The 67,100-nt window shown below is 44.7% G+C and overlaps 6 protein-coding genes and 2 pseudogenes across 7 annotated transcripts; 6 read left to right on the top strand and 2 right to left on the bottom strand.

Annotated features, from left to right (window-relative positions):
• The first annotated feature begins 15,199 nt into the window (after positions 1 to 15,199).
• LOC136552218 (uncharacterized) lies at positions 15,200 to 17,866 on the top strand. 2 transcript variants are annotated; one of them, XM_066543753.1, is made up of 4 exons: positions 15,200 to 15,407; positions 15,483 to 17,041; positions 17,118 to 17,342; positions 17,419 to 17,866. In XM_066543753.1, exons 1-4 carry the CDS (start codon positions 15,210 to 15,212, stop codon positions 17,627 to 17,629), a joined length of 2,193 nt encoding a protein of 730 aa, XP_066399850.1. In that variant the 5' UTR covers positions 15,200 to 15,209; the 3' UTR covers positions 17,630 to 17,866. The 2 variants fall into 2 exon arrangements, with proteins under 2 accessions (XP_066399850.1, XP_066399849.1); XM_066543752.1 differs by having other exon boundaries at positions 17,413 to 17,866.
• Positions 17,867 to 19,368: 1,502 nt separating this feature from the next.
• Positions 19,369 to 22,407, top strand: LOC136552217 (acyl carrier protein 2, chloroplastic-like). The gene is made up of 4 exons (XM_066543750.1): positions 19,369 to 19,602; positions 20,950 to 21,048; positions 21,607 to 21,729; positions 22,018 to 22,407. The coding sequence occupies exons 1-4, from the start codon at positions 19,384 to 19,386 to the stop codon at positions 22,153 to 22,155; spliced, it is 579 nt and encodes a 192-aa protein (XP_066399847.1). The 5' UTR covers positions 19,369 to 19,383; the 3' UTR covers positions 22,156 to 22,407.
• A 4,434-nt stretch (positions 22,408 to 26,841) lies between these two features.
• LOC136552216 (uncharacterized) lies at positions 26,842 to 27,589 on the top strand. Its single transcript, XM_066543749.1, has one exon. The coding sequence runs from the start codon at positions 26,936 to 26,938 to the stop codon at positions 27,521 to 27,523; it is 588 nt and encodes a 195-aa protein (XP_066399846.1). The 5' UTR covers positions 26,842 to 26,935; the 3' UTR covers positions 27,524 to 27,589.
• Positions 27,590 to 29,193: 1,604 nt separating this feature from the next.
• Positions 29,194 to 30,989, top strand: LOC136548857 (uncharacterized; annotated as a pseudogene).
• Positions 30,990 to 33,395: 2,406 nt separating this feature from the next.
• Positions 33,396 to 34,790, top strand: LOC136552215 (SKP1-like protein 20; annotated as a pseudogene).
• Positions 34,791 to 35,728: 938 nt separating this feature from the next.
• On the bottom strand, positions 35,729 to 38,947 carry LOC136552213 (uncharacterized). Its single transcript, XM_066543748.1, has 9 exons — positions 38,405 to 38,947; positions 38,065 to 38,302; positions 37,846 to 37,970; positions 37,445 to 37,478; positions 37,253 to 37,299; positions 36,959 to 37,093; positions 36,361 to 36,425; positions 36,163 to 36,244; positions 35,729 to 36,074 (listed from the first exon to the last, which is right to left on the bottom strand). The coding sequence occupies exons 1-9, from the start codon at positions 38,761 to 38,763 to the stop codon at positions 35,915 to 35,917; spliced, it is 1,245 nt and encodes a 414-aa protein (XP_066399845.1). The 5' UTR covers positions 38,764 to 38,947; the 3' UTR covers positions 35,729 to 35,914.
• A 7,236-nt stretch (positions 38,948 to 46,183) lies between these two features.
• LOC136552212 (beta-galactosidase 12-like) lies at positions 46,184 to 52,420 on the bottom strand. The gene is made up of 19 exons (XM_066543747.1): positions 52,104 to 52,420; positions 51,891 to 51,986; positions 51,632 to 51,744; positions 51,465 to 51,531; positions 51,287 to 51,379; positions 51,039 to 51,182; positions 50,742 to 50,833; positions 49,413 to 49,518; positions 49,231 to 49,315; positions 49,004 to 49,122; positions 48,718 to 48,885; positions 48,455 to 48,636; positions 48,237 to 48,346; positions 48,022 to 48,131; positions 47,673 to 47,780; positions 47,466 to 47,567; positions 47,209 to 47,354; positions 46,760 to 47,105; positions 46,184 to 46,646 (listed from the first exon to the last, which is right to left on the bottom strand). The coding sequence occupies exons 1-19, from the start codon at positions 52,296 to 52,298 to the stop codon at positions 46,515 to 46,517; spliced, it is 2,514 nt and encodes an 837-aa protein (XP_066399844.1). The 5' UTR covers positions 52,299 to 52,420; the 3' UTR covers positions 46,184 to 46,514.
• A 3,348-nt stretch (positions 52,421 to 55,768) lies between these two features.
• LOC136552211 (3-dehydroquinate synthase, chloroplastic-like) lies at positions 55,769 to 58,728 on the top strand. The gene is made up of 8 exons (XM_066543746.1): positions 55,769 to 56,172; positions 56,252 to 56,402; positions 56,500 to 56,667; positions 56,748 to 56,974; positions 57,590 to 57,713; positions 57,877 to 57,939; positions 58,034 to 58,177; positions 58,382 to 58,728. Exons 1-8 carry the CDS (start codon positions 55,865 to 55,867, stop codon positions 58,511 to 58,513), a joined length of 1,317 nt encoding a protein of 438 aa, XP_066399843.1. The 5' UTR covers positions 55,769 to 55,864; the 3' UTR covers positions 58,514 to 58,728.
• Positions 58,729 to 67,100: the final 8,372 nt, after the last annotated feature.

Genomic DNA, 67,100 nt, shown 5'->3' with positions numbered 1-67,100 from the left:
CTCCCCGCCTTCCCCCCCGGCCGCAGTCGTCGCCCTACGGCGTGCGGCGGCGGCGGCCCGCGGTGACCCCGAAAATTTGGAGCCGTCCGCAGCCCTTCCTACTCCCCCCCCCCCTCCCTCCCCCTCAACCCTCCACCTCCCCATCTCCCCCCCCCCCCCCCCCCCCCCCCCTTCTCCGGTGAGGTAGCGCGGCCGGCTGGCCGGATCTGGCGGTTACACCTTCTGGCGCGTGCTCCTGGCTCGTCGCGCCTGGGGCCAGGGTTGGCGGCGGCCAGCAGCTTTTCGGCAGCAAGGTCGGTCGCGGCGGGCGGGATGCTCCAGATCCGGGCCCGCTGGCATCGGATCCGGCGACCGATGCCGCTGATCCGGCACGCGGCGAGTGTAAGGCCGCGGCCAGCGGCGTACGTGCTGGCTGTTGACGCGGCGCCATTGATGGCCGGCTGCTGCACCACGGCGCACCCCTGGGCCCGTACACTGCTGGGCTGGGTGGATGTGGCGACACGTCCGAACTCGCTGATTTGGCGGACGGCGGGAGGTCCTCGCCACGTCCCCGGCTTGCTCCTGCTTCTACGGGTGGGAACGTGGCAGGGCAAGGGCCAGCGGCCAGATCGGGCCGGTCAGGGCTTCGGCCGGCGGTTGTGCCTTGGTGCCCATTCTGTTGGTGTGGTGCCGCCATTGTGGGTGCCATGGGGCCTACTCTCGTGGATGTCCAAAGTCGGGGTGTAAACCCGCCCGGTTCCTCCGTGGAACCAGGCCAACGGCGGTGACGCATCATGCTCCATTTACCTTCCTGAAGGTGTCATCGATGATTTTGGTGTTCCAGGGTAGGTTACGGTTCAAAGACCTACTCGTGTGCTTCTCCAGCGATGTTGGTGTCCGTGTATGTCAATATCCTTCTTGAAGGCATCGTTGGTGCACTTCTGCAGCATGCCCTACGCTACTCTTGTCGGAGCCGCTCCGTCGTCTGCTATGCCTCTGTGTGCTTCAAGCTTATCTTCGCTTTGGCCTGTCTATCTCGGGTGTCGGTGTTGCCGCAGTTGTGTATTTCTTCGCAACGGCTACCTGGTCGCTGGCGGATACGTCACCTTCTTCGCAGCGGCTACCTGGTCACTGGCGGATACTTGTTCTTCTTCGCAGTGGCTACCTAGTCGCTGATGGATACGGTCGCCTTCTTGTTCGCAGCGGCTACCTGGTCGCTGGCGGACATTGTCGCCTTCTCCTTCGAAGCGGCTACCTGGTCGCTTTGTGGATGGATGTTGTGCTCTCCGCAGCGGCTACCTGGTCGCTTGCGGATGGATGATGTGCTTTCTACCGGTGGATGCTTTGCCACCACGGCTTCATCCACCCTCTGTTGGCGACTATTGCGCAGATGTATTTTTCTTGGCAGGCATAGTCAGTTGCTCTATTGTGGTGGAGGTTTCCCTCCTGTTTTCTTACTGTTCGTTTGTGTCTTTGGGATTCTATCGGTAATCCTTGGATTACTTGGGAGTCCTTTGTATCCGTATTTTGGTCTTTCTTATGGCCTTTCCTCTTAATGAAAAAGGGATAAAAGATCCGATCGAGAAAAAATAGTGGCGATAGTCTGTTAAAGCATGTGCTAGCTAATAGTTGATCTAGTAGCAGATATGTACGAATTATCTTGTAGTAATTTTAGCTGCAAATTACTGGTGCAAGTGGATCTAAACTTGCTCATAGTATAACCATCAAAGGCTATTTAGCTGGAGTCCGTAAATAAATTATTGTAAGGAATTCTTTTTTTCTTGAGAATTACACGGTACAACATAGACGCCCACAACACACATTGTAATTAAGGAATTCATTTTTTCTTTATAATTACATAGTACAACATAGACGCCCACAACACGCATTGTAATTGAGGAATTCTTTTTTTTTATAATTACAACGTAGACACCCACAACACGCATTGTAGTTGAGAATTTTTTTTCTTTCTTTTAGAATTACACTGTACAACGTAGACGCTCACAACACGTATGCATACTCACCCCTATAAAACATCACAAAGTCACCATAGATACCCCATTGTCTAAGGAGACGTCGTCTACCATTGAAAGGGCCATTAAATTCAGGAATAAGTTCAGGAAAATGGAGGACGTCGCCTACCATTGAAAGGGCAATTAAATCGAGGAATAAATTCAGGAAAATACAAGCACTCGCGCCTCGTTGTCGAGGGGGACATCGCCTACCCCTAAAAGTATAGCGCCATTAAATCCAAAAATAAAGTCAGGAAAATATGAGTACTACCGTTATCATCGCCACGACCATTTTCGTCTTGATCTTCACCAAGACCACAGCCCGTCCCAACACTGGTGCTCCCGCGACCAGACCTCAGGTTCATCTGTAAACAGATAGAAACCCACCGTTAGGGACAAGGCCTCCATATTTAGAAACAAAGTCTACAAAGATGATAAGGCCCGATAAGTTGTCGCATGCTAAAATTTTTCATTAAGAGTTAAAGCATCTCTTTTCATTTATTATCCTATCAATTTACGACCAAAAAAATTACACGTGTGGAAGAGTTTAGCTTAAGCAAGATTCTTTCTTCATGATGCATGCATCGACTTATTCGTTCACTCAAGCTAGAATATAGCGGCATTCGTATAAAATTTTGGCACAGCGCACACTCACTTCCCGGATGCTAAATGATTCTTTCGCTGCGTAAGTTAGTGTATCTGCAGAAATTAATTAGACAAAACCAATGTCACTATCCTAGATAGACCATATTGTTAGGGCTTATACTTATTTACATAATTTATCGCATCCTATTTTTCGTAAAGTTTTTGTTGGTCAAATTTTAGATTTTTGAAAAGAGTTCTTAAACCCGTAGACTCATTATTGGCTTTGATACCACCTGTGGTAAAACCGCCTGGAATAACACACTTTTGGATGCGCTTGTCTTCCACTAGACACTAAGCTCCTCAAAAATGGGCTAAAACAGACAGTTCCGTCGAACACACCCAAAGGAAGAACTCAAAACGATCCACGTTTTACATCCAGGATTCAATAATGAGTATGAGCTTACAATACTTAGTCCATTTCATACAACACAAAGTCTTGGAAAATATTTATTACAATGTCAGAGTTTAGAGTGCGATAATTAAACAGTGGAATGCAATAATCATTTAGCGGAAACGATACATGGATCCATCTATGCCCACCAGAAGAATCCTCCACACAAGAGCTAACTCCTCAAACTGCACCTGCAATAGGGTAAAATAAACTCTGAGTATACAATATACTCGCAAGACTTACCCGACTAGTGGGAATATTTTTCGACTCTCAAGGATATAATAGGCAATATGGTTTGTTGTTTTCTTTTATTTTGCAGAAAGCATTACTAGTAGTTCATTACCCACGCTACCGACACGACAGTCTAAGCATAGCCGCTACTCGAACCTGCACTAGTAAGACTCTTAGGATGGATATATATATATATGCATGTGGTTTCCATAAAACTCCTACATCGTAAATACACAACACACACATATATATGTATATATATACATATATATATATATATATATATATATATATGAAAAATAGAGGTTATGCACCGGGGCTTGCCTTGGACAGGCGTGGTGTCAACTGCGTCAGTCAGTGGAGGCTCCGGAACCTCCTACACGAGAATCTCCTCGTACTCCTTGACGATCTCCTCGAACTCGTACTCGCCGGTGGTCACAATCTTCGCCAACTCATTCTCTATATGCATGCGATGATGATGCAATAATTTAATATTTAAACAATAGCAACTCTTAAAATAAGAACACATAGACTATACTAACAAGCTAGCTCTAATGGCTAAGATACTAAGCTAACCATTAGCTCTATCAAATCAAGTATCAAACTCACCCTAACAAGTGCTTTATTTCATAAGTCAATATTCTTCTTTTATTCATATTAAAGGTTTAATAGATATTTAGCTACCCTAATAAACAAGCTATCTTAGGGTTACAAAAATTACAGTAACCACATAATAATACAATGAAGCTACTATAAAAATTTTAGGATTAAAGCTATCACCAATTTATCACAAAAATCCCTACAATATTTATCTTACTAATATTAAGTACTTCCAAATGATTTGATAGGCCTTAGCATCAATATAGATAGGTATGAACTAACTACACTATCAGGTAGACAATGATTTTAGGAACCTAACAAAATTAGTTTCACAAATTTTGGACATCTACACGAATTTATATTAAATATACAAGTTTAACTCAGAAACTAAATTAGAAAAGCAACAACTAATTCATTTAGAAAAAAAAAGAAACACAATTTCACTGCGCGGCCCACATACGCGTGGCCCGCAAGAGGTGGCCCACGGTGGGAAAGCCTGCGCGCGCTGGCGCTTTTGCAGAAATGCCCACAACACGCATTGTAATTAAGGAATTCTTTTTTTCTTGAGAATTATATAGTACAATATAGACGCCCACAACACGCATTGTAATTGATGAATTCTTTTTTTACAATTACAACGTAGACACCCACAACACGCATTGTAATTGAGGAATTTTTTTCTTTTAGAATTACACTGTACAACGTAGACGTCCACAATACGTATGCATACTCACCCCTATAAAAAATCACGAAGTCACCATAGATACCTTATTGTCTACGGGGACGTCGCCTACCATTAAAAAGGCCATTAAATCCAGGAATAAGTTCAGAAAAATGAAGGACGTCGCATACCATTGAAAGGACAATTAAATCCAGGAATAAATTCAGGAAAATACAAGCACTCGCGCCTCGTTGTCGAGGAGGACATCGCCTACCGCTAAAAGTATAGCGCCATTAAATCCAAAAATAAAGTCAGAAAAATGTGAGCACTACCGTTATCATCGCCATGACTATTTTCGCCTTGATCTTCACCAAGACCACGGCTCGTCCCAGCACTGGTGCTCCCACGACCAGACCTCAGGTTCATCTGTAAACAGATAGAAACCCACCGTTAGGGACAATGCCTCCATATTTAGAAACAAAGTCTACAGAGATGGTAAGGCCCGATAAATTATCGCATGCTAAAACTTTTCGTTAAGTGTTAAAGCATCTCTTTTCATTTATTATCCTATTAATTTATGATCAAAAAAATTACACGTGTGGGAGAGTTTAGCTTAAGCAAAATTCTTTCTTCATGATGCATGCATCGACCTATTTGTTCACTCAAGCTAGAATATAGCGGCATTCGTATAAAATTTTGGCACAGCGCACACTCACTCCCCGGATGCTAAACGATTCTTTCGCTACGTAAGTTAGTGTACCTGCAAAAATTGATTAGATAAAACCAGTGCCACTATCCAAGATAGACCATATTGTTACGGCTTATACTTATTTACATAATTTATCGCATCCTATTTTTTGTAAAGTTTTTGTTAGTCAAATTTTAGGTTTTTAAAAAGAGTTCTTAAACCCGTAGACTCATTATGGGCTCTAATACCACATGTGGTAGAACCGCCTGAAATAACACACTTTCAGAGGCGCTCGTCTTCCACTAAACACTAAGCTCCCTAAAAATGAGCTAAAACAGACAGTTCCATCGAACACACCCAAAGGGAGAACTCAAAACGATCCACGTTTTACATTCAGGATTCAATAATGAGTACGAGTTTACAATACTTAGTCATTTTCATACAACACAGTCTTAGAAATTATTTATTATAATATCAGAGTTTAGAGTGCGATAATTAAACAGTGGAATGCAATAATCATTTAGCGGAAACGATACATGGATCCATCTGTGCCCAACAGAAGAATCCTCCACACAAGAGCTAACTCTTCAAACTGCACCTGCAACATGGTAAAATAAACTCTGAGTACACAATGTACTCGCAAGACTTACCCGACTAGTGGGAATATTTTTCGACTCTCAAGGATATGATAGGCAATATGGTTTGTTGTTGTCTTTTGTTTTGCAGAAAGCATTACTAGTAGTTCATTACCCACGCTACCGACACGACAGTCTAAGCATAGCAGCTACTCGAACCTGTACTAGTAAGACTCTTAGGATGGATATATATATATATATATATATGCATGTGGTTTCCATGAAACTCCTACAGCGTAAATGCGCAACACACACACATATATATATATACATATATATATATATATATGTATATGTATATGTATATGTATATGTATATATATATAATAGAGTTTATGCACCGGAGCTTGCTTTGGACAGGCACGGTGTCAACTACGTCAGTCAGTGGCGGCTCCGGGACCTCCTACATGAGAATCTCCTCGTACTCCTCGATGATCTCCTCGAACTCGTACTCGCCGATGGTCACAATCTCCGCCAACTCATTCTCTATATGCATGCGATGATGATGCAATAATTTAATATTTAAACAACAGCAACTCTTAAAATAAGAACGCATAGGCTATACTAACAAGCTAGCTCTAATGGCTAAGATACTAAGCTAACCATTAGCTCTATCAAATCAAGTGTCAAGCTCACCCTAACAAGTGCTTTATTTCATAAGTCAATATTCTTCTTTTATTCATATTAAAGGTTTAATGGATATTTAGCTACTATAAGGAAAATAGATCCTAAGCCCATTTACTTTGGATTTTGGTGTTTGATGACCAACACAGCCAAATTGGACTAATGAATTTGCAAGTATATATTTTATAGTCCAACAGGGTGCAAGACATGACTTGGACGAAGGCGATGTGATGATCCAATGATCAACACCTTAAGAAAGACCTTAGGAGCACAAGAAAAGACCCAAGATATCAAGCAAAGTCCAAGCATGAAGATAGGAACCAAGCCGTACGCAAGATCGTGAAGAAACGGGCTCACAGAGGCGACCGGACGCTGGACCGGACGCTGGAAGCACGACCGGACGCTGGACCGGTGGCTCGGCAGATAGGCGACCAGACACGAGGACCGGACACTGGCGGAAACCGACTAGACGTAGAAATGTAGCGTTCGATCGAGTACAGAGAGGTTCCAGGCGCGCGAAACTGTGACCGGACACGTCTAGTGGCAGGCGACCGGACGCTGGCAGCGTCCGATCAATGATTCGCGGCTGCAACGATCGGAACGACCAGACATGTCCGGTCAGGACGATTCAGCGTTCGGTCAGTAGCAGTTTCACGGGAATTCGACCCCAACGGCTACTTTCTCAGTGGGGCTTATAAATACAACCCCCAATCGGCCATTTGAGGTGCGTGGAGCTAAGGAAACATACCAAGAGTGTTGATACACCATTTGAGCGATCTCCACATGCATAGTGCTTAGTGTTTTATTAGGTGATGAGCATAAGTGCTTTACGAAGTGCTTAGATTGATTAGACCACCGCTTATGCGCTTGCTCTAGGTGTTTGCCTAGTGTCTAAGTGAGGTTTGCATACCTCTTGCCACCCCGTGCTTGCGAGCACAAGTGTTGTACATCGGAGGGGCTTGAAGTCTTGTAAGATCACACCAACCGCGTTTGTGGTGTGGCCACCACCGTGTACCAGAGGGAACAAGGCCCGCGGCATTTTGGCCGGAAGCTTGATAGTGAAGACGGTGGCGAGCATCCGAGAGAGGCTTGCCGGAAGGCACGTTGGAGACCCACTTGCGTGTGGAGAAGGCCCGAGGCTATCCACAGAGTTACCCGACCGGGAGCTTGGCCCTTGCGAGGGATTCCTTGCGAGGGGCTCCAACAAGGACTAGGGGGAAGCTTACGCGCTTCTCGATACCTCGGTAAAAATACCGAAGTCGTCGATAGGAGTTTGCATATCTCTACCTTGCTCTTTAAGCTTCCGCATTTACATTGATTATATTATTATCATTTGCGGTAGAGATAGCAACACACTAGCAAAACCATAGTTGCACATCTAGATAGATTATCTTTTGCATAGGTTTTGCTAAAGGTTGGAAAAGAGGCCATAGTTTAGAGTTAGAATTTTTTAAGTTGCCTAATTCACCCCCCCCCCCTCTTAGATGTCATGGTCCCTTCAATTGGTATCAGAGCCGGTTGGATCATATTTGGACCTTTGGCTTAACTGTCGTTGAGCCGACGCTATTGTAGAGTGGTTGGGATAGATACCGTTAGGCCTCCATAATTTGACGGCACTAACTTCCTATACTATAAAGATAGAATGGCTTGCCACCTTGAGGCAGTTGATTTGGGTGTATGGAGAGTCACTCATGACGGGATGAAACCCATCAAGAATCCCAAAAAACCCACAAAGAGTGACGAAAAAGAAATGCATTTCAATGCTAGAGCTAAGAATTGCTTGTTTGAATCTTTTAGCATGGATGTGTTTAACCAAGTGTTCACCTTAAATACGGCACATGAAATTTGGTTAAAACTCCAAGAGCTCCATGACGGCACAAGTAATGTCCGTGAGCAAAAACATTGTCTAGCCAAGCAAAATTATAATTCATTTGCTATGAATGATGATGAGCTTGTTCGTGATATGTATTCTCGATTGAATCTAATCATCAATGAGCTCCATTCAATAGGATTATTAAAGCTAAATGATGCGGACATCGTGAGGAAGATCATCTCCGTTCTACCTCAAAAGAAATATGCAAGCATCATAACCATCATTCACAACATGGAGAACTTGAGCACCATGACCCCGGGCATTGTCATTGGAAAGCTAGTGGCATTTGAAATATCACGTAAGATGGGTCAAGGAGAAGCATCTTCATCAAGCAAAGGCAAAGCTCTTGCTTGTAGTGAGAAGAAAAAGATGAAGGGCAAGAAAGTTGAGTCAAGCTCAAGCTCCTCAAGTGAAGAAGAAGATGAGGATGATGATGATGATAAAGATTCAAGTGATGATGATCAATCTTCCTCCTCCACCTCCGACCTTGATAAAGAATCAATCAAATTAATCAACAAGGTAGAGAAAATGATCCAAAGGCTCAATGTCAAGGGTGTACCCATCCAAATTCAAGATCTCATTTTCACCAATCAAAGAAATGAGTAAAGAAATAGAGGATGCTACGGATGCGGCGAGATGGGGCACTTTATGGAAGTTTGTCCAAACAAGCCTACACCCAAGGCAAAGAAGAAGACGTGCAAGAACAAAGCCCTCACATCAACAAAGTCATGGGATGATTCTTCAAGTGAAGAAGATCATCACAAGAGGCAAGGGCGCAAGCACTCATCATCAAGCTCTTCTCGTGTGTGCCTTATGGCACGAGGTAATGAAAGCTCATCCTCTAGTAAGAGCGATAGTGACGATGATTTGCCTTCTTATAATACAATTGTGCAACAAAATCTTAAATATGCTAAAGTTTGTACTAGTCAACAAAAAAAGCTCAAAACTTTAAAAGAACTAGGTAGTTCATAAGAAGCATACAAGAATTTGCTTGAACAATATGAAAACGTTGCAAATCTCAATGTTGAACTATCTACTAAAATTGAGCAACTTGAGGCTAGTGCAACAACAAGTGCATGCACAATTAATGATAAGCAACTTGAAAAGAAAAATGAAAAATTAAAAGAAAAGTTAGCTATTTCACAAAATGATTATCAAAGTTTGCTTGCTAAAATGGAAATCATGTGCAAACATTGTGATGAGCTAACAAATAAAGTTGCTAATATTGAGGCCATCAAAAATACCCCCACCAAGGCATCTAAAAAAATAACATAATTAAAAAGGATGCATCTACCTCTTGCAATAATTTATGTTTAGACTCACCTTTGTGCAACCAAGCTTGTGTTGAGAAAGTGATTGTAGATACATGCACACAAGAGGTTGCAAAAAAGAATGAGCAACTCAAACAAGAAGTAGCTCGCCTCACCAAGGACTTGACTCAAGTGAAAGGCAAGGCGAAGCAAACCCAACTTCATCAAGATAACACCATCAAAGGGGTGAAGAAGCTTGATGAAGGACAAACCGTGGTTTGCTACGTGTGCCACAAAGAAGACCACAAGTCCTATGAGTGCAAGGTGAAGAATGGGGGAGGAGCAAAGAAGGAGAAAAAGCAAACAAGCAAGCTCTCCAACACCTACACCAACAAGGTGGACAAGAAGGCATCCACACCTTATCTCTTGAAGAAAAAGAAAAATGACAAGGTGGTGGCCATCAAGGTGAACAAGCAAGCCAACAATGGGGTCAAACGCTTTTGGGTGCCAAAGAAAATCATTTCAAATATGAAGAGCACCAAGAAGGTTTGGATCCCGAAAGGGAAGTGAGAAGTCCATCGGACTTTGGGGAATTTGGAGACTTGGCAAAGTATGGGTGCATTTCATGGGGTGCATCTTGATGGACAAAGTCATTGCCAAGTAGGTTAGTGAATACTATGGACCCAAATTCCCCTTCCCATGTTAGGTAACTAGATGTCATCACTTTCAATTAGTATTCATTTCAATTGGTTTTGTCTTTCAATTGATATACTCTTAAAGCATCTAGTTATCTTTCATGCCTATGTTTGCATTTACTTGCTTAAATATTTTGTTATACATTCAATAGGTACATCATATGGTAGGCTTGCTTGGTTTTATTATTAACCCTTGGAGCAAATCTACATAGTTTAAAAATTGTTTAGAAGCACGGCACATAGCTTGTTTTACAATTAATTATCTAATATGTGCTATAGTCCAAATTGTAGATAATCTCTCCCAAATATCATCTTTCAAGTGGTATTTTGATACTTAAACCAATGTGCACAAATTTTACAAGAGTGTTTGCATACCAATGGTCAGTAGCAGTTTCGCGGGAATTTGACCCCAACGGCTACTTTCTCAGTGGGGCTTATAAATACAACCCCCAACCGGCCATTTGAGGTGCGTGGAGCTAAGGAAACATACCAAGAGTGTTGATACACCATTTGAGCGATCTCCATATGCATAGTGCTTAGTGTTTTATTAGGTGATTAGCATAAGTGCTTTGCGAAGTGCTTAGGTTGATTAGACCACCGCTTATGCGCTTGCTCTAGGTGTTTGCCTAGTGTCTAAGTGAGGTTTACATACCTCTTGCCACCCCATGCTTGCGAGCACAAGTGTTGTACATCAAAGGGGCTTGAAGTCTTACAAGATCACACCAACCGCGTTTGTGGTGTGGCCGCCACCATGTACCGGAGGGAACAAGGCCCGCGGCGTTTCGGCCGGAAGCTTGATAGTGAAAATGGCGGGGAGCATCCGGAAGAGGCTTGCCGGAAGGCACGTCGGAGACCCACTTGCGTGTGGGAAAGACCCGTGGCTATCCACAGAGTTACCCGACCGGGAGCTTGGCCCTTGCGAGGGATTCCTTGCGAGGGGCTCCAACGAGGACTAGGGAGAAGCTTGCGTGCTTCTCGATACCTCGGTAAAAATACCGGAGTCATCGACGGGAGTTTGCATATCTCTACCTTGCTCTTTAAGCTTCCGCATTTACATTGATCATATTATTATCATTTGCGGTAGAGATATCAACACACTAGCAAAACCGTAGATGCACATCTAGATAGATTATCTTTTGCATAGGTTTTTCTAGAGGTTGGAAAAGAGGCCATAGTTTAGAGTTAGAATTTTTTAAGTTGCCTAATTCACCACACTCTCTTAGGCATCACGGTCCCTTCAGCTACCCTAATAAACAAGCTATCTTAGGGCTACAAAAATTACAGTAACCATATAATAATACAATGAAGCTACTATAAAAATTTTAGGATTAAAGCTATCACCAATTTACCACAAAAATTCCTACAGTATTTATCCTACTAATATTAAGTACTTCTAAATAATTTGATAGGCCTTAGCATCAACATAGATAGGTATGAACTAACTACATTATCAGGTAGACAATGATTTTAGGAACCTAACAAAATTAGTTTCATAATTTTTGGACATCTACACGAATTTATATTAAATATACAAGTTTAGCTCAGAAACTAAATTAGAAAAACAACAACTAATTCATTTAGAAAAAAAAGAAACACAATTTCACTGCGCGGCCCGCAAGAGACGGCCCACGGTGGGGAAGCCCGCACGCGCTGGCGCTTTTGCAGAAATGCCCCCGTGTTATCCTCTATTAACGTGACGACTATGCGCACTAGTTCTACATACAGTGTTTATGCAAGAAGGCCCCCGTATTAACCCGTCTTCACATCGGAGAGGTCCTCGACGCCTCCGCGATCGCCAACACAACATTGGCTGACACTGGGCCGCTACGCCGGCCAATTGGGGACCCCCTCGACCCATCTAAAGAACCGATGCTCACCTATGGGCCAACACGTAACACTAGGCAGCGATTCAGAGTCCAGAGATGAAGTAGGGTGGCTCCCCCATGGCGGTGGCCAACCTGCGGCGACGACGGCAGCGTTTTGATGAGTCACAACGCTAAAGGAGCAGTAGGGTAGCGGGTAAGCATCAGGGACTCACCACGGACCTGGGCAAGGTGATGGTTCGACCGGAGACTACCCGAGCTGGGCTGGCCACGCGTGTCCGAGCGGTATGGCGGCGCACCATGGCGGACACGGCCATGTTAGTGACATCAGGGTGGCGGTAGAGGTTCCGCTGGTGCGCGTAGGGTGGAGAGGGAGTCAAGGTGAGGCTATTGATGTAGCTGGTTGAGCTCGAACGGCAACTGGAGCGGGTTGCCACCCACAGCGGCCGAACATAGCCTTAACGGCTTGGCGGTGGGGAAACTCCAAAATTGGAGCTCGACCAGGTGCCATTCAAGTCGAGGTGGGGACGGGTAGCTAGGCAGCTTGGTGATGGAGCCAGCGACGCGATGAATCGACTCGAGATGATCTCTCCCTGACAAATTTACCGGCGCGGCTTGGCCATGGTAGCAGAGAGGGAGAGAGAGGTAGGTGGGCTCAGCTCGGCCTTGTCTTGGTGGGACGCGATCGACGTGATCTAGAAGACACGCGTGTAGACGCTACGAACAAAACACGTGTGTCCACGACCGGACACGGTGAGCACAGCCATGTGCGCGCAGCAGTGGCGGGCATCGGACCGGGCCAGCAGCGGTGTAGAAGTGTAGGGGAGGACGGTGTGGGCCCGATGATGAGGCGACGACACCGGCAGCAGCTGCGCCACGGTGCGAAGCAGGGAGGGCAGCAGCACCGCAAGGACACGGGGCCGCAGCGGCAGCAGTACAACAGCGGGGTGGGGCAGGGTGGTCGCGGGGTGCGGTGGCTAGTGGCTGGCTGGGCCAGCGGCCAGCAGCAGGCGCTGTGGCCAAGGGTGACTAAGCCATGGCCAAGTCGCGGCCACGCGCTGTGACCACGCGCCCAGGCCTGACGGCTCAAGCCTGAGTGCGTGCACGAATTTTAAGGCGCCCATAAAAACTAAATGATTGATCTTGGAACCAAGCCACCTTCACCATGCTCAAGAGAGCATATTAAGCTACCCCTAAGAACTAAAACATGGTATTAATCTTTAACTAGATTTCTCGAAATAATTTCGCAAACCCGGTGCTTTTAAACTATTTTTAAAAAGAATTTTCTAAGCCTTGAAGCTAGTTTTTGATTTCAAGTTCCATTTTTAAGTTATTGGAAACACTAGCTAGAAATGTTATTTTTCTACGGCAAAGGTTGCATTGCCATCTATAAAGTTTGTACTCTAAGCTTTATTTAGGTACCACACACATGTTCTATAATATTTTTGCTCATTAAAAATTAGTTTTAACCCTACTTGATATACATGAGCTATTGAATCAACTTTCATTTAGCATTTTTATTATTCATTTTAGGTTACAAGAAATTTATCTGCACACTTTATCACATGCATTATCACATAAACATGGTGCTTATGACATAAGTAAGTAGGTTATTAGGGTGTAACACCGAGGGTGTTACAGCCATTCCTTAACTAACTTTGTGAATTTGGAAAACCCACCTATAGTCCTCTTTATATAACTAGGAATCCTACTAATCTAATTGAGACTTTTACCTCTATATCATTATAAAAGATGGTCGTTTCCCACGTGCCACTAAAAAGTTAAGCTGCACCCAAGTGTCATCCACCTAAACTTTCTTGTCCCCCATGCCATTCCGTCCACCTTCTATTCGGTTTGTAACGTCTGACAGGTCTGACATGTGGGACCGAGCAGGAGAACTGACCATCTTACCCCTTGAGACTGGAGTGCATATACGGTGGGCAAATTGACTGGCATTGACCGCCATCTCACTTCTCTCTCTCGATTCCTCTCTCTCGTCTCTTCCCCAAACCCTAGCGGCGGAGTTCGGATCGGCAGCGGCGGCGGGTGAGCAGCGGCGGTGGCAGTACCCTAGAGGCGTCGCGGCTGGGAGGCAAGAATACCCATCCCAGGTGCTTGTGGCGTCGATTTTTGGAGCTCGTGTGTACTCTGTTCGTCTGCTCATGCAGGTAAGCAGCAGGGCAACAGGTTTTTAGTCATGATAAATATGCATGTCATTGTCAAGCTATAGTGATGCAATAATGAATATCCTTTCTTACGATCTTTATCTAATGATTTAAGCTTCAACGTATTTCCTCTAGCTTGAGCTAATTTATTTGCATGAGGAAATTTACACGGCTTCTACTCTGAATGTTTAGTGTGTCCAAAAATTGCGTGCTCCTATGTAAGATGGACGCAGACAGTAGCTTCAACCTAGAAATCCGGATTGTTGCTCCCAATGCGCGTGGTCGGTGGTACTCGTTGGACATGGTTGTGGATGCTGACCGGACTAACTTCAGAGATTTGTTTGGGTCCGTTGTCGACAAGTGTCCTCCCACGCACGGTGATGTAGCTCGAATGTTTTATTTGTGTCTGGACAGTAAGCTCCATGTTGAAGTCTGCAAAGACCAAGACTTGGTTGAAATGTTTGCCAAAAACAAGGCTTCGAAGTGCTGCTACTTGACATTTGCATATACTAGCCCAACTAGTGAGCCTCATCTTCCTGATTGGGAGTTTGGTGACAATGCCCACTCTGTTCAAGCCCCAGTCACCCCTTCAGTCCACTGTCCTAGCATAGCTGAACCAAGCAAAAACACCCAGAGTGTGTCTGTAGTGCCTGAACATGAATCACTTGAAAACCCAAATCCATCCTATGAGCATGTGGGTGTTGATGATGAAGGATTGTATCTCGACCTTGGTCCTGATTATCCCGAACCTTCCAATCCTCATAAGCCAAGACAGCCTGCTACCCCTGAGGCCTATGAATCAGACACTGATGAAGAGTCTGATGTTGATGATCATGATGATGAGAAAGATTATGAAATAGAGGATGTAGATGATATTGTTAAAGATAAACAGCCTGAACAAATGCCTGATGCTGACTATGACAAGAAGGACCCTCCTATGGCAGTAGGCACTGTGTATTCAGACATTAATGCTTTTAGATTGGCTGTAGCTACTCATGCTGTGAGACGTGAGATCCATTATGACATTGAGGCTAGTGACACAGGGAGGTTTAGGGCAAGCTGCAGTTTCAAGGAAGAATTGGGCTGTCGGTGGAGAATTCATGCATCAACTACCAAGGATGGGCGTACTGTAAAGGTATTTTGTTTTACCAAATGTACATTCATTTATTTTTTTAGGGCCTAATGATTGTAAGGACTGTTTCTTTTTTAGGTGAAGAAGAATCCATTTGGCCATGACTGTCAGAGTGCCAGGAGGACTGGAGTCTGTGTAGGAGTCACACAGTTTTGGGTGTGTCATCAAGTGATTGATTGGCTGAAGGAAGATGGGACTCTGGGTGCCAAAGAACTGCAGAAGAAGTTGAATGCTGAATTTGGGATCTGGGTGCCCTACAGGAGAGTGTACAAAGGTAAAAACCTTGCCATGGATAAGCTGTATGGGCCTTGGGACAAAAGCTTTGATAACCTATTTAGACTTAAGGCTCAGTTAGAGGAAAGCAGTCCTGGTACTTTTTTTGTCATTGATCACCACACCATCAACAACAAGATAAGGTTTAATAGGCTATTTTTTGCATTGAAGGCTTCTGTTGATGGTTTTTTTAGAGGTTGCAGACCATATCTTGCAGTAGATAGTACATTTTTAACTGGGAGGTTTAGGGGCCAGTTGTGCATTGCCTGTGCAGTAGATGGGCACAACTGGATATTCCCAGTAGCAGTTGGTGTCATTGATTCAGAGACTAATGAGAATTGGGTGTGGTTCATGGAGAGGCTGAAGGAAGCAATAGGCAACCCAGATGGACTTACTTTCAGTACAGATTGTGGACAGGCAGTGATGCATGGAGTTAGTGAGGTTTTTCCAGGATGTGAACATAGAGAGTGTATGTATCATCTAGTACAAAATTTCAAGAAGAGATACAGTGGAAAGATTTTTGATGATCATTTATGGGCAGCTGCATATTCATGGAGCCCATACATGTTTAATAAACACTATCAGGCAATGGCTCAAGCCAAACCAGAGGCTATGGTATATCTCCAAGAGACTCACAAGAAAAAGTGGACTAGGAGCCAGTTCTTCACTAGTTCAAAGGTGGACTATGTCACTAATAACTTGGCTGAGTCCTTCAATAATTGGATAAAGCCTGAGAAAGGGAAGCACCTGGATGACTTGATGGACACCATTAGACAGAAGATATTAATCAAGTGGAATCATAGGAAGAGGGTGGCAAGGACATTTGAAGGCAAGATTTTACCTCATATTGTGAAGAAGCTGAGAGAAGACAGTTTCAACCTTGACATAGAAGTGATCACAAGCTCACTTGAAGGTGTTGCAGAAGTTTGTGCTAAGGGGGGCAGTTCATTTAGGTTTGTGGTTGACTTAGGTAATAGAACATGTTCATGTAATGCTTGGCAAGGGTCAGGAATACCCTGCAAACATGCTATTGCGTACATCACTTCAATTCCTGGAGCAAAACTAGAAGACCATGTAGATGAGTACTTTTCTATCCAGAAATTCAAAGAAGCTTATGCAGGCTCTGTCCCATGTATTCCTGACAAGTCCATGTGGCCCAAAGCCACACATGGGTTCTTCATGCACCCTCCATTGCTTAAGTCAACAGCAGGAAGAAGGAAAAATAGGATGAAAGGGGCTCTGGAGGGAGGAAGTGGGAAGAAGAAGAAAAAACATGAGTGTCCCATATGCCATGAATTGGGGCATCACTGGTACACTTGCAAGAATGGGGATCCAGCAGACATAGCTGCAATGGAGGCAGAAAGGTAATCAAATACATCTACATAAATAAAACTATCATTTAACTAAACTATATTTTCTATTAACAATTGTCTTTTGCAGAGGTCTCCCAAAGAAAAGGCAGAAGAAAGCAGCTAGTACCAATACAGAGACTAGCCTTGTGGTGGCCACTCCATCAACAGGGATGGTATTCCCACACAATGAGGCAGTGGCCAATGCTGCAGAAAAGAAGAGGAAGAGCAAATCATCTTCTTCAACAACTTCCAAGAAAAAGAAGGCATCAGCTAGCACTGCACCATCAACAACTCCAAACACCCTATCTGGCAGGTATGTTTTTCCTATAGTTCTACAATTTCCCATTGTAATGAAGCTTGTTCCAATAACTGGTATTTGATAGTAACAGGTCTGGAACTGGTTCCAATGAACTAGTCTCCCTCCAGGCATCAACTGCAACAGTGCAGACACCACCATTGGAGGTTGTTCTGCCCCAGAGTTCACCAAGGAAGAAGATAGCAGTGAAGAAGAAGCTGACACCTAAGAAGCCTCCCCTTGTACCAGCAAGCCCAGCCAGTCCAGCTTCAAATACCAGGAGCAAGAAGGTAATGCTGGAATGAAAGGTGTCTGCCTGATTGTTGTGTGGGGATGTCTTTTGGCCTCATTTGCTTTTGTGGCTGTTTTGCTAAAGCTGTGCCTGGTGCCTGCTTTTGGATGAGTAGTACATGAGCTACTGCTGTTTGCTGTGCCTGCTGGCATCATTTCATTTTGGCTTAACTAGAACTTAATGTCTGGATGAAGCACTTATGTGCCTGCTGTAATGTTGGTGACATGTTGAAAACTTTAGCTAATGCGTTGAAAACCAGTGACCAAATGTTGGTCTATGAACCATATTATTATTATATATTGTGTTAAATATTATTATTATATATTGTGTTCATTTCTTGTGTTGGCATCACGTACATACTCCAGTTTTTTTGGCATTAAAAAAAGATGCACATTAATTCATATGTTCATGCATCACGTACATACTTCAGTTTTTTTTTGCGCCAACACAACTACCTAGCTCGGCCATGGAGTGGCACAGAAGGACAATGGTGATTTTGATCCGCCTCTATGGCCTCAGGGCAAGCAGGTCTTTTCTCCATGCCGTTTCCCTCCGTTAGAGTGCAAAGTGGATGGAATGGCCTGGGATACAAGAAAGTTTAGGTGGATGACGTATGGGTGCGGCTCAATTTTTTAGTGGCATGTGGGAAACGACCATCTTTTATAATGGTACAGAGGTAAAAGTCTCAATCTAATTCGATCTCTCCGATTTCGGGTGACTAGAAATATTAATCTAAATAGGAAAAATATAATAATATGGACAACTAGAAATCTTAATCCAATTATATCTCTCCAACTTCGAGTAACCGAAATAGGAATCTTAATCCAAATGCAAAAATATAAGAATATAAATCTAATAAAGAGGAACGAAGGGTATAATTTCTTTGTTTACTTTCTTTTCTGTTTTTTTTTCACTTTTTTCTGGTTTGTCCATTTTAACTTGCTCCGAGTGGCTCCACTTTTTTGATTTTATTTTTATTATTTTCTCCACCTGGTTTTTTCTTGTTCTAATAAATATAATAAGAGTAAAAACAAATAATAAATAAGAGAGCACATCCATTTTAATCTTTGACTCATTAAGAAACAAATATTTTTATTATTAATTTAATTTATTTTTTGACTTAGACTTATGATCCGTGTTATAACTCACTACATATTGGATTCCGTTGCAACACACGTATATGTTTGTTTTTGCTAGTCTTAATAAAATGTGCAACGCGCGTTCTTAAAAAAAAGGAATTCTTAAATCTTCACATTCTAGATGCAACGTTCGCATCAACCCCGGCTATGTTGTGCACTCGTGCGTGCCCATACGACATTCGCAATCAGTAGGCGATCTCTCCCCTAGGCTGTCCAGTTGGACTTCCTTGCGACAACAGGCTGGAAATCGCAGAAGTCCTCTTTTTTTTTTTTTTTTTTTTTTTGAGATATGGAAATCGCAGAAGTCTCTCATCATGCGAGTCGGAATTTGCAGTGAGCGGAGCAGCCCACGCCGGGCGGATCCTGGCACGTACGCGCGGCGGCGGAGGCGCGGAGCCAGCGAGCGAGCCGCCCTGGTCCGTGAGGCCTGGCGCCCTGGCCAGCCTTGACGCAGCCGCGCAGCTTCGGCGTCAGCATGTTCGGCTGTTGGTTATATACGATCGTAAATTATTATTATTATTAGTTGGAATGGTGGCTAGAGAAAAATACTATTCTGCGGTAAATTTACGAAGCCAACAGGCCTGGCCTCGTGCGCTCCGCCCGTCCCCGAGTCGCATCGATACGCCCGATGCGCACACAGCTCCGCCCATGTCCCCACCCCGAGTATATACTACGGCCCGCCACCTTCCCTAGCCCCTTCGCCCACCCGCTCACCCGGTCTCCTGCAACTCTCATTTCTCCCGAGCCCCGCCGCGAGCATCCACTCGCCGCCGCCGCCGCCGCCTTTCCGGCTTCGTCCATGGCTTCCCTCACCGGATCCGCTCTCTCCTTTGCGAGGCCCGTCAAGGTATAGCGCCGGATCACCTCTCGAGTTGTCTGATCTGTGAGATAATCCGATTACGGGTAGGTCTTTAGCTTTAGCGGCGCAGGGTTTCGGTTGTTGCGCCGGTTGCGATTTCTCTTCTCTGGTTTATGTCTGCGTGCTTATTGGTTCATCTACCGGGGTCTTTTCTCGTTTGCGATGCCCTTTGATGCGAAGCCATTCACTGTGATCATATCGGTCGATTGTAGAGTTCAAATCGATAGATCTGTGCTGACATAAGTTTATGCGCTCGCTTCTTCATCGTTTGGGTTAGTGGCGCAGTGTCCGTGGTGTTTATGGACCCTGTACCCGAATGTTTGTGGAGTCAAAAGTTGTGTTCGGGCGTACCCGTACCATGAGATTTTTGGAATTTTCTACCTTGATTGAACTTGGAGTCAAATTTAATATAGTCTCACCTGACTCAATGATTTAGGGGTATATTGGTGACGAATCTTTCCATGCTTATCATGTACTGACACCTTCATGCTTACACCCTTAACCACCTGTGTATCATTAACGGTTCATTCGTGATTTAAGACATGCTCCTTTTATGTGGACTGATGTCTACATACTTGGTTCCTAGTGTCTCAGAAGAATAGCTAATTTGCATATTTTAGGTTGGTGGAGTCAGGAAACTGAGTCAGGAAACTATAAAGGATATTGATTCTTTTTCACATAAAGGACAATGCAAAATACGATGCGTGGCTGTTAGGGCCCCTCAGTTGACGTGAAGGATGTTAACCTATGTGCCTGGATATGCTAAAATATGTGCAAATAGTTTGAAAGTCTGGGTTTCAGATAAGGAAGTACTCTGTACTCATGCTCATCATATATATTCTAATTATTGTACTCATGTCATGTAGCACCTTCAAAAGCACAATTCAGTATGTATTTTTGTTCTTGCTCTGCGAGTGGATTGACATTCGACCAAAAAGTGTTATATTCTTTTCAAAGTTTGAACTAACACAAAATCTAGTGGCCATATGTGGTCTGGTGAACCTTTTCTTCTGTAGTTCTGTGTTACCGTTTGGTTGAAAACAAAAGGAACATTTTGGATAATATGCGAAGAGATAAGCTGAGATTCATTTTATTCTGTGTAGCATGCTGCTATAACTATCTTTGAGTTTGGTGTGTACTTGTTCGCTTTTCTTCTCAATAAGCTTGTAATGTAATAGTACATGGCAATGGTTCTACAATAAGCTTGAATCAATGATACATAGTCAAGTGGACAATGTGATAAAAAAATAAGTCAAGTGGACAATTTGAAGCAATGGTTTATGCTGTCTGGACTTAGTTCTCATATCTTACGATGTTACCTTTGGTGTTTCACAGGCAATCAGCATCAAGTCTGCCTCTTTCTCTGGTTTAAGGAAGGATAATGTAGCCTTCCGCCTGCAGCCTGTGTCACAAAGATTCGTGGTCTGCTGTCCTGTAAGTAACTAATTGTTGTACTATGGATCTGTAACCACATATATTGATAACTAATTGTTGTACTATGGATCTGTTACCACATAAATTGATCACTGCATGCTGTCCTGTAAGTAACTAATTTTTGTACTATGGATCTGTAACCACATAAATTGATCACTGCATGATGCTGCAGCTATGCATCTCCATTTAATTTCTTTTCTATGTCATATGCCAATTGTTTCAACTACTTTGTTTGGCTTCTGAAGAGATTTTGTATGCATTGTGCACTAAAGTGCTTCCATTATGTACTTGATTGCATTTTTGTGATTACATAGCTCTGATGAAAGGAATTTTCAAGAGAATTCCTGAAGTATTTTTATCCTTTTATTCCTTTGCATTTGGCACCCCTGGATTTTTCTTTGACGTGTAGCTTCTGGTGTGGCTGTAAAACGTCCCATCACATTGTGTTTGTGTTTTTAGCTGGTAGATTATACTGGTGCAATCTTCTTTAAGCTGAAGTTTGTGTTACCTAATGATTATGATCTTTCTATTGTTGCTGTAAAATATGCACTTGACCAGGCTAAAAAGGAGACCGTGGATGAGGTTTGTAAGATTGTCAAGAAGCAGCTTGCACTTGCTGATGGCACTGAAGTTTGTGGCTCCTCTAAGTTTCAAGAACTTGGTGCTGATTCATTGGACACTGTAAGTGAACTATAACACACTTTTAAGTTTTCAACAACTGAATTTATCTATTTAATTTTTTCGTATGGTTCTTGGGTAGCAATACAACAATTTAGTTTATCTACTTAATTTTTTCCCTTGAACAGTTGTTATTACTTATACCTAATTCTGGACCGAAGTTTATGCAAACTTCTATTGCCATTTGTGTTTTTAAGTATATACTGTGGTTACTCTCTCATCTTGTATTTTCTTGGGCTCGCCCTTTTCTTTCCTAGAGAGACTAATTCTTCCATGGATATGTTTTTTTAGGTTGAGATTGTTATGGGCCTTGAGGAGGCTTTCAAGATCACTGTGGAGGAGTCAAGCGCGCAGTCAATCGCAACTGTTGAAGATGCTGCTAATCTCATCGATGAACTTGTTGCGGCAGAAGCAGCAAAAGCAAAATAATCGCATTAAACTCATGGTCGTAGTGCTTTGGGTGCTTACCCTGCTCCTGTACCAGCGCATCCCTTCTTGTTCTATGCCCCTCTTGTTCTATCCCCCTTGCATACTAGATTTTGTACCCTGGAGAGCTGTTTCTTTGTCATAACTGTCATTGTGGATCTCGCGATATTATTATATTGAGGCTTTTGTGCTTGTTTGAAGAAAAAAAAATTGTTGCGATATATATGTTATTATATTGAATGAAGCTTTGGCGCATGTTCAGGGAAATTTTTGTTGTTGCTATGCATTTAAGTGTCGGATTGAGGATACTAAGCTACTGGGAGTCTGGAGGTAGAGTACCAAGCCCTGCTAATGACACACTTTTTTTAAAAAAAAAAATCTAACGACACAGGTTAACCCTTTCTTCCCGGCTAAGATGCTAAGCAAGCTTTTTTTAGAAGATAGATGCTAGGCATGCTAACGGCACAGATTAATCCTCCACTCCATTCCAAATTATTGGGCTTCCTAGGAACAGGAACACAGGAATGCAGATCCTTAGTTTGGTCAGGCCTCCTTTGGAAATTGGAACATAGGAATAGAAAAAAAAAACATCATTCCAAATTATTTGGCTTTCTTGGAATAGGAATGCAGAACAAAACATGGCTTTCTTTGAAACATAGGAATAGAAAAAAAAACATACAGGCATTTTTGGAGCATAGGAATAGAAAAAAAAACATATATAGGCTCGTCTTCCAAAAAGACATACATAGGCCCGGCTTCAAAAAAAAAACATAGGCTCCTACTTTCTTTGGAACAAATGAGAGCACAATAATAGAAAAAAAAACATAAAAATTAGGTAGGAATACAGTGGCAAAGAAGATGATTGGAAATCATGCGAATTTTAAAAGGGCCATCGTTTGGATAGGCCCAAAACATAGTTAGGCCCGCCCCTTAGGATTGAAAAAGAAATCAGTGGTGCATATGAAATCTAACTCACGAGAGATGTGTAGTTTTCCTTTCTAACTATTACTCCTAAATTTATGCAGCAGACACATACGCTTGGATGATTTTGCATGCACACCTTGTGAATGCATGATAGGTGCCCACCACTGTCCCATGGAGACTGTTTTCACCTCTTTGGAGCACATCAACACAAAAACACATAAATAAAAGTGTCGGGTACCGTAGAACCGGGTACCCCGAGCGAACATCAAAAGGGTCACTTAAGTCCCATCAAAAAACAAAGCTGGAAGGTAAGCCGTGGGCCCCTCACTAGCCACGTCCGAGCCCACCAGGCTCTCCGCCTCGCCTCGAGCCTCGCGCAGGGGGTCTCGGCGTCCTGACGCAATCTCCGCCTCGCGCGAGGCTCTTCACGGAAGGCCTCGGCAGGGAGCGCAATTTCCGCCTCGCGCGAGGCCTCTCACGGAAGGCCTCGGCAAGGAGTCCGATCTCCGTCTCACGCGAGGCCTCATTCTCCGTCTCGCGCGAGGCCTCGTCCTCCGTCTCGCGCGAGGCCAGCTTGTCCATAGTCCGTCGCCCCCGCCTCGGCCGGTCTTCCCGACAGCACGTCATGTCCCATTAATACGTCAACCACTCCTGCAATCTCAGCCGGACGATGGCTCGACACCACAGAATGGCCGACGGGACATGAGGTCGCATCGGCCCCATACCGGCTGAGACAGGGCACGGCGGGGATTACCGGTCACTGTACCCTGACGCTGTGCCCGCAATCAGCGCCCACACTGCGCTGTGCCCCGCGATCCCCGCCTCGAAAACAACATTGCACGGACAAACTGGCCCGGGTCATCACCGCCTCCAAGCCAGCGCACCAGATTAGCCGCCCTCTCGGGGCCTCGGCACTGTGCACCAAGGTCTCGGCTATCTCGGGGTTCGTGTCCGCCGAGACCCCCCACTGCGATGCAGCCTCGGCAACGACCAAGCCTCGGTCTCGCGCACAGTCAGTCTACAGCGGCTCGCACGTGCACCGCCGCACCCACTCCGAGGCAGTCCCGGGGCTCCCACGACGCACAGGATCGGATGAGACCAGCACGCCGCCCCAGTGCTCCAAGGACGCACCATTCCGACGACCACGCCACCACAGGAATAGGCCACAGGGCTCGGACGTGCCGCCCCTGTTGGCACGACGCCGTATAGTTAGCACATGTACTGTCCTTGTCCTCCCTTCAACTATAAAAGGAGAGGACTTGGGCCACTTAGACGGGAGGGAGAAGAACACCTTGTAACACACACATACACATCCCAGCCGCTTGAGAGCAACGTCTCAAGCAGCCCACACGACACCTCGCCGAGACCTGGGATCAGCTCCCTCTCTCACCCAGCTTGTAACCCCCTGCTACAAGCACTTCGGTGCAAGGAATACAAGATCGATCTCTCAGACTGGACGTAGGGCATCGATTGCCTGAACCAGTATAAACCTTGTGTCTCTTTGCATCACCATCCGGGATTAGGGGCACGCAGTTCACATTTACTGGTTGGTTGAGGACCCCCGGTCCGAAACACCGACAAAAAGAAACATAAGAATTATGTAGAAGTACAGTGGCAAAACAGATGATTGAAAATCATATAAATTTTGAAGGAATGATTGTTTGGATAGATTGTAGGAAGCATGAAGAATGTTTACCAAGAGATTTGAGTGGATGCTAAGCATATGTAAGGTTTCAGGTATACATGACGGGATGGTCCAAATATAATTTTTGGAACGGGATGATACCGTTTAAATGTTTGGTTTCTGGGTAGGACCATCCTAGTTTTGTATTGGTTCACTAAATTGGTATAGAGGACAAGAATCGGTCGTTCACCATCCTTTGCCACTATGATTTGTGGGACATGACTATCAACCATTCAAAGTAAAGGACTTGACCGTCTAGCATAAGACCTTGAGCTCCCACTATATTTCCATGGCCGGTGAAGGGACGGGGGAGGGCCATGCGCCAATGAAGGAACACGCCAGTCGAGGAGCGCCAGGTGGCCTGGACTGAGGGTTCGCACTTTATGCGCACCTTGCCAAAGGAGCCGAGGTGCAGTGCGGGGAATCGGTATGGGTGGGCAGTCAAAGGCGGCACGCTAGGAGGTCTGCGCCTATGTGCGACGCCCACGGAGGAGTGTGGATGGCGCGGAGGCAAGAGGTTTGGTGGAGGCGAGCTTGAGCGACGAGGCCACCATTGGAGCTTACGCGCGTCCATGTGAACATCGGGAGAGAGGTGCCGACCGAGAAGGGGGCACACCTGGGAAGTGGTTAGGGCGGAAGTAGCGCCAGGTTAGGTGACAACAAAGACGGACACCGGGGAATGGGTGAGAGAGGAAGACGATAACACGGCTAGCCAAACGTAGGTGTGATGCCGTGTGAGATGGCGAGCCCGTCCCCTCATTTCGAGAGGATAGCTTCAACCCAAATAATTGAGGAATATGCTCACAAAGAGATGACACAAACCCTCTCTCTACCCCGTATCCCATCTCTCTCGGTCTCTCAAACCAAACAGACTCTAAGTTTCCTACACTTTTCTCCAAAATAGCATACAAAGGAAAATTTGCTATACTTCCTGTGAACCAAATGACTACTACTATAGTAGCAATTTCTATAGGATTCTAAATCCTATACTTTCCCTATGAACTAAATTGAAGGAGGCTGAACCGTGACTATATATATTGCGTCAAGCATTTGCTTATATATGGTTGTTCTTGATAAGTGGAGCTGTGGTTTGATCCGAGCGAGTTGAAAGCTACTTCATTGAGTTGATGGCACCAGCTAGGCTCAACTCGTAAACCTAAGGTTTTGGTAGAATTGGAATACTAACATCAGTTTGAAGTACATGAGGATATGGGGTTATCCATATAAAAGGCATAAACGCGAGTTATTCAGTAGGCTCATGCTGTGCTTTTTGATGGCATGATGATATTGCTCATTGCGAGTCTGCAAACCGAGGGAAAGGTCATCATTCTGGTTGCAGTCCGCCAAGCACGCGCAGGGACAAACGAAAACGCACGAGCCTCAAGCGTGCTGCTGAGCTGCTCCCCTAGCTAGCCTTACTCACTCGCAGGTACTCCCTCCATTTCAAATTACAAGCCCTCCATTCCAAATTATAACACGTTTCAACTTTTCTAAATATATATATAGTAAAAACAACGTATTTAGAAAAGTCAAAGTGTCTTTGGAATAGATTGAGTACTGGTAAACAAAAAACAATAAAGCCATACAAAGTCAAACGCCCCTAGTTAATTCAATCAAACAATCAAACATGTTAAAAGAAAGGAATCAATCAATTAAGCCTGCTTTCGAGCAGGTTAAACATATGCGAGTAGTGTCCTTATGTTCATCCAAATTCACTGTCATCAAAGAGACAGAGACCATACCATGAGTGGCCCTGCAGACTGCTTGCTGTTGGGGGTGCCGGCCATTGCCGTGGTCGTCGTCAGCTCGAGACGCCGAGCAGTAGTGGCTCTGCCTCTGCAGGAACGAAAAATATTCTGCCATTGTCGGAGCAAATTCCCCGACAGCCATCACCACGGGCTGCACGCCTGCGTGGCTGTCGGCACGGCACACGCAGGCGCGTGCGCGACGACACCCCTGCGCCCATCGATCGATTTGCCTAGCTGAGACCTTTTCGCGCCCGAACAACTTTGTTGCAAGCACAGTAGAAAAGCAGTTATACTATACATAGCTGCTACCTGCCTAGCTCCACCGCAAAGCCGAGCTGCCGAGCAGGAGGGAGCTGGCGGATCGGAGGCGACGAAACCAAGCGCTAGAAAGGAGAGCGAGCTGAGCCCTGAGCTGAGGGGGAGTCGGATGGCGGCTGAGGGGAAGAAGGCGAGGCCGAGGGAGGAGGAGCTCGTGGAGGCCGCGCTGGCCGCGGCGGCCGCAGCGCTGCTCGTGTCGGGCGTTAAGAGGCTGGTGGCGCCGGCCGTGCCCGTGGCGCCGTGGTGGTGGCCCGCGTCGCTCTCGGTGCCATCGCCCGCGCTGTTCCTGCTCCTCAACATCATCATCGCGTCCATCGTCGTGGCGTCCGAGCAGCCGCGGCGGAGAGCGGCAGCGTCTGCGGGCGCCAACGACGAACGGGAGGCGCCGGCGGCGCGGGGAGACGCCGCGAGGAGGGCGAAGAGGACGAGGAGGAGCAAGAAGCGAACGGCGGCCGAGGCCGCCGTTGCGGATGGCTGCTGCATGGCGCTGGTCGTCACGGACGAGCCGATAGAGACGGCGGCGTCGGCGGCGGTGATGAAGGAGGATGTGGCGGCAGATGAGGATGCGGCCGGCAACGCGGAGGAGGTGAACAAGCGGGCTGAGGAGTTCATATCGGCGTTCCGGCACCAACTCAGGGTCGATTCCTTCTCGTCCGGAACCCGGCGAAGCAACGCTAGAACGGCACCATGCCCTTGATACCTTCTGTATGTGTTGCAAACACATATCGGTTTCATCGCCAGTTTCAAAGAATTTTTAATTTGTGTTCCAAGATTATTGTTTTTTTCATTTGAGTTGTAGTTACTCTCTTAAAGTCAGTTTGATATAAATTAGCTCACATGCTTTTTTTAGTGGACCGAGGGTAATGCTCAAAAATTTATAACTTGAACCAAATATATAAGAAAATATTAATTAATATTATGATACGCACTTAATATCATTAGATTATGGTTCTGGATATTATAACTTCCTAACCGTTGGTCCTGTCCGGTCCGGTTCGAGTCCTATTCAATACTAGTTTTTTTTTATTCCTCAGATCTGGTAGTATAAGTTATGATATCGTCTCAACCAAACACACGTACACATACGTGACACAGACCAACACTCACCACTAAGTCACTAGGATGTACACTAGACCTAGAACCTTAAACTACCATATACATATGCCTACAAGATATTTATGAAGGCTCAACTTCACTAGCGACGGGTGCGTTGCCTCCCCTTATATGGTCCATAGGCGCCTGAGGTCCCTGCAACCAGAAGGGGGGGGGGGGGGGGGGACCACAATGAAAAATCAGTGTCGAGTAGGACTCGAACACTGGTCGGTAGGAAGCCAGCCACCGGGCCCTATCACCCGCGCTACGTGTAGTTCTCCTCTCTTTTGTCTTTTTTAGTAGGAAATACTGAGATTCCTTCTAAACTGGATGTCATCTAAAAAGCCAGCCGATAACTAAGCAAAGTAAAAACTTAGTTATTCTCTTATCTAATTAGTGAGGATGAAGATGGTCTTTTGTCCAACTCTTTATTTTGACTGAAATTCGCTTGAATTTCTTATATTCAGGACTGAGGGAGTAAAATCCTAGAGATGCCGGAGGCACATGAAACTAGACGGAAGCTACCTCGGACGGAACCTATACTCGAAAAAACAAATAAAAGTAAAAGTAGCTGCAAAAGGTACGGAACCCGGATGAAACACAAACTTATGCTTAGAACAACTCGCGATACAATATACTAATAAATAATTCTATTTTAAGACATACTGAGTTTTGGAAGAAACTCAGTTGGGGGCGACTTATACAACCCAAAAGGCCCACCACCATCAAAAGAACCCGTCAGAAGCAGAAACAGAGCAGCCTAGTCCCAGCCCAGGAAGTAGTCTTCTAGAGCCTTCCCCCTCCGCAGCGGCGACAGTGATAAGAAAGAAGTCCACATTACCCCCCTCAACTCTTCGTATAGTCTAAAAATCAACCTCCAACTACGGAACCGTGTATCTGCCCCCCCCCCCCCCCAATTACACAAACCGGGTACGTGAACCCCCCACGCCCATTCCAGCTGGTTTTGATCCACACCGTCCTCCACGTCGCCCGGCCCATCGTCCACGTCAGCTTTGGGCTAGATAAAAGGAGGAGAAACAGATCACTCTCCCCTTCCAGCCGCCAGTCCAAACCTAGCAGCTCATGAGCTCACGTTGGTGAATATTAGGTGATTCTGCACCAAATTGAAGGAGATGTGGTAAGACTTGAAGAGATCCTCGGCGATTTAGGTGAGTCCCTTGCCTATATGCTCTAGATCTATATGCTTATCATGATGGGGTCAGGGGCTAAGATTTGTTCTGGTGCTTTGTATACCTCAGATTCTCGTCAGTTTAGATGGATGATATGGATAGCATTGCTGTTAGATTTTATTTTGGAGGAGAGTTTTTCTTTGATGGGAAGAGGATGCATTATATTGGTGGGTCTAAAGGAATGTCTTACATAGATCGGGATTTAATTTCATTGCCTGAGGTTAATGGTCACCTTAGGGATCATGGAGTGGTCTCAGATGAGATTTTGTTGCATTGGTTATGTCCTAGTAAAGACCTAGACAGCGGGCTTTGGGTCTTGCATGATGACAAAGTGTGCCAATTAATGTCAGATTGTGTCACGAGCAATGGAGTTGCAGATGTGTTTGTTGAGTCAATATCAATGCAACTGGAAGCACCTGCAGATGATGAGAGAAGTGATGGTGAAGCAAATGACAATGTAGATGAGAAGGGGAAAGAGCATTTGTTGATGGTGGTGACTGTAGCTCAGATGAAGTGCAATTCATTGGGGAGAAGAAGGTTACTACTATCCAATCCCCTCCTATCAAAACAGAGGAGCCAAACCAGGAGGTGCAGCTATCCAACTACAAGGTTGGAGAGGAACAAGAAATAGACAATAGTTCTGATAGTGATTACCTCCTTCCTAGTGAATTTTGTTCATCAGAAGAGGATGAGGAAGCACAAGAAATCAACAAAAAATTCATGGATTTCAAGAAGAAAGTCAAATATGGTGAATTGAATAGTTTAGATGATGCTATTTTCAAATCTGCTCCTGTCAATGAAATTGGTGAACTTGAAGGCTGCGATCTTGTAGAAGGAAATTCCACTCCATATGGTAACTCTAGTGATGAAGATGAATCATTTGAGGAAGGCCCTGATGGAGAGATTATTAGAAAACAAGATATGTTTCCTAGGTTTGACAGGAAGGCTCATGTTCCTAAATTTTTTATAGGAATGAAGTTCAGTGATAAGAAAGAGTTCAAGGATGCAATTATTAAGTATGGTCTCGCTGAAAGAAAGGTTATGAAATTTGTCAAGGATGAAGGAAATAGGGTTAGAGCTGTATGTGATTGGCCTTTTTTGTCCTTGGGTGTGCCTTTTGAAGAAGACATCTTTGGTAGAGAGTTGGCTTTGTGACTAGCCTGCATGATGAGCATAGCTGCCCCAAAAGGAGAGACAATAAACTAGTGACATCTACAAGAATTGCAGATAGATTTGAGAGTTTGATTAGAGCAAATCCAGCATGGAGCTTACATCACCTTCAAGCAACTGTTCAACAAGAAATGTTTGCAAATGTCAGTTTATCTAAGTGCAAGAGAACCAAAGCAATAGTAATGGCTAGATGGTTGGATAGGACAAAGGGAGAGTACAACAGAGTGTATGACTACCAGGAAGAACTTTTGAGGAGCAATCCAAGAAGCACAATTGTTATAAAGTTAGACAAAGATTATCAAGACCCTATGTTTCAAAGGTTCTATGTGTGCTTAAATGCTTGTAAGAAGGGTTTTTTTGGCAGGATGTAGGAAAGTAATTGGTCTTGATGGCTGCTTCTTAAAAGGAGCAACTGCTGGTGTGCTACTGTGTGCCATTGGTAGGGATGGAAACAACCAAATTTATCCAACTGCTTGGGCTGTGGTTGAGATGGAAACCAATGATTCATGGGACTGGTTCTGTTACTTGTTATGCAAAGACTTGCAAATTGGAGATGGAGATGGTTGGGTCATTATCTCAGATCAGCAAAAGGGAATTCTTAATTTAGTTCAGACTTGGCTTCCTAAAGTAGAGCATAGAAATTGCGCTAGGCATATCTATGCCAACTGGAGGAAGAAATTCAAGAAGAAGGAATACCGGAAGATGTTCTAGAAGTGTGCCAAGGCTCCATGCATAACTCTTTTCAACATTGCCAGGGCTAAGTTAGCTGAGAAGACTCCTCAAGGAGCACAAGCAATAATGAACATAGCTCCACATCATTGGAGCAGGGCATGGATGAAACTAGTGTCAAACTGTGACTCAGTTGATAATAATATATGTGAGTCCTTCAACAAGTGGATCGTTGAAGCTAGGTATCTTCCTATAATTAGTATGCTTGAGGCTATTAGGTGCAAAGTAATGATTATGATCCATGGTATGATCAATAAATCTGCTAGGTGGCAACAAGTAATATGTCCTAACATACTAAGGAAACTGAAGGGAGCTGTGAACTCATCTACTTATTGTCATGCAACTTGTTGTGGAAGAGAATCATATGAAGTGCAACACAATGATCAAAGGTAAAAAAAAGACTTGCTCCTGCAGATATTAGCAATTATCTGGACTGCCATGTTGTCATGCCATTTCCTGCATATACTTCAAAACAAACAAGTTAGATGACTACATTGCAAGCTGTTACATAGTGGACATGTTCAAGAAGACTTATGAGTACTAGTTGCAACCTGTGGAAGGCATGCAAAATTGGCCCACATCTGAAATGGCAAAACCATTGCCACCAAAGCAATTAAAGATGACAGGAAGACCAAGAAAAGAGAGGAGGGAACCTCAAGAGAAGCCAAAGGGCAGAAGATTGTCCAAGAGAGGAAATGTTATCAGGTGCAGGAAATGCAAAACCGGGCATAACAGGAGTACTTGTGATAGGAGGAACAGTGGAACCTCAAATATGGGAGCATCTCCACCAAATGTGCAGCCAGCTCAGTCTCAATCAAATGTGTAGCCAACCCAATCTCAAGCACATGTGAACTCACTAAATGCAATGGTATGGACTGATACTTCATCTATTTATTCACAGGTACATTTCCATGACATGTATATTTAAATAATTGTTGGTGACTTAATATGCATGTACACAGGTACCTTTGCCAGTTTCACAACAGAGTGTCACAAGTGGCAGGAAGAGGAAGGGTCCTTCAAGTAGTAATGTCAGTGCTCCAAAGAGCAAAAGGAAATACTCTGGTTTAGGAATTATCTACTCAGAGAGGACAAGAGCCACAATACAAAATGTAAGTTAATGTACTAAAATATCAAACATAAATATTGGACCATTGCTTGCTCACTTGGTAAATAATTGCAGCCTAGGATGTCAAACCAAAGAATTGTTATGTCAACTGCACAAGGAAGGGTGGCAACTATACCTGGTGGAACAACTTCAATGAATATAGAGGCCAATCTGCCATCATCACAAGCTAGAGCAAAAGTGTCCATTAATGTCACATCAGGGACTGCAAGTGCAAGAGTTAAGGCCCAGAAATCATCCAGTCAGACGAATCTTCTGTTGTCACCCAGGGGATCACATGTGTTAAACAACATACGGTGATGTAATAAGATAGATTATAAGCTATTAAGAAATGTAATATGCCAGACAATAGGCTGCTAAAGTCATGTAATCTGACAAACCATTGGCTACTACTTTCTGTAATATGCTGCCATCATGTAGGTTGCCACGTCCTGTAATATGCCAAACTAATGGTTCTTATGCCAGTGCAGTGCAATGTTATTGTTGTACAAGCATGTTGATATTGGTTCATTGTTGTACGCGCTTGGCTAGGATGAGCTTGCACTCCGGGCACTCGTCATCTCCCTTTGTTGACCGGACTCAAGATGCAAAGAGAGAGGAAATGAGAGAGAGAGAGAGAGAGAGAGAGAGAGAGAGAGAGAGAGAGAGAGAGAGAGAGAGAGAGAGAGAGGAAGAACACCACCGACAGAGAAAGATAAGAACGGGTGTTGAGCGTTGACGTGGAAGGCGGGCCGGGCGACGTGGAGGCTAGCGTGGCTCAAAACCAGCTAGAATGGGCGTGGGGGTTCATGTACCTGGTTTGTGTAGTTCGCGGGGGGGGGGGGGGGGGGGGGGGTCAGATAGACGGTTTCGTAGTTGAGAGTTGATATTTAGACTATACGAAGAGTTAAGGGTGGTAATGTGGACTTCTTTCCAGTAATAAAGACGCACGCACACCCGTCCCCTTCACATTCCATCACGATCGCTTCGCTTCCGCCGTTAGGGTTTCCTTTGTGGCAACATATCATGTGGTGCAAACTTAAAAACTACTGATTAGGATCATGGTATGGTGATCCAGTGAATGAGGTGAGGGGGCTTAAACGAAAAAAAGGACAGCGGGTAGAAGGTTTAAGCATAAAAAAAAATCACATCTCTTATTCTATTCATTAGATCAGCATCTAGTGGTTCTTATTAGTAATTTTTAAGTTCGTACATGTTATTGGTTTACACGTGATAAGTTGCCTTCCTTTCTAGCGTTTTTTTTCCCTCTCGAGACACACCACCACCACAGTCCCCACACCCGGCAGTCGGATCGATGAGTGCGGAAGCGGCGGCGGCGGGGAAGGAGAAAATGCTGACGCTGATCAGCAGCGACCTCGAGAAGTTCGAGGTGGAGGAGTCGGCGGCGAGGGAGTCGCGGACCATCGGGAACATGATCGAGGACAGCTGCGCCGACAACGACATCCCGCTGCCCAACGTCAACGCCAGGATCCTCGCCAAGGTCATCGTGTACTGCAGGAAGCACGCCGCGGCGCGCGGCGGAGCCGATGGTGGTGATGCGGAGCCAACAGCTGCGACCAACAAGGCATCAGAGGATGAGCTCAAAACATTTGATGCTGAGTTCGTCAAGGTTGACCAGGCCCGCCCTCTTTGACCTGATTCTGGTGAGGCCCTCCCACCCTATTCTCTCCACCCGATAGTTGTTTGGATCTGCTTGTGCGAACTGTTAAAGGATGCTGCTTCGATCTGCCTGTGCGAACTGTTAAAGGTTGCTGCTAGATTAGAAATATGTTGTTCGGAGATTGACTGCTTGGAAATATAAAGATATTCTGTGTTTGTGTTGCTGTTGGTTCCAGTCAACTGCTAATTTAGTTGCTGGGCGTAAACTACTTTTGTGTAATTGAATTTTCTCCATGTAGTAATTGGTTACCGTGCTGTTTTATTAGCTTATACTAATTTGAGAGAGGTATTGAATCCACCACATTTTTATCAATGCAACAATATATTTGGAATTGCTCGTTGATGCTTAAGATAGTTTAGCCTATGTTTAATGGGTCCGCAATACTTGTTTCACGAATGCAGTAGCAGGAAATGACAATTTATTTGTTGTAGGACTGGCATAAACAGTGATTATATTGCTTCGGATATTTAATTGCTTGAAATCATTGTAAAAGATGATCCCAGTCTACATCCCAAAGAATTAAAAAAGGGCATACCCAGTGCAGAGAGCTCCCGCTCTGTGCGGGGTCTGGGGAAAGGTGTCAGTGGCAAGCCTTACCCTCGCCCGTGCAATACGAGGAGACCGCGACTCGAACCCGGGATCTTCCGGTCACAGGCGGTAAGACTCTGCCGCTTGCACCAGGGCCGCCCTTCCCCTGGACCTGACCAGCCAGACCATCGCGGACATGATCAAGGGGAGGACTCCAGAGGAGATCCGCAAGACCTTCAACATCAAGAATGACTTCACACCTGAGGAAGAGGAAGAAATGAGGAGGGAGAACCAGTGGGGCTTTGAATGAGGCTGGAGGCTCTAACAACAGCAATATTGTATAACCAGGCCAGAGAGGAAGTCCTTGTTCAGGATGTTATGAGTTTGGAGCAGCTATAGACTGTCTCGGGTTTAACAAATCGCTTAGAAGGTGTATGTAGGTCGTGAGCAGACTATTTTGCTGTTCCAGTATTTTGGTGCATTGGATCATTGGATGCTCTTGGTTGCTAAGACTCCTAAGAGGCTGGTTGGTTATCAAGCATTGCTGGTTCTGCATATCTAATTCGTTTCACTGGTTGCTTCGCATCGTGGGTTTTATATTTCAGTTCCGTCTGATGTGTGATATGCTATTGCATATTGTTTTATTTCTCAGTTCCGTGCGACGTGTGATAATGTGTTTACGCTGGAATTATGGTGGTCTGGTTGCCTACATGCAGCCCGTTCGCTTGGTCGTATTTGGCTTATAAGCCTTGACTTATCAGCCAACGAACAACATTTTTCTCTCACACCAAACCAGCCAACAGTATTTTAGTCATGGTTTATAAGCTAAACAAGCCTAAATGAACAGGGCGCATCGGCTAGTTGGCTTGGCCATGTACAGCGCAGGGCGCTTATGGGTAGTTAATGATCCATTTTTCCACGGTGGAAGGGAATGAGGGCACTTGGTAGCAGATTCGCTGCTTAACCAGCAGCGGTGCTTCGGCCGAGCGGCTGTGCAAGCTGACGCATGGGCCTCTTCCGTTGCTAAGCGTCTATCAGACAAGAGTTTGCATTGTATAGGTTATATATAAACTCCAGTGCTAATTCTCTCTTCTAAGAGTCTATCGCATTGTATCGCAAGATTGCTGCTGTGCCATGTGCCCATGTGGCAGAAAGTTGGTACTGATCGTGGTGCTAAACCGCACGATCAGAAGAACAATGGTTCCGGTCCGAGATAGACGCAGAAAAAGACTTGCGTGCCAGGGCACTCAACAAAACTGAGATACTCTTTTTGTTCTAAATTATATACTCCCTCCATTATAAATTATAAAATGTTGTGTCAAGCACTCTCAAAATCAAATTCCGATAGAACCCAGAAAAAGATTTGCGTTAAAGCTATTTCATGAGTTATGAATGGTGGTGCTCTAATCTAATTGTTAAACTGCACATCAAGAGAAACTAACACTTTTTGGATCAACATGATCCAACAAAAGTCAACGAATATATCTGATATAACTTTTCTGCCTCCGATGGCTTAAGATCCATGAAAACAAGAGTGTACAATTGTTTAGCCAATTTGGAGTACAATTACAAGTCACTATTATTGATGAAGCATCAGCGTCGCAGTACTATATTTATCTCATCATCGTCTGAGCTGACCGCATCAAGCTCAACGATATTCTCTGTAGGATTGTTCACCTTTCGCCTTTTAACATCCTGTTGTGGTTTCCTCAATCCCTGCTTGGGCAGGGCTTTGGCGCTAGATGATGACAAACTACAAACCAGAAGCTTGCTCATTTTGATGTCGTTGATCATCAAAACATAAGACCATTATAAGCATACCACAGCATATTGTGACTGACCTGTTGTTTAGGCTAACCTTCGATTTCTGTTGGTTCCTAGAGCCGTTGATTGGGGCTTTTGGTTCCATATTGTCCGTATTAGCTGAATCATGTAACCAGGAGTTTATCGACCAATAGTCAGTTATGCTGTTTTACGAATTTGGTGCTACTTTGTTTAGAATGATGATTATACTTATTATAAAGGGGAAAATAGGTTACCTGTAACATGGGAAAGAAATCTTATACCCTGAGACTGGTTCTTATTAGTTACTCTATCTGCATTGCTGCACAACAAAATCAGAGTTTGAACATAACACAATCATTTCAAACTATTCCAAAGGCTACTGCCATACTGCATAATTTAATTAGAAGCAGATCTACATGCAATAAAAATTCCTGTTAGATATTAGGCAAAACATTTCTGGTGCAGTTCAGTAGATAATAGCACTATATGACATTAGATAATCTCCATAACAACAAAATTGGCTTATGTTTATGTTTCCTCTTTAATGAAAACCTTCATATACCACAACCCAGGTGCAATGACCACGAACAAATGGTTCTTTAAGAAAACACAATGGTAATCATTTTTTGTGGTCATACACCAACCAGAATTGAAAAAAAAAAAACAGTGAATACAGACTAGTCAAATATTATGTGCGTTAAATATGGCATCATAATTTGTACATTCGCAATATTGTCCAATCAACATTGAAGTGCTCTTTTTTATCAAAGAGAAAGGGGGAAGGGTGACCAACTTAACAACCAGTATAGTAGCCCAACACATCAATTAAAGATAAAATAGTGCTTTACATACCTTAAAGCCCTTTTTAGCCCATCGATTGACATTACTTTCACCGGTTGGAATGAATTTCTTGGATTGGGTCGTTCTGAGGAAGGATTGACCATGTAAATCCCTTCAGATCGAAGTTTGGAAGCAAATTTGAAATTTCTGGAAAGATTCCATGGGGAAAAATCATTTGTATATAAGCAAGAATGGCATGGCACAAGAAGATACTTGTAACAATTATATCAATCAACCAACAAAAGAACGTAAGGTGTGGGATCATTAAGGAAAGTCCTAGCCTACACCTTTTAAGGTTTTACTTACCCGCCCTTAAGCTCTACTCTGCCAGTAGTGTACTTTTGTGATGTTTTCTGCGTAAAGAAAAGAAGCATGATGAAATCATGATGCATGCATATCCATCTCTTAATACAAGTTGCTGAAAGCATGATGAAATAATGCTGCATGCGTATCCATCTCTTAATACAAGTTGCTGAATGTTGATGGTTATATCCTTACCGACGAATGAAATTTGCAGTATGATACTTTACTCCTGAAAAGAGAGAAAGAGAACTCAGTCACAGAACAGCGTTTTAATAAATTCTTATGATTGAGACATGGTATGCAGGAGATGCTTTATGGGCAGTCTAAAACGGCAAAGACATGGACAGATAGACCCCATCTAGATGAGGGTACAAGTCTGGCAGCAGGAAGGCAAGCACATAGCCACATAAGAAAACTGTGCTGCATTAGCACATCACACTTTGTGCCGATATCTGTGAAGTGACGTGGTGATCATTGATCACAAAAGCTTCTCATCGCTTCTATGTACATTGTTGTCCCGAAAGTTATCTATGTTACTGAATTAATGACAATGAGGCTACTACTAAAATATCAAGACATAGGGTCGAGGTACATACTTATTTATAGCCATAGTGCAAGCCACCCCATCTTTCCTCTTGCCTTTGCAGACACCAAAGTCTGCTGCAACCCCCATCTTCAACATCTGCCCCACTGAAGCAACACTCAGAGAGAACCCTTTGCCCTGCACAACAGCATCACCAACATGCACTCAAATCAGCAACGGAGTCACTAAGCACAAATCGGTTAAGCAAATCAAAATGTCGATCGAGAAGTACCCCATTGTCCATGCGGACATTGCCATTGAACACAGCAAACACCGAACCCACAGCAGCGCCGGAGTAGTGAACGTACGCGTCCCCAAACAGGAAGAGAGATACGTCGGTCTCGTCCAGAGCGCCCATCTTCCAGATGCTGTAGCTGCTCCCCTTCGCACTCACCCGCGGCACGCCCTTGTCCAGCACCACGCCCCCGGTTGCCCAACAGCCGGAGAACCTGTCGCTCCCCACAGAGTTCCTGCACGCGGAACAGAAAAGGGAAGAAAAGCCACCCCGACGAATCGATGAGCAAAAACCATGAATGACCCAGCAGCGGGGTGAATTGGAAAAGGATCCTCACTTTAGCGCGGTGATGCGCACAAATCGGATGTCGGCGAAGCGATTGCTAATCTCAAGGGGCGAGAGCGTGAGATGCTTGATGCGGAGGCCGGAGTATTTGTCGACGAGGGTTTCGGTGGCCTTGGGCCGCTTGGGGCGATTGGCAAGCGGGGATGTGGTTTCGGGGGGCGCCTCGAGGTAATCCTTGACGGCGTCGCGGAAAACGGACATGTCGGTGCCGCCAGGGCGCGCCGTCCTTGGTGGTGTGAAGGCGCCGTCGCACACGGGGCCATCGGCGGCGCGGGGGGAGGCGGGAGGGGTCTCCGGGACGGCCTCGCCCAGTGAGAGCAGGAGGTCCAGGTCGTCTGCGGCGTTCGCCATGGTTGGCGGTGAGGTGTGTGGGGACAGCGGGGAACTAAGGAATCAGGACCTCAATATGGAGTGTGCGAGGTGGGAGAGAGATGGAGGAGGAGGAATGGAGAATGCGAGGGAAACGAGAATTCGGAAGGGGAAGAGTGGGGATTTTTGGAGGGAGAGGGGATTTCACAAACATTTCCGTAGGGCATCGTTTGGATACAATCATACAAATAAACCCCGTTCGCTTCTCTTAGAAACGGCGCTTCTTTTTCTGGTCGGAATAATTTTTTTTTATAATAATTCAGCTAAAACAGTGTTTTTTAGTTAATTTCAGCTAAATTTCAGACCAGCAAACGGGGTCAAAGAGAGACGGAATGCGGAGCCAAAGAGAGATGGAATGCTAGAGAGAGAGACGGAATGCTAATTTTCCCACTAATTTTATTTTTTATATCCCACCGGCAGAGGTAATTTATGACTGGCACACGAGACTTCCGTAGCTAAGATGGTGTTTAAGGGTGTGGTTTGTCACTCAAGTTTAGGAGGGTGTGGTATAGAGTGATCAGATACTAATAAAAAAATAAATTATAGAATTCGTCAGTATTTCACGAGACGAATTTATTAAACCTAATTAATCTGTCATTAGCATATGTTTACTGCAGCACCCCATTGTCAAATTATGGACTAATTAGGTTTAAAAGATTCGTCTCGCAAATTAGTCATAAACTATGCAATTAATTTCGTAATTAGTCTATATTTAATACTTATGTATGTGTCCAAATATCTAATAGGACAGCGACTAAAGTTTAGAAGAAACAACTAAACACCCCCCTTAATTAGATGGCAGATTGGAATGGAAAAAAGATATAGGCTGCGTGGTGTGAAAAACATACGGTGTAAACCACATCTTAGTTGTAAATATGCAAATTATTGCAAAAATCGTACTTTAGTCATTTAAATTTTTTCAAACTTGGCACAGCTATAGTGCATTCATATATGATATATGTACTAATGTATTGAGATTCAAAATTAAACTAGAAAAAATCATATGAAAATAAAAAAATTTAGGTGTGTATGATACTACAAGACAAAATATCTATGCTAAAAAACAGAAATGCTATACAACAACCTGCACACTAATTTTTTTTGCCGTAGAACCGCCAGTCCGCCGCGCCTGGGCCGCTGTCAGTGCCTGTGCCCGCCCATCCCCGCGCCGCCACCGCTGTCGCGCTCGACGTCTTCTCCAACTCCGGCGACCTTCTTCTTCCCCAACTCCGGCGCCACCACCAAGATCTATCTTTGTCCTTTCATAGAAAAAAAATGTTACTTGTGACCTGTGATTTGTTACTTATGATTTATGATTTGTGCCAAGGAAGTAGAGAGGAAGAAGATGAACACTATCCAGATGTTAGATAGACAAACTCTAAAAACCCCCACTAGGGGAGAATACTCTCCATATATACCAGGTACGTATGTTTTCTATGCTAAAAAGAGTTCTAGAGTACTCAGTTTTATGTGGTTGGATGATAAAATAGGGCCTCAAAAATAGGACCAACTCTTAAATCTCGAGTATCCTTGTCGGGTATCAGTATTAGGGATACCTGACAAAAGGAGATTGATGGCCGCGAACGCTAACTCACTCGAATGATCAAGAGTGTATTCTGGTCTCGTCTGACCCCGAGGGAACGAGCTCCTGTCTCGCCCGACCCCGAAGGTACGGGCTTTGTGTCGTCCGATCCCGAGGGCGCGGGCTCCGTCTCGCCTGATGTGGCAGAACCATCCGAAATAATATGTTTTCGTAGGCGCTCGTCTTACACTAGACACCAAGCACCCCCAAAAATTAGATACATCGGATGGTTCCATCGAGCACACCCAAAGGGAGAACTCGAACAATCCATGTTTTCACCCAGGATCCAATAATAAGAACGAGTTTACTGTACTTAGTCCATTTCATAAATACATTATTATAAAATCAAGTTCAGAGTGCGGAATTAAAATAGCGGAATGAAATAAACATCTAACGATAAAAATACAAGGATGCGTCTATGCCCACCAGAAAAATCCTCCACATAACAGTCACTCCTCAAGCTGCACTTGCAACAAGGGATAAATAAACCATGAGTACGCAATGTACTCATAATACTTACCCAACTAGTGAGAATAGTTTTCTGACTCCAAAGGATATGTAAGCTTTATGGTTTGTTGGGTTTCCATTTTGCGAAAAAGCAATACTAGTTGTGAATCCTTATGTATGTATTTTAATAGCAGTAATGATTAGTTCATTAGCTAACCATTCTATGTAAGCACATATTCTACTTTCAAGCAAGAGTTGAGCAATTAGATCTATTTCACCATCTTTCATCTTCCAGTTATTACTACGGTGCTAGATCGTAGACAAGTCGTACCGTATCACACGGTGATTCGCAAACCAATGTATCCCAGCTGGGTATCCTAAAACATACGCCCCAGCTTGTACCTCAGACATAAGCAAGACCAACCCACCACTCTTCTGTCAAGGGATTCAGGTTCCCGTCCAAACTTGGACTCCAAGCCCCCACTTCTGAGTCCCCGGACTCAGTGTGGTGCTAAGACCTCCACCATCCCCGCCTCCAATCAGCCAGTCCAAAAAGAGCCAGAAGCCACGACAAGAGAGCAACGAGCCTTCCCGCTCTCATAAGCAAGTATGTGCTCATGATAATAAGTTTGTGACCTTACTAGAATTCAATGCAACGGACGGTCCTTAATCAACACGGGCAAAGAAACAGTGTAACTAAGCTATGCCCCGTTAGCCGCAGGGCACAACCTATTACACCCACCAATACTTGTACCATATCTCTGTCCGGTCTTTATTTCCTTTCACTATTTTATCATGAGAGTAATAATAATCACCTATTGTGAATAACGACATGTTACTCACACTATCGATAGCCTAAGCATAGCAGCTACTCGACCTATGCTAGTAGAATTCATAGGTAGATTTATTTATGCATGTAGTTTCAATACAAATCCTATAACGTAAATGCACATCATCATATATATATATATATATATATATATATATATATCCAGTAATTATTCAAAATAAGGGTTATGCACCGGGGCTTGTCTTTGGTAGGTGGATTGTCAGCTGAGTCAGTTAGTGACGGCTTTGGAACCTCCTCCTGCACAAAGACTTCCTCGTACTCCTCGATCACCTCCTCGTACTCTTGCTCTCCGGCGGTCATGAACTACACCAACTCGTTCTCTACATGCATGCAATGATGATGCAACACTTAGTATTTTGGCAACAACAACTCTTAAAATAAGAACAGACATGCTAAGCTACTAAGCTAGCTCTAATGACTAAGGCACTAAGCTAATCATTATCTCTACCAAATAGATTACAAGCTCACCCTACAAGTGCTTAATTTTTATAAACCAATATCATGACATTATTCATTTAGCCTTAATGGGTATTTAGCTATCATATTAAAGTCTATTTTAGGGCTACAAAATTATAGTGAACACATAATAATACAATAAAGCTACTATAAAAATTTTAGGGTTTTTGCTATCACTAATCTACCACAAAAATTTCTATAATAATTAACTTAATAATATTGAGCACTCTTAAATGATTTAATAGCTCCTGATATCAATAAGCACATATATGAACTAAATACACTAACAGATAGAGCATAATTTTAGGAACCTAACAAAATTTGTTTCATAATTTTTGGATATCTACATTATTTTATATTAATTACCAAAGTTCAGCTCAGAATTAAAATGAAAAGCTATTTCTATTTTCCATGAAAAAGATAAACCGATTTCGGCCCAACGCGGCCGACGTGCGGAGGAGGCCCGCATCGGGGAGCCCGCACGTGCTGGCACTCTTGTAAAAATGCCCCCGCGTTATCAAATAATAGCACGAACACTACTCGTACTATTTCTATAGATAACGACTTTGCAACATAGCCCTCATATCTTTTCATCTTCGCACCGGAGAGGTCCCCGAGACACCCTGTGCTCGCCGGCGCAGCAGGCGGTGGCACTAGGCGATACGCAGGCCACCTGAGACCCTTGCAGACCTAGCGAGGGGACCGATGCTCACCTATGGGGCGACACGCGACGATGGATAGTGGTTGCACGAACGGGGGTGAAGCAGAGCGGGCTCTCCCCGGCGGCGGCGACCTACAGCGGCGGCAACCGTGTTTCGATGAGCCACAGCGTACAATAGATAATAGAGGTGATGGGTAAGCATCAGTGACGCACCACGATCCTACCCGTGGTGGTGGAGGCCGAAGATGCCCCGAGCAAGTCTAGCCGCATGCGCGCGGTGAGCTCGACGGTGAACCACAGCGACACGATCATGCTAGTGGTGTGGAGGCAGCACTAGGGCTGCGACTAGCGTGCACACGATGAAGAGGGGTTCTAGGCGAGACTAGTGGTGCGACGCGAGATGGCAAGGTTGGAGCTGGCCACGATGAGGCGGGCTGGGCCTTAATGGCGTGGCGGTGGGAGACTGGGAGCAAAGCTCCAAAATTGGACCTTGGTCTGGCCGTAATCATGGTGAGGTGGGGCAGTTGGCAAGAGGATGTATGGCGAAGACGCGGGTACGAGGGATTGATGAGAGGTGCTCTCTCTCTGACCCGCCTTGACCGTGACTCGACGGCGGCGAAAAGCAGAGGGAGAAAGATAGAAAGAGAGATACGAGCACGGTAGGTAGGCTCGGCTCGTCCTCGCCTTGGCAGGACGCGAGCGGCGAGATCGAAAGACCCACGCGCCGGCGCTAGTCGACAGGCCATAGTGTCTTAATTGACATGGCGATGGCGGCTCGACCACGTGCGCGTGGCATAGGTGACATGCACAAGACCAACAACAGCGTAGAGATGCAACGGACATGCACGAACGTGATGACGATGCGACGGCAGCGACAACGTTGCGACGCGCGGCAGTAGTGGACAAATGCGACGGCTGCGCAGCGCGGCCACGGCGGCAGCGCTAGGCTGGGCAGCAGGGCGCATGGCCAGCGGCTCGCTGCGGCCAACCTCGGCTAAGCCCAGGTGGCACGATCGGCCAAGTACGGTGGTATAGGGTGACCGCGCGGGACACGGTCATGGGCGCAGCTCGGGGTAGCCGTGCGGTGACCGTGCACACAGCGCCACCATCCCGAGACATGTGACGTGCACGAATTTTAAAAAGCTCAACACGACTAAACGGTCGCTCTAGGAGTCAAACCAGCTTCACCATGCTCAAGATGGCATATGAGACTACCAAATCGAGCTATAGCACTACACCACCCCCTAACCTAATCTCTCACAATAAATTGCTAAACATAGCAATGTCTAGCTGTTGGCAGACTTGAAAATTTCTAAGTTTTTGAGCTGGATTTGTTTTCAAGTTCCATTTCTAGACTATTAGAAATACCGGCTAGTAACATTATTTTTCTACAGCAAGTATTTCATTGTCATCTATAAAGTTTGCACTTCAAACTTTATTTAAGTGTCACATACATGTTCTATAGTATTTTTGCTTAATAAAAATTGGTTTTCAACCTTAAGTGATATAACATGACTATTGAATCCTTTTTATGTATCATTTGTGTTAATCATTTTTCATGCCAAGAAATTTATTTTTACACCTTCTCACATGCATTATCACAAAAACATGATGCTCATGACATAGTTTAGCAAGTTGTTTAAGCGATAACACCAAGGGTGTTACACCTATCCCCGAGGGCGCGGGCTCCGTCTTGCCAGACCCCTCGGGTGCGGTCTTCACCTGGCCCGGCCCCGAGGGCGTGGGCTCTGTGTCGCCCGACCCTGAGGGCGCAGACTCCGTCACGCCCGACCCCGAGGGTGCGAGCTCCATCTCGCCCGACCCCTCGGGCACGGACCTCGCCTCGCTAGACCCCTCGAAAGGGGATTCCGCCTCGCCCGACGGGGGTTCGTACCACCTCCAACCACTATGAGTCTAAGATTATGAACCCAGGGTTAAACTTCTGACATCAGAAAAGGAGTGGGAGCGTCTTGACATGACCCGCGGCCACAACATGCCATACCGAAGGACTCACGTCGCCAACAGTGTTGGGCGTGCCGGCGCTATGCTACCTAATCCCCGCACGACTTCCGTCAGAGATACCTGTTGACCATGCTGCCCGCCTGGATGGAATGGGGCGCCACGACCGGCTGATGACGCTCGCGTGTGGCGCTAGTGACGAACAGGGTCACGACGTGGAGCCGTCCCCGTCATCATCCACAGGACCGACGGGACCCGCGTGAAGGAGATGAAGGGCACCGCGACTCCAGAGGCCTTTTCTCCCTCGCTTTTCTGCTCTTTCTCTTTCTCTCATGTAACCCGCACCTTCCCCTTTATCTATAAAAGAGAAAACAGGATGCCCCACGAAGGCAACGGAAAAACGGCTCAGGGCTCAACGGCTCAACACTGAAAGGAACTGAGTTCAACTAGACTCAACTCCATTTGATCCTTCCATTAGAGACTTGGGACCTTCTCTCTCGCCTGTTTGTAACTCCTACTATAAACAAGTACCGGTAACACGAGCAGTCTCAAACTGGACGTAGGGACATTTTGCCCGAACCAGTTTAAAACCTTGTGTCTCCCGAGCACATCATCTGGGCCAGATGCACAAATACAAATTTACTAGTCGGCAGTTCGAGACACCGACAATCTTGTTTTTGGGATCATCGTTGGAGACGCTCTAGATATACAAAGCGTTACTTCATTTGAGTAGTGAACATGAACGATATGATCTTGCTATGTCAAAGTACATACAATACGGATGTATTTAGAAACGGTTATGTTTTGGTATTATGAAAGGTCTACTTTCAGGTTTATTTAGGCTATGATAAATGACACTATTGAACAAATATCAAAATGGAGTAAACATATCTAGCTGACGGATTGAATGTGTGATAGAAGACCTTGTGCCAGCAAACACAAAGATTTTTTTTTTTTTTATTGTTGTTGTAGAACGCGGGCACTCACTTATGCATATAAAGACGTTACGCACAACTTACCCCTATAATAACCTACATATCTTGACATTGGTGAAGCCATCATAGCCTATAGGACCCCTGTTGTTGACAGGCAATTAATGTCGTCTAACCCTTATGGACAAGTTACACTACAAAAAAACCTAACCAGCTGAATGACTTAGTTCACAACTCAAAATTATTTAGCCATTGAAATAAGAGAAAATGATTCCAAAAGGCACAGATAGTCAGATGCAAATAAGTTGTCTTCACACATTGTCCTATGCATTGACCAATAATAAGTTGAAATTTGACCTATTCTCTGTACATAACGAACGAAGGACAACATGCACAATACTTGCAATATCAAAGCTGTTGGATTAGACTCATTTGCAATATCTCAATAGGGTATTGTTTTACTCATCTCTCATTTTTTTAACGGAATACTCATCCATGTTGCAGGAAGCAATCAGTTAGTCCAACTCCAATCTCCAACAGTCTTTTGTTCAAAAAGTTAGGAATGCTCTAAGATCTATACTACCAATCATGATTATTCAACATCTATATATATTGTGATGGTTACATGAAACAACACGACACAGAAGAAAAGAGGGGGAAACACACATCTTTGGTCTGATCAGCATCTACCCTTCACTCATTTCATGTTAGTTCCCGATCAAGCATGTTCCAATCACATTTCAATTGCAATGGCAGACCAATGGGTCATAAGCATGAGTGTCAAACCGAAGGGATGAACAAACAAACAAGCTGAAACGTCAATTAGCAGCATCCTTCTTGTTATTCTCAGGCACCATTCTTGCCCCCTCTGCATCTCACCTGCACCCCCAGTGTGGCCGTCGTTGATTGGCAGTTGATGTCCGCGCCGTACACTGTGTGATCCACCGGCAGCATGCAGGATGGCTTGCCGAGGCATTCCTGTCCATTCCGTTCCACATGTCAGTATCGATCAAGAGGCCAAAATGTGATTTGTGACTGTGAGTGTGATACAGTAGTTCAACAAACACGCATAATCGTGAAGAAGCATGCACCTTCTCAACGATCTGCTTTGCATTGGGAGTATGGCAAGTGCCCACAGTGAAGTTGCCGCACATGCCATCCGGGTTGCCGAAGCTGGCAAAGACGACTTCCTGGATTGTTTTCTCAGGGGGGCACATCAAGGTGCCCCGCCTGCTGTGATCCTCTGCGATGAGCTTGATTTTGTCCCCATCCGTGTCCCATGTCTTTATCTGTCCCGGGTTGTGCTCCGAGATCAGCAGGCATATGTCGTCTCTCGTCACGGTCTGCACGAGGATGCCATCCGGCTTTCCCATCTCCTCCTCGAAGACAGCCAAGAGGTTGTCCTTGGATTTCAAGAAAGGACGCGGAATATGGTATCTGAAGGAAGAGTGGGAGAGGAAAATGAAATGACTTTTTGTTGTAAAGCTTGTAGGCCAAGAACAGTATACCTGCCTCAATAAGGTTAACACTACAGACTTACACTGCTTGAGAAGGAGTTCCAGCAAGAGTTCGGAATGAGACCCAGTATCTACCCACGCCTTCACCATTCACAAAAATCATTCCCTTGCTCATTGAGCTCATGTCAAGTACAACGGGATCATCTCCATCTGGCTCATCAAAGTATCTCTAGCATGGCAGTGTACATAGTGACACAGAGGGCCAGGGTTGCAACCAAAATTGAAATAGATGTTTGATGTTTCCAAAATCTATAGTGCTCCTATTTGTGGTTCAACTTACCTTATACCAAGTGGCTGCCCGATCATTCTCAGCCGGTTTCCACTGAACTTTGCCCACACCTTTTTCTGAGTAGATCTCCTTGTCCTCACCTTCCAGTGCAGCCTATTTGAAACGAAGTGTAGAGGCGATCAGGTCCCACACGATGACATTCATGCTTCCAAGGAAATGAGTTTTTTTTTTTTGGAAAGTTAAAGACAATAGCCTTACCTTATGGCCCCAGCCATTGACTTGTAAATCCAACGTCCCAGTGTTGAGACCTTGGATTAGGCACTCCTGAATGCCGCCCTTTACTTCAGCAAGTTCACCACCACTGTCCTGCAGAAGATAGTGAAACATGCAAATTTAGAACTGATGGGCAGGATTATTGCATTAGCTGAGCGCATGGGCCACCCTTCATTTATGATATAAACTATATATGTCTGCCTTTCAAAAAAAATAAAGTTTTTGTATCTTGCGTCAATACAACCATATTTTTTTTCACCTGGCTATCGACTAGGACAGTATAGTCAGTCATCTTATGTTCCAAACACATTCCACAGTTCCGACAAATTTTTACCTTCATTCCCATAGTTGACGACAGCAATACGACATGGTTCACACCTACTTTCAGATCAACGGGTTTTTCAAACATGAAACCCTTCACCTGCTTGCTTCCGCGCGCACTTCCTACATAGAGAGGGATTTTGATTTGTACAATAGTTTTACTTGCATTCTTGCAACAAGCGAGTGTCTTTGGAGGAAGAAGATTGTTACAGAGTTGGTCCAAGTTACCTACGAAAGCATCATTGGCAAATCCAGTCATTGAGTGTGCACTACTTTTGACCTGAAGCACAGGCCGGATGTCACCTCTGAAGGGCAAATCATCCGACTCCAAGCGAAAGCTGAAGATGGTAACAAATAAAAATATAGTCAAGTGAATTTTCTGATGGAGAAAGAATAAAGAATCACATTGAGCTGAAACTGTAAGGTGTGAAAGATAAGAGTGATACCTTGTGGTGTACCATAAGTAGTCACTAGCGTCCTTGGTCTGGTTATATTGCTCCAGGGGTTCCTTTGTCCTGACTTTAGTATCTTTATACTTCGGGACCGTTTCTGAGAACATCTCCCACTGGTTATTCTTGCTTGTTACATCTGAGGTATGGTATGACCTTTCACTGTGTTGTACAAACACCTGCCATAACAAACAAAATACAAATTAGGGCCCAATGCCTATGTTCCTAATTCAGTTGTGGTTAAAGGCAAACAAACATACTCTCTTGGTATTGTAAACCACGTTCTTGCACCCTGCAAGAATGGAGACAGAACGGCTAGCCACATAGTGCTTATCCCCTCGGAAGATTACTGTTCCATCTTCCCCCGTGTTATTGTTGGAAAGGAAAGAGAGGCATAGGTTTTCTTCAGGCAACTCAAAGATTTGTGCCTGCAATATAGAAAATTAATCACAACACCAAAGAAGATTGATTTGTAGGTCGGAGAACACTGTCAAATAATAATATAAGTTTCCAGGAACCAAAATGATTGAAGAAGTTGTTCCCAACCTCATACCCATGACCCAATATCTCAGACGAATGCTTCCCCGAGAGGAATGCTTTCTGATATGACCTTATTACATTGTGCAAGTCCCTGAGATGCCCAAATTTGGGCTCCTTGTACATACCTATGAAAATTCACGGACTACATTAGGTGCTCCTTATGTCAAGAGGAGCATACAAGATGAAGATAAAAAATAATACAGAAATATAATGGTCAACTGAGGCGATCTGACCATATTCATCCAACGGAGCTTCATCATAGTATCCAGTCAGCACATAAGAAGCGCCAGTCCTTCCAAAATTTGTTCCTCCGTGATACTGTTGACAAGTTAAAGTGAAATTCCATAAATCTCCACATTTCCCCTGTAAATGTTTATTAACATATTCATTGCAGGAACAAAAAGTAAATCCATACCATGTAGTAGTTAACCATTGACCCACCCTTTGCAAAAAATCGTAACACAGCATATGCAATGTCCTCAGCTGAACGCATAGCTAATTGATCGCCATATGCTCTGAATCTGTGTATGCCCAGGAAAATTAGACGAAGAGATTAATCCTTTGTGTATGTACCTTCTGTATTCGCAGGGGGATGAGCTCCAAATGTTTACAGAATGGAGAATTCCCTTTTGATATAAGCACTGTTTGGCATAGCGGTTGTACTTTAAAAGCACTTATTTGATCCTAATTTTGAATGCAGGTTTTAGTTAAGAGCACCTTTTATGGATATTAACAAAATAAATATACTAGAATTAGTAAATGTTGCCCAAAATAACTATATTCTATAGCGCAGTGGACCCTTAGAGGTTTAGGTTTAGTTGGTGCGCAGCCAGATTGCTTTATTGTGTTTATGGGTCCATCTGCTAACTGATGAGATGTATGCTTTACTATTCAACTCTATCTTTTTATATTCTACAATATACAGGTATGAACATGTTCGCTCAATCAAACAGGGGGTGGAACCTCTGATTCGGACATAAAATACAAATTTCACTTCTTAAAGGGAATAGGGAGAATGGCTCAAGGTTAAGATGCTGCAAGAATCGATATATGCAGGGATGCAAGTGGGCACCCAATTGTGTTTTCTAGGTCAGCTAGTCCCCCTAAATTAAGATGTGGTGAGACAACAACAACAACAACAACATAGCCTTTCAGTCCCAAGCAAGTTGGGGTAGGCTAGAGTTGAAACCCACCAAGAGCCCCAAGTCACGGTTCAGGCACTTCAATAGCTGCTTTCTAAGATGTGGCGAGACATTTTACTTTATTTTATAAAAGTTTTGGGCCTAAGCAGCCTTTTGTAAAGTAAACTGTATAGTTTTCTTTTCTTGTGTGTGTTGTGTGTGTTTGTAAGGGTTCTCACCCCTTTTCTTCTTAATGCAAAGAATCGCAGATCTCCTGTGTTTTTGAGAGAGAAAAAAAAAGTTTTGGGTCTACTCAATGACCCAAAAACAAGTGGAACTTGCATCCCTAATGTAAGGTAACCACACATATGAATGTACAACAAGTTTCTTGGAATGGCCATAACTCATAAGTTCATTAGAACATTAGATTTTCTTTCTATAAACAGCACTATATATTTCATCTCACTCAATTATTCCTATTGTGTACCTTCCATAAGTAGTAATGTTGGCTCATATTATTGGCTCCTGCCACTGCCATTGCGTTAAAAAGTAATGTTGGCTCATAATATTTGTGTAATTGGTGAAAAAAAGGCGAATGTTGAGTGTGAATTACTTGAACTTACTGTTGAGTCCAATTCTCAGTCCAAAGCATAGGCTTATTTTTGTCGCGCAGTGTCCATGTGTCTCCACAATGCCTTCCATTGCAAGTAGGGATCTAGTGAGAGCGAGAAATTAATTAAAAGATTGAGCTGAAGTAACTAGACCCTTTCAATAGAAAGTAGAAGGTCACTTCTAAGAGATTAAATGTTGTTCCTGTTCTGAATAGTATTTTGATACTATTTTCAAGATAGAATTTGCAATAAAAAACTTGTGAACCATTAAAAATGTATACAGATATTCACCACTGATCAGAAAGTTACCACTTCACCAGGAGCTGAAGACTGCTTGCACATTATCCATGGAACTCCTGTTTGTGTGCTGAGGGCCATTTGAGCTGCCCATTCGAGGTACTTGTCACCGTCTGTTGCATGATCTTTCTTTATGTTGCCATACTCATTCTCGATCTGATGTATTTGTGCAAAGGGTAAATCAAAGCGTGTATTATGTAAATATGGTGCCGATAAAGAGGATTTAACAAATAATGCGAGTAAATTGGGAAATGAAGGACCTGTGTTAAAATGACGGGTCCTCCTTGAGATGCAAATAACTCAGCATCCTTCAACTTCTGCACTATGAATCTCGTCCATTTCTCCATTTCTTTCTGCATGAAAAGTCCAAATGCCATTAGTCCAGAACTGTACATGCATATCCTTGTTACAACCATGGATAGGGAATTCCTTGATTACCTTGTACGGATCATTGTTTGCCCGGAATATTATGTGGTCGATCTCTCTAAGCCAATAAGGCAGACCACTGGAAGAAAGTAGAGAAAATGGCATAGAAGAAGCACAAAACAATCAGATCGATATGAGCATACTTGACAGAAGAGTGGTAATTAGTTGGACGCACTGACCCATGGTTCCATTCTGCCTGGATGAAGGGCCCGATGCGCACAATTGCATACATGTCATGCTCCTGGATCATCTTGAGGAACTTGACCAAGTCGAGCCTGCCTTCAAAATTGTACTGCAAGGCATGCAACAGAGGAGCTACATTTACATCTATTTGTCGGTCTAATACAATATACAACAGAAGAGAGATTCACGACGTCATGCTCCTTAATTTTGCTGCGGTTGGTTGCCAACGCGTCCATCTGAATATATGTCCTTTACCTTGCCAGGCTCAGGCTCGTGTGCATTCCAGAATATGTACGTCTCGATCGTGTTGAGGCCGCCCTCCTTGGCCCGCTCGAGCAGCTTCGGCCACACCTGCATTACAACAACAGTACATTTCCAGGATCAACCAACCAGCCGACCGGCAGCAGCACGCCGCGACTGCATTTCGTTCGGTTCATCGGCTAGGGAGTCGCGCGCGTGGGAGCGTACCTCAGGCGGGCTCCTGGGGTAGTGGATGGCGCCGGAGAAGAAGAGGTCCCGCTTGCCGTCGATCATGAGAGACCGCGCATCGTAGGTGACGACGCTGCCCTTCTTCGTGAGGGTCCACTCCGCCGCCGCCCATCCCGGGAGGAGGAGCGCGAGCGCGGCGGCGGCCACCAGCACGGCCGCGGCCCGGACGGTCATGTGAGCCGGAATTGCGGGAACGACAGGGGAGGGTGGAACGGGAGGCGAAGGGCAGGCTGGAGAGGGGAGGCGACGCTAGCGAGGGGTCGAGGGAGGAGGTGACCGCTTTGAAGGGGACGGGCTCGCGGAGCGTTGCGGTGGAGCGGACGGGCGGAAATGGAGGAGCTGCGAGTGGAGGTGGACGACCGCGGGGCGCTGCCTGGTCGGACATCGCGGCAACGGCAAAAGCTTGCGAGCGGACGACCGGTTCGCGGAACGGCGAGCGGGGTGGGAGACGGTCGGTGTTCGTGCGCTGGTTTTGCGCAGGGGTCGGGACGGGAGGTGTGTCTGGAGTCTACTCTGGACCGTCATGGGCCATGGCCAACCTGTGCTTTATACATAGCAATGCTCGGCCTTCATAAGACCTGATCTTAAGAACAACCTCAACAAATAAAACACTATGCTTCTGCTCAAATAATAATAATAAAACACTATGCTTTATGCAAGGATCGTAGCTACACTTTTCACCCACAAAATCAATTAGAACATCTGCATTGTGCCTTGTTGGACGGTCCGATTTCGTTGTCAGATGGTCCATTAATCATTTAAAACCCTATGCAAAAACTTTTTACAATTTATCGGACAAGCAACCCTCATTTGAATGATAGTCTGATAATACTAGCACTTAGTTCTTCTTGCTGAGCCAAGTCCTATAATTACCGGATAGTTTGTCGAACCTCGTCGGACAATCCGATTAATTCCTCATCCCAAGCCCAGAGGGCTGAAAACATGCCCGAGTTGCCATAGGTCGGTCCTCACTTAGCTCAACATTTAGAGTTTCCAGGGATGGTCCGAATTCTTCGGAATGTCCCGTGACCCTGATGCAATGGTCTGAGGGTTACCAGACAGTTTGACGCCACTTAACGGACAGTCTGATAACACCTTAACCGCACTGTCTACGCTATAGCACCTATGTGGTGTACATATAGTACTATGTTCTATACTCATACTCAATCATACTCACAAAGAAGTGCAGGGTTAGACCCACGCGGAGGGGGAAATGGGATCGGAAGGGGTGGATAAAGGAAAAGGAAAAGAAAAATAATTGATCACCAAATGCTCCACGTGTTACGGGGATATATCATGGCCTTAAGTAAGACAAGGGGCCAGAACCTTGGAAAATGTAGTGATGCTCTTCTAATAACTTCTTTTTCCAAGTGACGTATTATCGTTTTACAGGAGGTGCTTTGGAGGATTTTTCTTGAAGTCTAAAAGCTTATTATGGCGGTCCTTAACAAAAAAAACTATGAAATAGTTTCTATATCTACCAAGCCATATATAGACACTACATATAAAAATTATATTTTCGATGGAGATCTTCAAAATAAACTTGTCTGATCATGTGTCTTTCCTCTTCTATTATCTATCTATCACATCTATTTATATCTTGGTCAAGCTTCTCGCGGTGTGGCCAGTTAGAGCAGTGAGCTCTGGAACTCTCCCTTCAGACATGAGTTCGAAGCTTGGCACCTTTTTTATTTCAAAGACATAGGGGGAGTCATTTTCTATGGCCTAGTTTTTTTTATATATCTTGGTTTCCGTATAGTATAGTTTTGTCGGGTATCGATATTAGGGATACCCAAAGCAAGGGAGTTAGCGCCCACACTGACTCCCCAGAACAGAGCAAGACGTATTAACATGTGTCGCCCGACCCCTTGGGTACGGGCCCCGTCTCGCCTGACCCCAAGGACGCAGTTTTTGTCTTGTCCGACCCGAGGCTGCGGGGGTCTCGCCTGAGGCCGCGGGTTCCGTCTCGCCCGACCCTTGGGTGCGTACTCCGTCTTTTCCGACCCCCAAGGGCCGTGGGCTCCGTCTCGTCCGACCCGGAGGCCACAGGGGTCTCGCCCAAGGCCGCGGGCTCTGTCTCGCCTGATTCTTCGGTGCGTGCTCCATCTCGTCGGCCCCCTAAGGGTGACAGGCTTCGTTTCGTCCGACGGGGACCCGTATCGCCGCCAACCACTCCAGATCCAGGCGTATGGGCTTGAGTCAAAACTCTGACACCAGGGAAGAGATGGGCACGACTCAATGTAACTCGAGGCCATGACGGGCCATACCTAAGGATTCAATCAAGAACAGCGTCAGGCATACCGGTGTTGTTCTGCCTAACCCTCGTACGAACGCTGATAGGCACGTCAGTTCACCACGACGTCCGTCTGGATGGGATGGAATGCCATGACCGACAGATGACGCCTGCGCATGGCGTCAGTGACGGACAGGGCCACGACGTGGAGCCATCCTTGTTGACATCTATAGGATCGGCGGAACTCGCATGATGGAGAAGAAGGACCCGGTGATCCTGGAAGCATTTCTCTCTCTCGTTCTTCTCATTTTCCTCTGCTGTAACCCGCGCTTTCCCTTGGCTTATAAAAGGGAAAGCAGAACGTCCCATGAAGGGGATGGGGATCTAGATCTGCACAAGACCGAACCACGAGATAAAAACACAAGAGCACGACTCAAGCACACGGCTGAGTGACGATCAAGCTCTTAACACCCGTTCATTCCTTTCACCAGAGACTTGGGATCCTTTCCCTCTCTCGCCTGTTTGTAACTCCTACTGTAAACCAAGTGCCGGTAACACGAACAACAACAAACTGGACGTAGGGACGTTCCGCCCGAACCAGTATAAATCATTATATCCTCCGAGCACACCATCCAAGTCAGACACGTAAATATAAATTTACTCGTCGGTGGTCCGAAAACACCGACAAGTTTCTTATTTACAAAACTACTTTTTTCCTTTCTTTCTTAATTTCAATGCTATGTCACTATTTTACTTAGTTGTTACTATGAGTAATGATCATAGACCATCCTAATTTCTACTCCTTCCGTCTTAAATTATAGCTGATTTTAATTTTTTTTTGAAAAGTCAAAGCATCTCAAATTTAACCAAATTCATACAATAAAACAATACATTTATAATATCAAATTAGTATAATTAGATTCTTTATTAATTATATTATACCTATTTGATGTCATAAATCTTTATAATTCTTCAATAACTTTGGTCAAATTTAGGATACTTTAATTCTTCAAAGAATGTTGTAATGACATATATTTTAAAACTGGGGCAGAGCTAGAGCAAATGTGAGAGGTGTGTTTGTCTTGTAGGTGTATAGGATTTTACCAAATGGGTGTGAATATGGTGAAAATTTAATCATAATCATTTTTTATTATTTTTATGGGTGCACCGCACCGTACATAGATCCGCCTTCGAAACGGAGGGAACGTTGACCGGCTCCACTTTCAGTCACACAGAGCCGCCGTTGGCACCTTGGCCAACCATCCCGCCACGTCGACTCACCTTCCCCTGAGGCCGCACCATCCCAACCCACCAACCGCGGTACCATCTCAGCCGTCCATTCATAATGCCAGCTGCCCAGATCGATCCGTCTCACTCATCACCGTGCTCCTCGCCCACCTACCACGCCACACCCGCCTCAAATCCCCAGCTCGGAAACAAACAACCACTGACTACACCACCACATTGCCGTCACCGTCACAGCCGCCGCCGCTTCCCCAGCTATCTCATGGCGGCCTCCGCGTCCTCCCTCCTTGCAGCAGCCGCATCCTCATCCTGCACGGCTATCTCTCCCCGGCTCCCTCCTGGAGCTCCGGCCGCCGCCTCCGTCCCCTCGCCGTCGCGTCACTCCTGCTATTCCCTCCGCGCTTCCCCTGCGAGGCGCCATCGGAGCCGCTTCGTAGCCAGCGCCGCTCCCACGATGCAGCCTCCGGCGGAGTCCAGGGTCTCCACGGTAGTCGATGTCGACCTCGGCGACCGTAGCTATCCGATCTACATCGGCGCAGGCCTCCTCGACGAGCCGGACCTGCTGCAGAGGTAGTCAAATTATACAATTTTTTTCCTCGACTGTTAGACTGGAGTGGTTAGTCTGTGATCCTTATTTCTGTTTGCGCAGGCATGTTCATGGTAAGAGGGTTCTGGTGGTGACCAACGCGACCGTCGCGCCGCTTTACCTGGAGAAGGTGACATGGGCACTCACCCACAACAACCCGAATGTGTCAGTGGAGAGCGTGATCCTGCCCGACGGCGAAAAGTACAAAGATATGGTGAGCTCGCTTGTGTTTTCCAGCGTGTCGTGTGAAGGCGTTTGTTTTTCAGTTCGTATGGATTTAACTGACTGCCTGACTTGGCTGTGATCGTCAGGACACGCTGATGAAGGTCTTTGACAAGGCAGTCGAGTCCCGGTTTGACCGCCGGTGCACATTTGTAGCACTGGGTGGTGGCGTCATTGGGGACATGTGTGGGTTTGCAGCTGCTGCATTCCTCCGGGGCGTCAATTTCATACAGATACCAACTACTCTGATGGCCCAGGTCATAAGCTTGATTTATGGTTCCCTAAAGTTGGGTTACATATAGGTCTGGTTCTGATGTTGCTCGGATGACTGCTTTAGGTGGATTCATCTGTTGGTGGGAAAACCGGGATTAACCACCCACTAGGGAAGAACTTGATTGGGGCATTCTACCAGCCACAATGTGTTCTAATTGACACAGATACACTGAACACATTGCCTGACAGGGAGCTAGCTTCAGGCATCGCCGAGGTAGTAAAGTATGGGCTCATAAGGGATGCACCATTCTTTGAGTGGCAAGAGAAGAACATGCCGAAATTGTTAGCAAGGTATTCAATTCAACCTGTTCCTGTGTGCATTAATGCTATCGTATTTATATTCAATGAGTTGTAGACACTAGACAGCAGTTTATGACTTAGACACTGGTCCTAGTGTGCAAGGAATGTGTAGTCACCTCAACATCCAATCTTCTGTTCTACCTAATCTTGTTTGCAATTCAAGAAATTGTTCACTTCTCACTTTGAAATATTCAGAGGAATACCCATTTCTGTGTATTTATATTTCCTGAAATGGCTAATTGCTGAGTGGTATGACCAAATGAAAGAACATGGTTATCCGAATTTTGTGAAGTTCCCCAACTTCTGAATGGACGTTGTATGAAAAGTCAATTTTGTTATTGTAGCTAAATAAACTGTCAGTTTTGTTTTACTTTGCCCATGGTACGTAGATTGATCTTGTTCTCTGTTACTCCTAGTAGCTGTGAAAGATGTTTAGCGAACTGCAATTAGGAAGAAATTTTGCACTCTACTAGTAGTCTAGTTTAGCCCTTACAATAGCATTACATATAGCATAATTGCTGAACTTTCACTTGTTGAGAAAATGTGAATGTAGTAATTAATTTTTCATCTTGCTGTTAACGTTGAGCTTGAAATGTATATCTGTAGAGAACCAAATGCTTTGGCCTATGCTATCAAGAGATCATGTGAAAACAAAGCTGAAGTGGTTGCACAAGATGAGAAGGAAAGTGGTTTACGAGCAACACTAAACCTGGGTCACACATTTGGCCATGTATGTGTTATCATGTTTGGATTTTTATGTGTGATTAATTTTTACTGACATTGATACGTTTCGGGTGCAACAACCTCAAACACCTTTATCACATCAGAATTTTAGCAACCTTATGTTATTGTAATGCACCAACTGTATACTGATCCTCACAGTTATTTGTCAGGCTATCGAGACTGGGCTTGGATATGGTGCATGGCTCCATGGGGAGGCTGTCGCAGCTGGAACAGTAAATCACTTGAAAATGATTATACAGTCTCTTAGTATTTTGTAGTGTTGTTTTCTTATCTTTTGCTTATGTTTTCGGGGTGGAACTACCCTAGGTTATGGCAGCTGATATGTCTTACCGCCTGGGGTGGATAGATGAGTCCCTAAAAAATCGTGTGGTTGACATACTAAAGCAAGCCAAGCTTCCCATTGCACCTCCAGAGGCCATGACCGTGGAGAAGTTTAAAAACATCATGGCTGTAAGTACCTTGAGATTGCCAGCAGCATTTTAATTAGCACTAAGACAGTTTTTTGCAATTGCACAGAGTACCATGTTCTTGCCGGACTTGCAAATTGTTAATTTGTGCTTCCGTTGCATTATTGTAGAGCACTTAGAATATTCAGGTTTACATCTTTTTTCCTATAAAAAAACACTCTTACTTGATTAATGTATGACGCATCAGGTTGACAAGAAGGTAGCTGATGGTCTGTTGAGACTCGTCCTTCAGAAAGGACCACTAGGGTGCTGTGTCTTTACTGGGGATTATGACCGGAATGCACTCGATGAAACCCTTCATGCATTCTGCGACAACTGATCCATCTCAGTTTTGGACTTCACTTCTGTATGATAGTACTAGGCTATGTATCAATCAGAGAAGATTGCGATGTACATTATCTTCATTGTCCCATTGGTATATTTTTGTCAGAAATAATGGTATAATTGTTTATGTGTTGGTTTGAGTTTGTAGAGAAGCATGGCTAATCAACTGTGATTAGATGTTCTCTAGTAATAAATAAAGAAGCTTCCCTACATCCATTTCTGTAGATTCTGTCACTGTCAGGTGACAATACTCTCGTAACGGTTTAAACCTGTTTTTGTGTCAATCAAATCATTAATACATCCCTTCTAAATTATAATAGTTCACTTTGGCTTTGTCCTTGGTGAAACCTCTCTTGCTTTGACCAAGTTTAAGAAAAAATATATTAACATCTATAAATTCAAATAAATGCACTTCTAAAATATAATATTTCATAGAGTGTGTAATAAAAACAGATTTGATATTGTAGATGCTTGTGCATTTTTTATTAATTAGGTCAAATTTAGATAAATTTGACGATAAAACCAAAATAAAATATAATTTAGAATGGAGAATGTACAGTGTACGTGTACCTTCATGGTGCTGCATTTTATTAGAATTCAGAAGTACACTATTGTGCTAACTTGCGCTTCTCATCAGCAGATGTGCTTTCATACTTTGATATGATTGAGAATTTGAGATCATGCCTGTTGCAATTTTGCACCTCTTTGATAGTTTACGGATGAAATTGAGCCTTGAGTAATAGTCGAGGAACCAAAATAGCTATTATGCCTTTTTTTTAATTAATAAAGAACTGGCTGGAGATCTGCAGATCTGATGCGTTTCATGTCTTTGTCATTCATTCACTATCTGTGAACTGCTTTATATCGTACCACTAGGAAATCCGGAAAATACAGTTCAGCGTATCGTTACTGCCGGCCGTGGCTAGGAAGCACTGGTTCAGCTCAGGACTTAATTTTATACAAGGCTTTTTGTTTAGCCATTCTAATCCGGTCCAATCCATATTTATTGGAGTGACAAACAAGTTAATTTTTCATCCTTATTATCCACCAAAATACATTGGATTGTAGTCTAATCCACCCCCAATCCAAATATAGAGGGTGAAAAACAGTAAATTTCCTTCTCAAATCTCAATAGGAAAGCAACTAAACAAGCCTGAGATGAAAAATGAAATCAAGCGCCGAGACATCTTATACTGGAATGCTTGGTTCGTAACACAATACATTGGAGAGAAAATTTCCTATTTGACACCAGAAATAATGATGCTTTTCTATTTGACACCGAAATTAAAATTCTTTCCTATATGTCCTCCACTTAAGTTTTTCTTTCCTATTCGACATTTCCGTCAGCTCTGTTAGCAACTAACGTTAGTTGTCCAAGTGAGGCAATGGGAAAAGACCGTTATGCCCTTTGAGGGATGCAAATGAACTCGGTAGTCTCTGGGGGTCGTGGTTGTTCGTCCTCAGGGCTGGCCGTCGCGGACACGCGGGCGGGCACCGCAGCCTCGAGGCCGGCCATGCGAACATGGGGGCGGCCAGCGTGACCAAGGCGTGCGCGAGCAGGGCCGGCGCGCCGAGGACACAGCACCAACTCACAGCAGGCTGTCGCGCCTGCTAGCTCCGGCGAGGCCGCGCCCATCCCGTCGCCACGCCTGCGAGCTCTGGCCCCGGCCGTGCCGCCGTGGGAGAGGCCGCCATGGCCGCGTGCCTGCGAACCCTGAACGCCGGCCGCAAGCTGTGCTCTGTTTTGCCCCAGTGTTTCTTTGCTTGATGTCATCATGACGTCATATGCGTATATGGTTGTTTTCCTTTAGAAAAATAATCTCATAAATTCATTATATATTATGAATACACGTATACGTGTCTCACACCAGCAGCAAAACTGAGCCATCCATCTCGTGATCTACGGCTAAAATTAAACGGATTGATATTGAACTGATATAATTATAAGTAATTATATAAGATTATGTTCATTCCTTTATTTATTTTATAAAAGCAAAAAGAAAAATATAGCAGTTCGAGATAAAAACATTCAAAAAGAAGATAGCAATGTCAACCATAGAATGTCATGACTGGTAAAAAAAACTCCAGGGGTAAAACGGACTTTTCTCCTAGGACTTAACACCGTTAGCAGTCCAAACTGATGAAAATGTCAAATGGGAAAGAAAAACTCGAGTGAAGGACAGATAGGAAAGAATTTCAGTTTCGATGTCAAATAAAAAAGCAGCATTATTTCTGGTGTCAAATAGAAAATTTTCTCTACATTGGAACACATTCGATTACTGAAATATAACTTGGGGACGACATCAGCATGCTTCGTTATAATCAGGCATGTTAAAACTACCCATGAACGAAGCTCTCGCTAGCTGGCCTCGCTATTGCGTGCGCCAGGAGTACGAGTAAAAGAGAACGGACAGTCACACAGATCACATCCTTGTTGCCGTCGCCGCAGCGTCGGAAGCTAAAGCCTGAGGATCCGTCGGAGCTCATCGGTGGCGCCGACATCCACGCCGCTGCCGGCGCCGGCCACTTCCACGGCGCAGGCTGTGGGCGCCTTCGTCCTCGCCGCCGTGACTGTGAGCAACAGGGACGTAGGCATCGGCACGCTGCTCGGCGGTGGGGACACGGAGTCCAGCGAGTCCGCCGCCGTCTCCGTCCACTCCAGTAACTCCTCCTCCAGTCCAGTCGCCGTCGCCGGCGCTACCCTCTTCTTGGACGGTTTAGCGACGGCGATCGGCGCCGAGGCCCCAGGCGCGGCGTCGTAGCGGCGTGGCTTCTTGTTGGCACGCGGAGCCGGCCGGCAGCGGCTCACCGGCTCGAAGGGGTACAGCGGCGAGGCCGCATGAGCTGGCAGCGGCAGGAGCGGAGGTTGGGGTGGCGCCGGCGGTCGTGGAAATGACGGCGCGTTCGTAGCGTGGCGGCCTGTGCAGCTGTTGTTGGTGTTGTAGTACGGCTTGCATGCCATGGAGATCAAGATCAAGGATTCTAACATATAACAAGTTAGCTGCTCTGACTTAAAAGTTATGACTGAAAGTACTATTGATTGCTTTAGTGTGAGAGAAAAATATTGTTCATTGGCTGATAAGCCATGACTTATAAGCCAAATACGACTAAGCAAATAGGCTGAAGTTCAAGGATCCATAAATATGTTTTTCGATCTAAGTGACACACATTGATAAGTTTGAGAGCTGCTAATGCATTTAACTTATTTTTTTAGCAAAAAATACTAGTATTTTAATAATAGCATGTCCTAAACTAAATTCATAGGAACTAGTCTTTTAGGGCATGATTGGTTGCCTGAATCGGATCGTCATATGACCCATCCCGTATTCTTTGGTGCATTCACCTGTGTTTGGTTGTTCTACTCGCACCTTTCTCCTGCTTCCTCCCGTGCAGATTCCCTCCTCCATCCCGGACGACGCCGTCTTCTCGATCCCCACTGCCCTCTCGGTGCAGGCTCGCTCGGTGCTTGGCGGGAACCTTTGCGCAGAGCGCGGGAGATGAGGCTGTCCGGGCCATAAAGCGTGCGCGCGGGTCGTGGCTAGGGTTACCGCCCTCACTCTTCGCCTCTCCTTCCGCCATAGCTCCGATGCGAACTCCCCTCTAGCTCCCCCTCGACCTCGGTAGCCCTACCGAGGCGACCCTCGCCCGTGGATTTTTCTCGGTCCTCCGACGCTTAGACGGTATATGCCACATGCGCTCTTCCTCTCCCCCTTCTTCAGTGTCGATTTTGTTGATTTGTTGGTGGATTTTGCTTTAAATGCCAAGAAATTAGGGTTCTTGGTTTGACATCCTCAGATCTGTGCGATGCTATACCTGATTTACCTGTTCCTAGCTCAGATCTGTACATGATGCTTCGTATTTGGTTTATACCTCATATTTTGTGTATATCTTGTACATGCTGATGCCTATTTTGTTGTACACACTGAGCAAAATGCCTAAAGATCAGTGATGTTGATTGTGTAATAGTATACGCTAGAGAAGCACCCTTTGGTGTGGCAGCCGCGTCTTTCATAGTTCATTTTGTCTGATTTTTTACTTGCTAAGCAGTACACACCCATGTTGCATGCTCCCTTTCTAATGTTGCCCTCCATCCTATTGGTAGACATGGCCTTTGAAGCTAGGCATAGGGCTGCCGCTGCTGTGGTTGTTATAGTGGCTACTTAGTTTTTCATATGGTTTAGGAGGAGAGTTGAAGATTCGCGCTCAGTCACCTATGGTCCCTTGGCTGAGAGGGACAAACAGAGGATGAACAACCTTAGATACATCTATGAATCTGATGATGCGTACTGTGTCAACCTTTTTAGAATGAAGAGGGCCCATTTTTTCCAACTTTATGACCTTGTTCGTAGTAGAGAGCTTGTCACTGACAGCATACATACATCTGTTGAAGAATAAGTAGCCATGTTCTTGCATATTGTTGGTCACAATGAGAGATTTAGGGTGGTTGACCTCACCTTCAGGAGGTCCACAGAGACAATTAGTAGGTTCTTCTAGAAGGTGTTATATGCAGTAGGAGAGCTGAGGAATGAATTGATTGTCCCTCCTGCTACCAATGTCCATCCTAGGATCCTTGGGAGCGGAAGGTGGTACCCCTATTTTAAGGTTGGTATCCATAACTTGTCATACATAGGTCTCATTCATTATCAGTTTAGTGCCAATGTTCACTTGCACTTATGTTTTGTTGATTTAGGACTGCATATGAGCAATTGATGGTACTCATGTATTAGCTAGAGTGCCTATGAAGATGCAAGCTGCCTTTAGAGGCAGGAAGCACACCATCACACAAAATGTGTTGGCAGCCGTGGACTTTGATCTCAGATTCACCTATGTGCTTGCTGGTTGGGAGGGATCTACACATGATGCTCTTATCTTATCTGATGCGCTTGAAAGAGCTGATGGCCTTAGAGTGCCACCAGGTATCATCCAAACCACAAAAAACCATTGACACTTTGCTTAATCCTAAATAAAACTACTAAAACATATTCCTATCTGCTAATTTCTAGGCAAATTCTATCTTGTCGATGCTGGCTATGCAGTGAGGCCTGGTTTCTTGCCACCATTTCGTGCCATAAGATACCATTTGAGGGAGTTTGGTTCAAACCAACCTCAAAATCATAGAAAGCTTTTTAATCTAAGGCATTCGTCTCTTAGAGTAACAGTTGAGAGGGCTTTTGAGGCTCTAAAGAATAGATTCAGGATATTGGACAACAAGTCTTTCCACCCATACAAGACCCAAGTTAAGCTTGCTCTTGCCTGTTGTATTCTTCACAATTGGATCCTCAGGCATGGGCAGGACGAGCATGTGCCTGCTGAATCCACATGGACTCCTAACATCAATGACAATGCCTCACAACCAGATTATGTCCCTGATAATGGTACCTGGGCACAACAAAGGGAGGCATGGGTTGCACAGATGTGGCAAAACAGGGGGAATTCTAGGGTGGTGTGTGTACTGTTTAGTAGCATTGGAGGAACTTGTATTTTAACTGAGACCTATGGCACTTTGCAATGATGTAGTACCTATTCCTTTTCTGCCTATTTGATCTATTGAACTTGTATTTCATATCATGAATTTTGTTTTCCTTATGTACTGGTTGTTCAATGTTATGGTGGTTGTGGATAGGAAATGGACAATATGCCTGACCAGGTTGTTAACATTGGTGGTGAGGACAATGTGGTGGAATAGGGTGGGGTAGTTGCTGCTGCTGATGGCAACCGAGCAGCCCCTCAGCCCAATGGCCCTATGCACTAGATTTATGTCTAGTCTGGGTTCATGCTAAGGAGGTTCCATGATTTGGTGGGGCAGGGGGTCAAAACTGAGAAAGGGTTCAAGGAGGTACATGTTAGGCAGGTTGCACTCATGGTCTCTGAGTTTGCTAGGGTCAATGTGAGCACCCAGCAGATTTACAATCACCTAAGAAAGTGGAGGCAAAGGTGGGTTAAGATTGTTAGGCTCAAGGATTTGAGTGGTGCTATGTGGGATGAGGACCACCATATGATAGTACTTGATGATGAACACCTACTTGGTCACACCAAGGTTAGAAACTATTTGGATAACACCTCAGCTATCCCTTTTCTTTTCTTTTGCTCCCCTATGTCTAATAGTTATATCTATTTCACTAACTAGGACCATTCTGCTGATACTAAGTTCTTGAACACACCAATAGAGAACTATGTTCAGATGGAGGTCATCTTTGGTGGTAACTAGGCCACATGCAGGTATGCAATGGGCTCAAATGAGCCTCTAGGTACTCCAACTGACATTGGCCAAGGTGATATTGATGCCATTGAGGACATCACTGACTTAGGTGGCACAGAAGGTGATTTTGGAAAGGGAACTCCTTCTGGTATGGATGGCTCAAAGGGTTCTGATGCCAAGGGCCAGGAGAAAAGGGGTGGCAAGAGAAGGAAGCTAGCCCTAGAGGAAATAGATCTCATGAATGGAATGATCAAGGTTGTGGAGTCTGTAGAACATGCCCTTAAGACTCCACAACACAATGAGGTGCATTAGGATCTTTATGGTTGTGTTATGGACTACCCTGGGTACTCACAGGAGGCACTCATGTTTGCCCTAGTTTACCTACTGAAGAACAAGGCTGAGGGACTTTGCTTTGTTCAAATGACAGAGGCTCATAGGATCCTGTGGCTTAGGACCTACCTGAGCACAAACTACTTTGCTTAGATGCATATGAGTTGGCCTCTCCACTTTTGCATATAGCCATGCTAACTATCATATGTTGTAGGAAGTATTTTGATGTGTAGCACTTACCTCAACTGATGCTACAAAGAACCATTTGTCGCCTGACCAAGGCTACACCTAGTTTGGAATAGCATAGGAGCCATGGCGATGGATTGAGGCTTTGTTGATCTGTGTGGTGTAGACATTAACAAAGGGTGATGGATTGTCACTTAGTTGATTTGAGGCCTAAAATACCTTGGATTGTCACTTAGTTGATCTGAGACATTTTAGATGCTGTTATTATTCTTGTTATTCTTATTGTTGGAGTTCCTATTTGGCCAATGATATAAACTATAGCAATCTGAGGTGGCTGTGGGTATTCTTTCTGTTGATGCTTTATTGTCTTCTTATGTTTTCTCATGTCTGTTATCAAACCGTGGGATACGTCCATTCCAAAGCAACTATTGTAGGCATGCCTACCGGATGGCTGGGATGGATGTGTCCCATGCTTCCATGGGAGCCATGAACTTGCCTCAGCAATTTGTGTTCTTATTTGTCACCTGGGATGATTGCAGTTAGCTTGTAAGATGATCATAAGTTAGTTTACATTAGCTGAGGCCTAGTTTTTTTGTGCTTATGATGTCAACCATTTTTTGACTGAGGCTGATATAATTGTGAGATTCTTTTCATGCCTATGAAGATAACAGTGCCAGTTTGAGTAATGGATTATGCACATTGATGACCTTGGACTTGTGAGGTACTGGAGCATTGTTTCTTCTATCTTTTGCTTATGCTTCTCATGGCTGTCATCAAACCATATGAGATGAAAGGATAAAGATGCCTAAGAGGGGGGGTGAATTGGGCTAATTCGAAATTTCTTTGCAATAATTAAATCCTATGGTTAGCCTAATTAACCTCTTGTGCCTAGAAAGTGTTTCTATTGATCTACCGTATAAAAGTTTAGCAACCTATGTTCCAATCCTACTCTAGCATGACAATTCTATGAATGTAAATGACAAGAATTGAATTGCTTAAAGTAAATGCACAAAGTAAAGAGAGAAAGAGGAACACGACGATGTTTTGCCGAGGTATCGGAGAGTCATCACTCCCCACTAGTCCTCGTTGGAGAACCTGCACAAGGGTGTAGCTCTCTCTTGATCCGCGCAAGGATCAAGTGCTCTCTACGGGTTGATTCTTTGATACTCTATCGCGGTGAATCACCCACAACCGCTCACAACTTGAGTTGGGTCATCCACAGCTCTGCCGGATGATCACCAAGCTCCCAATCACCACCAAGCCGTCTAGGTGATGGTGATCACTAAGAGTAACAAGCATGAACTCTTACTTGACCACGATAAGCCTAATGAGAAGGGTGGATGCACACTTTGCTACTCTTACTTTCACTAATGAGGGCTCTCTTTGGGATTCTCAAATCTCAATCACCTCACTAGTATCTTGCTCTTCTTGGCACTCTCAAAGGTGTTTCTTAGTTGTTGGAATGAGCAAAAGTACCCCCACACATGAATGGAGGAAGTATTTATAACTATGGCTGAAAAATAAACCGTTATGTGCCTCTATGGGTTGACCAGACGCTCCGGTCTGTTCACCACGAATTCCAGTGATCAAGTGGTGACCGGACGTGTCCGGTCGTGATTTTCCCTCTTTGGAACCTTACTGGAGTCGATCGGACGCTGTGACTCAGCGTCTGGTCACTTTACCTCTCAGCGTCCGGTCACTTCCAGATGACTTCACCTTGATCAAATGAACTGACCGAACTCTGCGCCAGCGTCTGGTCACACCGATGCCAGCGTCTGGTCAGTATTTGACCCTCCATTCACTTCCAACTCTTGATCATACTTGAATGAAGTTTGCTCCAATGGATCTAAGGGCTATTTTGGAGCTA

This window comes from Miscanthus floridulus, chromosome 4 (genome assembly GCF_019320115.1).
Source record: "Miscanthus floridulus cultivar M001 chromosome 4, ASM1932011v1, whole genome shotgun sequence".
NCBI lineage: Eukaryota > Viridiplantae > Streptophyta > Magnoliopsida > Poales > Poaceae > Miscanthus > Miscanthus floridulus.
The sequence above is the reverse complement of the archived record's forward strand: the minus strand, read 5'-3'. Positions and strand labels throughout refer to the sequence as shown.

Coding starts and splice junctions, on each gene's coding strand:
- LOC136552218 (XM_066543752.1), top strand. CDS start 15,210: ATGGCAGTAGGCACTGTGTATTCAGACATTAATGCTTTTAGATTGGCT. Junction 15,408..15,482: donor AGGATGGGCGTACTGTAAAG/GTATTTTGTTTT, acceptor TTTCTTTTTTAG/GTGAAGAAGAATCCATTTGG. Junction 17,042..17,117: donor GCTGCAATGGAGGCAGAAAG/GTAATCAAATAC, acceptor TGTCTTTTGCAG/AGGTCTCCCAAAGAAAAGGC.
- LOC136552217 (XM_066543750.1), top strand. CDS start 19,384: ATGCGCACACAGCTCCGCCCATGTCCCCACCCCGAGTATATACTACGG. Junction 19,603..20,949: donor CCTTTGCGAGGCCCGTCAAG/GTATAGCGCCGG, acceptor GGTGTTTCACAG/GCAATCAGCATCAAGTCTGC. Junction 21,049..21,606: donor GATTCGTGGTCTGCTGTCCT/GTAAGTAACTAA, acceptor GCACTTGACCAG/GCTAAAAAGGAGACCGTGGA.
- LOC136552216 (XM_066543749.1), top strand. CDS start 26,936: ATGGCGGCTGAGGGGAAGAAGGCGAGGCCGAGGGAGGAGGAGCTCGTG.
- LOC136552213 (XM_066543748.1), bottom strand. CDS start 38,763: ATGGCGAACGCCGCAGACGACCTGGACCTCCTGCTCTCACTGGGCGAG. Junction 38,303..38,404: donor GTGCGCATCACCGCGCTAAA/GTGAGGATCCTT, acceptor TTCCGCGTGCAG/GAACTCTGTGGGGAGCGACA. Junction 37,971..38,064: donor ATGTCCGCATGGACAATGGG/GTACTTCTCGAT, acceptor GCTGTTGTGCAG/GGCAAAGGGTTCTCTCTGAG.
- LOC136552212 (XM_066543747.1), bottom strand. CDS start 52,298: ATGACCGTCCGGGCCGCGGCCGTGCTGGTGGCCGCCGCCGCGCTCGCG. Junction 48,886..49,003: donor TATTGGGTCATGGGTATGAG/GTTGGGAACAAC, acceptor TCTATATTGCAG/GCACAAATCTTTGAGTTGCC. Junction 47,781..48,021: donor CGTCAACTATGGGAATGAAG/GTAAAAATTTGT, acceptor TATCTTCTGCAG/GACAGTGGTGGTGAACTTGC.
- LOC136552211 (XM_066543746.1), top strand. CDS start 55,865: ATGGCGGCCTCCGCGTCCTCCCTCCTTGCAGCAGCCGCATCCTCATCC. Junction 56,668..56,747: donor CAACTACTCTGATGGCCCAG/GTCATAAGCTTG, acceptor TGACTGCTTTAG/GTGGATTCATCTGTTGGTGG. Junction 56,975..57,589: donor ATGCCGAAATTGTTAGCAAG/GTATTCAATTCA, acceptor GTATATCTGTAG/AGAACCAAATGCTTTGGCCT.